The sequence below is a fragment of the Perna viridis genome, chromosome 2, assembly GCF_037379345.1.
Source record: "Perna viridis isolate PV_CMFRI_1.1 ecotype Kerala chromosome 2, ASM3737934v1, whole genome shotgun sequence".
NCBI lineage: Eukaryota > Metazoa > Mollusca > Bivalvia > Mytilida > Mytilidae > Perna > Perna viridis.
The window spans coordinates 68,677,546-68,738,493 of record NC_142446.1 but is presented as its reverse complement, the minus strand read 5'-3'; the positions used below and the strand labels follow the sequence as shown (position 1 = coordinate 68,738,493).

Sequence of the window (60,948 nt, the reverse complement as noted above, 5' to 3'; positions counted from 1 at the left end):
ATATTTATTTCCAGTGGAGAATCAAAGGTTTTTTTAACTATGTCGAGGGAAGTAGATTAAAGCAACGATAGCGAGGCTGTCACGCTTTTATGATTACAACAATCAAGCTCCAAACAACGCCTTGCATTCGATGCTCGCTTTCGACTACACACTGCAGACAGCCATCTCATCATGAACATGTATCTGGCAATAATAGGGATGTATTTATTTTACGCTACGTTTTCCGGTTGTCAAACGACGTTCATTTTTAGATCTATTCCCATCACTTGGCGTCCGACGTCGTCGGTAATAATTTTTCAAAACTCTTCCCTGAGATGTTGCCCTTTTTCGACGATTTTTTGCTATTTTGAATGTTATTTCTGTCAAAAATCTTCTCCTCTGACACCACTTGACCAATTGGAACCAAACTTGGTATGAATGTTCCTTTGTGTATTCTGCATAGAATTGATGTGGGGATTGTTGATCCATTGAAAAACATGGCCGCCGTTACTAAAAATAGAACATAGGGGTCAGACTAGTTTTTCGCATACATCTCCAAAACCGTTAGGTTTAGCCAAATTCTGTCATGGGATAAAAGTGTTTAGCATGATGAGATCTATCTGTGGTCAAATTTAATCTGTTAAGCCATGTTGGAGTTATTGCCCTTTTTTGACTTTTTTTTTTTTGCTATTTTGAATGTTATTTCTGTCAAAAATCTCCTCAGACATCACTTGACCAATTGGAACCAAACTTTGTATGAATGTTCCTTGGGTATCCTACATAGTACTGATGTGGCGATTTTTGATCCGCAATGCCACTATCACTAAAAATAGAACATAGGGATCAGACTGTATTTTTCGCATATATCTCCAAAACCGTAAGGTTTAGCATATTTATTTCAATTGCTGAAATGACCCTTATTATAAGGCCTTCGAAAGTCTTCATGGATCAAAGTTGTCAGGCGACTCCTTGTAAGAGTTATTGCCCTTGAAAGATGAAAAATGCCTTTTCTTTTCACAGTTTTCAGCCAATATCTTCAAAACTATAATAGATAGGAAGAAACTTTCAATCGCTGAAATGATCCTTAAGATAGTCCTACTAAAGTCTTGTTGAGTCAAAATTGTTGGACAACTCCTTGTTAAATTTATTGGTCTTGAAAGACAAACTTTATCAAGGTGAGCGAATTAGGCTCCTGGGAGCCTCTAGTTTTAATACGGTCCAAGAAAGACCTGCCTGCAGTGGTTACTAAGAGAGAAAACAAACACCAGACTATGCATGGAGCTTGAGCTACAACACTTTAATGAAAGTTGTCGATAATAAGTGAATGGAAAAAGGATCTTGGCCATTAGGTTTTATCTTATCATAGGATGCCAAAGACGGGGCATCGTGTTCTATCGATACAACTATAATCAAAGACTGTTTTATTCGAAGTCGGTATTATTACTAAAAGTATATGAATAAAAAATAAAGTAAAAGATCGGTGATAATTGTTGAAGACATTTTTCTATTTTTTGTCCCCTACTGAATATTTGAATATTTGTGACTGACGAGTATCACACATCCAAGGCCACCCAAAATGAAATTTACAAGTGCACGAATTGGCATGAATCAATTAATAATACAGACGGGTAAATGAAAACCCCGATGGCTTGGTTGTTTTTGTGCTTGTGCATTTTTTTATTGGACTCTTTTTATTTTGTTTTGTTTCGGTTTGTTTTTCTTTATATTGTTTTGTTTTCCATATTTGTCTTGTTATTTTTCTTTTGTTATACTCACATTTCATCTATTTGATATTTGATTTTCTTAAGAAGACGAAAAATTACCAAATTTCCAATGCATTGTAGGAATAATTGTCATTTCTTGTGCTCGTACTATAGGAACAAGTAGCTTCAATTTTTTTTTTTTTTTTTTTTTTTTTGTTTGTCGTTCGCGATTAGTAGATTATGAACAGTTTGTTTGATGTTTACAGACGTTTGTACAATTAAGGTTTGAGCAGAAAGATAAACGTCTTTATTGTTAGATCGGATGTTCACCTCAAGGTTTGGGCGAAGGACATCTAAATTAACCCCTCTTGACTTCTCAGGTTGAGGAGCCTTTTATGGAAATGTACACGATATCTTCAGCTTAAATGATTACCAACAATATAATATTTGTGACTGTATCAAATCTGGATTAGCGAAGAAATATTTTAGCATCAGATATCTTGAAAGGTTAATGTTTGAATTAATTCCTCCAAAGGTTGTTTGTGGGGTAGTGACCAGATAAAACACCCATTTTATTGTTGAAGTTTTATGCTTCAATTTCATTCTACAACAAATGTTTCATTACTTATCAAAGTGCAAGATAAGGGACATTTTATTGTTAAACGATGTGTGATTGTGTGTTTATATGCTACCAATTGACCGTGAACAACTTTTGTACTCAGCACCACGTGATGGCCGAAAATCGAGTGCACACGGAAAACGGAAAACTGGAAATCGGACATACTTACACCAACCTTAGAAAAAATAAAGTTTTATCTTTTTTTTCGACACTTTGTAAAAAATACAGCACTTATATGAAGGAGACAAACTGCTTTTGTTCAAGTTAATAACATTAATATTGTATACCTTTTGTCGGCTCAATGTCGACAGCAGAGAACGGTTTTATTTGATATTTTGTATGTAGGTTATATGCTTGTGCATCTGTTGTGTTTCACCATGTCCGCCGATTTTTGTTTCTATTGTAACGGTATAGTGCCAGCGCGATTCTTTGAGATCTTCTATGCTTGATTCTTTGGTTTGATATCAAGTTTTATACTACACAAAACAATGGTTGAAATGGGATATATATGTCTGCTTGTAAGTGTACAAGGGATAGCAACTTGAAAAAAAGAATAGAAAGAACAGAATGAACGATGTAGAATTTGATGAATAAAATGAAGCATTAAGTGTAACGTACGGTATAAGGGAAAAAAACGAACGATCTCTTCTATTTAAGTTGTCGTAGTACATGAATTGTTTTCAGAACGCGATCGTAATTATTGCTATGGCGACATCGCTGTCATTTTGGCCAGTAGACATTTGTTTTACAATAATTTAAGTTAAAAAGACTGGATCTACATTGTATTCGAAGTTAAACAAAGAGATGGGATATTCCTCCAACTTTTCGGCAATTATAACTTTATTTAGGGTCTATTTTTAATCCGGGTGTTCAAAATTAAACGTTTTATTTCTTGAAAAAAAAACTAAATTATGGTTTTTATATGGTGAATTTAACTGAGGTCGTCATATCAATAAGTTCAATGACTATATTGTATCAAAACATATCCTGTGTTAAGGATTTGATCAAAATCCTAATTCAGAGACACAAGCACCAGGCTTAAAATGATTTAACTCTACAAGGCTCTACCTTTTCGTCCCGTGGAGCATTTTATCAACAAAGCGAAAGCGCTTTGCCAGTGGCCAATTGATTATTTGGAAGACAGTAGTTTTAGAATTTACATGCTAATGATAATAATCTATCAATAAATATAATTGCTCTTGACATAAAGGTGTTCGTTGCCGTCGTCCCGTGTTAAAAACAGCATAGCTGTCGAGCTTAAGTAAAAAAAATATTGCATGCACATTATTAAATCCTTTTTACAGACATACTTACCAATATCATTAGATTTAATAATGATTGTACATATCTAGCTATTTGTTCCACTACGGAGGCAGGTGATTTAAATATAACTGTTTAAAGAATCAGGCTGAGGGGTTTTCATGGTAGAAATAAAAAACAACAAAACATTGCAGTTTTGGTTTGCGATAATCTCATGATATTCTGTTTTTAATCTATTCACAAGCGAAAAAAGAAAAAAAAACAATGTACTTCGAAGGGTGATAACTCTTAAAACTTCACTTAAAAAGTATAGAAATATTTAACAATAATTATCTTTCTTGTCCCAATATTCATTAACTGATTAAACACACTAGTATTTCTACAGAACCTCAAGAAAAATCAATTGAGAATATTAAAAGTAAGGGTATTTATTTCAGTAAAACACTTTTGCTATGTGACCTGCCTTGTTTTAAGAAATACCTGTTCATAAGAAGTAGGCTATTTGATGGACATCTGTCTTATTTTGCAATGAACCTACTTTCGTCATGAATTTTAATATTTGATAAATTCAGATTATCCCAAACGTCATCATAACCTGAATCTGAAACAACTGACATTTCACTTAAGGCGCTTGAAGTAACTCATTCTAGATGTAAATCATATGCATAAAAATGTGCACCAGTGTGTATGGCTCTAACAGTTGGTAAGACTTTGTAGAAAATAAAACGGTTTGACGCGCTATTTGTGATTATATCGTCTGGAGCTTTGAAGTACAGGTCTTTTGTAAAAATCAGACAAATTAGAAAATTTCAGAAACATGCATATTAGATACCCATAGACCTGACATCATGCTTCACTATAACAAGACTTCTAGACTATTACCTTTATTTGATCTGTGCATCACTTGATATGTTTTGCAATTTTCATTAAAATGATTGAAAATTGAAAATTTCGATAGATCATTCCAAAGAAATTATAACTCATTTGTAAAAAATAGGTACTGGGTAGTTCATTTTGACACTTAAGTAGAGTATTTATAAAAATCGTGCAAATTCTGTAATATGTGATACATCCAAAAAAGGTTAAAAAATCTTCATTTTTTGCTATTCTGTTGCTTTATAGGTCTATATGATGAAAAGTATTGTCCACTCCAATCTGTCTGCTCTTAGGAGATGATCCGCATTGAAAATCTAACAGTTTCTATTGTATTTTAGTGTCACAGAGTTATCTCCCTTAATTTTAAATTATACAGTGCTTTCTTATATAGTTTTTATCTCTTATGAACAATGGTTCTATGAGGAGCCGTGTGTAATTTTCTGTTAACTTAAGCATTTGAAACAAAATACCAAAAATGAAAATGTGTAGGCTTTCCTACCATGTATCGCATTCTGCATGATTCTTAGTTGGAATGGTACTGAAAACATAAAACCACTGCCTAATTCTTACAGAAACTGACAGTCATATACTAAAGTGTAATTTAGAGTATTTAGCTACATGTGGTGTCTAGTATATCACACAAGACTAGACTTAGAAAACATTACGGTTGCGTGTAGTTGTTCCAGCCCTTTCCATTGAGTGCTTTTCATGTAATAACAATTTGCTTCTACAAGAAGTTGTATCAATGCTAAACTTAGACAAAAAGGACATTTCTTTACATTAAGTCAAATCATCGTTGCATGGGGTTTCATGAATGAGAAGGTTGCAAAAATGGCCTTGACTCAGATCTCTTTCATCAAAACCCAGTGGGTAAAATTTCATGCTTTGTAATATTACGTGAAATGGCTCTTATACTGCACATCGGTGATTCACAAATTGATTATAAATGTAATTTAGTAAATGACTTCAGATATTTATCTTAAATGGAAATTTAAAATTCAAAATAAAAAAAAATAAAGACTTGAATTCGATCCTTAAAGAGATATTTGGGAGACGAAGCGAGATGGGCGTAACAAATGTAACGTTCGACAGAATGGCCTTGAATAGTACACTCGGTTTACTGTTTAACTCGACATTGAACTCACGGAAGTAAACGAGACTTTTCATTTGAAGAATATGAAAAAAATTATATATATTGTTCAAACGAAATAGAAAACCAACTGAGGCTTCTAAAGGCGTATTTTTGTTCTGTGCAACATTTTGTGTCAGGAACGAGTTTATTGGAACTTGTAGATGCGCTATAGTGCAGTAGAGATTTTCGAGTTCGATCATCGAACATCAAACGGACGTGTATTTGTGGAAAAAAAGATATAAAATGTAAAGTTTGAAGTATTTATTCAACTTTTTTATTTTTTAAATTTTACCAATTTGTATGTCACATGCAAACATCTGAAATAATGCAGATGACATGTTCATCTTTAAGTTAAATAACCAAAGCGTCTGCGTTTCCGTACGGATGTGCCTATATTAAGTTTAGTAGTATCGTGACAAGGTCGAATGATATAGGGAAATCGATTGGGTTTAATTGCGAAAGGACAAGGACAAGTTACGCTTGCCTGATTTTAATTCCCTGTAAACATCAGGCATGTGGTTGTTATTGGTAAAATGCATTTAACACGCCTTTAAAACACTCTTGATACTTAACCAACATACGATGCTTTTCGATCTATATGTGCAATGCAATATTTTTACGTACTACTATACTTTTTCCTATAAATAGAAACCCTTCTAAAATCATCCAAATTAAGAACGAGTACTCTTGCAGAGTACCTATTTACAATCGATGTATATATATTTTTTTATCTCAAAGTGCAAAAGCCGAGTAACAAACTAAGATTGGTAATATTGTCAGTATCTGTTTCTGAATTTGAAATAAAAATGGACTTCACAGATTTTGTTTACATGTATTGACGACTGTTAAAAAATCTAAATGCAGGACACATGCAATTGGTGCAATCTCTTCTTACATGTATATGCTGTATTCAAATTTTAACCAATCTGCGTAGCATCCAATTTAAATCAAAGCCACAAGTCTGCTTGCAGCCAAATAATCAAAATTTTATTTAAGAGATAGTAATGAAAAATTTATATGTACGAATAAAAGTCCGGGAACTACCGTTTGATTTTTTTAGGGTAAGGTAAGGTAGGATAAATATAAAGGTTGGATCGAAATTTCCAAAAACTTGAAAGGCATGACAAGGCCGTAAGAAAAAAAAGGAGGATCAGTTATTTTCCTTATATTTTATTATTTGTATTTTTTAAAAAAATGGCCGCTGGAGGTAAGAAAAAGAAAACAGTCATGGCCTATTTAATTTGTTGCTCCCCTCTCCAGAAAGAACTTAATGTAAGACAATTTGCTTAAAAGAATTGTACGATTTTACGTGACTGAATTCCCTGTGAATATTTATATCACACTGCGTAACATGTCCATCCATATATATATGTGCAGTAACTAAAAATAATCCCTCTAGCACTTGAGTTACGTGTTATTGTTGTTTGTTTTGTTTTGTTTTGTTTTGTTTTCGTAGGCTTATGACCACTCCTCAAATTCATACTCAGTAAACAAATGTATTTTGTAAAGAACCGTTCAATTAAAAGTCAATTATCGCTCTGTTTTTCCCTTACTAAAATAGAAAAAAAAGTTATTTACACCAATGTCTCGTGTTGACTGCGTGACTAAGGATGGGATATTTACAATTAGAATTGACTTTAAATATTAACATATCAAATACCAATGTAAAAATAAGTTCTGTATGAACACTTGCTTTGGTGCACGAACACGCAAAGTTCTGTATGAACACTTGCTGTGGTTCACGAACACACAAAGTTCTGTATGAACACTTGCTGTGGTGCACGAACACGCAAATTAAACATTTAAGATAGAAAAAGGAACGGATATGGTGAACATTACAAATGCACTAGATTTGAACTTTAAAAAGAGGTTGAATAATGTTGCATGTAAGATATAAGTGAATATGGACTTTTCTAGTTTTCTTGATATGAGTTCTGCTAATCATTACTGTTGTTTACGAAAATGAAAAAAAAAAACAAACAAACAAAAAATGTCATTGTGATTTTGTCTTATGGTTATTCCATGTTGCATTTAAACTGTTGAAATGAACTTTATCTTTTTTAAGTATTATATTTTACAAAAAAAAAAAAAATCAGAACAGACATGGCTGTTGCTACAAATGCACCGGCGTATAACCTAAATATAAAATAGTAAATACTTTCTGAGATCACCGAAAGATCCTCAACAAGTGTAAATACGGCTTTAAGCAATCTCTGAAAGTCTCAGACAAAAAAGTAGTATAAGCCACTGTTACAGAACGGTAACAATTCTCCGAAATAAAACTAAAAGGTTAAATAACGACACAAAGACACATTAATGACCTACACCTGACTGTAGGCAGGCGCATGTCTGCGGTTGGGTTTAACTACTTTTAAAAGGCCTAAACCACCTCCTTTGTGTCTGAAACATGATGTTTTGCACGTACACGGTTGAAAAAAGGGGGGAATAACAGTTTAAATATATAAATACTGTTTTATTTTATTTTTAATGTTTTAACATCTATGACTTTATTGCAAATTTACCTTGACAATTTTGCCATAAAACTGTTGATATTATACAACCATTATTACATGTATGTATTTAAATATTTTTAAATTAGAAAAACATATTTTTCATGTTACTCAGATCAAACATACACGAATACACAGTCTTGCGTAAGGGTCTCAGATGCCAACCAGTTAAATTGTGTAATTTAATTCATTGCTTTCCAATTTTTTTCATGGTTATTTTTTTCCTAAATAAAGCGTAATCATAATGGCTTTCCATTATATATTTTTTTAAAAGCTTTCTGTTTGACTTGTTTAAGTGTTCTATGCCGTTTCCTTCATATTTAATATCACAAAGTTAAATGACTGAAATTTCAATACAGATGCCAATACAGAATGTCGCCATTCTGAAGCACTAAATTAAATTTACATTTTTATTTTCTAATGAAAAAGAACTTTCAATGCATGTCATGCCACAAAAAAAGCAAAAAAGCAAGTAAGGTATTACACGAATCATCATGGTAGAATTCCCAAAGCAGCGTACAAACGAAATTAAAAAAATGCAAATAATATATATATATATATAGAAAGGTCTGAAAAATTCCCAACGATGTTAGAACTGTCCCTCCGCGGGACTCGAACTCGTACCGCTGCGACAACTATGGCAACACCGCCTGCACGAAATCCAGCGCCCTAGACCACTCGGCCAGCTAGGCTATATAAAAATATAGCTTTCGCTGGCCGGGTCATTCCTCTTCGTAGGATTAATCTAGGGCTGTAACTTAATACACGATGTATGGTAGTACGGGACAGTTCATTTTAGATGTTATTATGTAGGATAGAGGATCAAATTAATGATGCATTTCACAACAAATCAATATTATACAAACATCTCAGAATGTGACGACTCTATTCGCTACCCTATTTGCCACTGCAACGCATGTTAATGACCTAACTAGTTAAATTCGTGACTAAAAATAACCAACAAATAAAAAGTTAAATTAAAAAGCCATAGCTAATTCAAGCCTCTTCTCAAAAATAGGTATGTTGATAATGGTGAACTTACACGAAAAACTATATTACACCGGTCGTTTGCAGTAAATTGAACGATAGAGACTACACGTAAAAAACGCCCCCCCCTCGCTATTCAAGCCCACCCACTAAATACGTCTCCATCGATATTCAAACCCACCCATTAAACACGTCTCCATCGATATTCAAACCCACCCACTTACTTGTAACACGTCTTCATCGCTATTCAAATCCATCCACTAACCACGCGTCTCCTCGATATTCCAACTCCACTAAATAGAAACGGATATTTAAGGTTGTATAGAAGGTGCCGACCGGTCATCATTGTGAAATAGCAAAAACAGCTTTGTAGGTATGTTTGAACTAGTAGCTACCATGTATTTCAGTTATATGCGCGTCGTAGCGACATTCGTTAATTCTTCTTACGGGTTATTCATTTTAGACTGCTTGTATTAAAAATACAATTTCTTATTTGTTGAACCTTAATATTTTACACTAAAATGATTATAAATGAATATCAAATTCCAAGTTTTTTTCTGGTCTTGTGATTGGGAAGTCACATTTTAGAGGTATCATTTGCGCCACATACAATTTAATTGCAACTGCGCCAGTATGAGAAACCATTTGCGCCTGTCTATCTGTACACGTAATGCAATTAATATTATCTAGTAGTGGTAGAAGAACTAAATTAAATACTACTAAATATTAAAAAATGGGAGGTTATATGGAGATATACAACAAATAAATAAAACTAGTTTCCTGCTAGAGTATATACTGATGTGTTGTGATGAACTTTGAAAATCACACGAGATCAACTTGAGGTAATGAGAGCACAAAATACTATCATGAGCTAGGATATTTGTAGTACAGTAGCATTTTAAAGAAAGGCAACAACTTTGATGTCTGGGAGACCATAAAAGACAGTAAATTCCGAGTTGTTCGAAACGAACGAAAAGCGTCATTTTTTTGTTCAAAAGTTCACCACAGCATATTATCGAACTAGCAATAGACAAAAGGAAAGTCCGTATAACAAATTGTAATATCAAGGTAAAAACCGGAAAGTTGGTAACCACCGAAATTATTTTCACCTGGTACGTGTGTTTCCGATGAAAATTGTGGATTAAGCCTGGTTTTATAGCGCACTTAATATTCCGCTTCCATTAATTTAATCATTTCCGGTACTGTAACAATATAAACGGGCAATTTAAAATTGCCACCGGTCAAAAATGTTAAAATCAATACTCAAAATAGTACAGATCTAGAAGACACGAACAATAAATAATTGACTTTAAAAAGAACTAAATACAACTGAAATAAAAGTTCAACAAAGAAGAAACCAACTTCTAAATAAGTCTTTAAATTTGTGGGGAATCCTTCAAGACGCGCCAAGTTCAGGATAAAAGTAAGATTGTGTTGTATATCGTTTCATTTTTTTTTTATCAAATTGGCCCCATCGAATTTGTAATTCATGGAACGAAAGAGTTCTTGTTTGTAAAAAGGAAGTGACGCAAACGTAATACTGGCGCAAAAGTATTCAAATTTGGCGCAAACGGATATCTCTCATATGATTGACATAATGCAGGCGCGTAGCTGCCGTTAGGCAAAAAAGCTTTTGCCTGCACTTAATTTTGCCAATTTTTTATTTATTTTTTTTTTAGATAAAATACATCCAGGAGAGGCATAAATGATGCTCTAAAACGCTATCTCCGCGGAGATTCGGGGGATTCGCCCCCTGGACCTGCTGGGGGCCTTAAGTGTCCCCAAGACCCCCTGTCGTAATTTTGCCTACACTTCAATTTGGCCTCAGCTACGCGCCTGTAATGTCACAGCCGTGAGTTTATTTAGTACAGTCCAATTACGGAAGTAGAAAGTACTTGATGCGCAGCATGAACTATTATACTGTACACGGAAATCGGGAAAGGTGGGATTCCCAATTGAACTACCATGTTTACATTTCTTTCGATTGATGACGTATTATTTATCAAGTCAGGAAATGTATACTTGCTGAAACTACACGTATACTGTTATACAATTATGCAACCAGCTTCCGTAAAAGTGAAAGTGTCGGGTTGGACATCCAAAGACTGAAAGGGTGATATTAAAATACGGAGAGTTTAGCATCTATTCTCTATCTGACAGATGCATGTGGAACGCCTAAACTGTCTGATGAGATACACATTTGTTTACGTGTTGTCAACTTTATATTACTTGCTGTGGTTTTATAATTACATGTGGTCATTTTGTATTTACGTTATGTAGGAACATCTTTATATTATGTCGTTTTGTCTTTATGTTCTGCCATTTCGTCTTTACGTTCTGTAATTTTGTCTTTACGTTATGTCGCATAAATTCGACTCTACAAGTTATTGCGTGACTAAATTTATTTTCTACATTAATAAACCACAAAAACTAATTTTCAAGAAAATGTTTTTGGAATTAAAAAAATATATTCTGACTACGAAAATCGCCACAAGTCATCAACAGAGTCCCCGGTGTATCAATTATGATAATTTTGAACATAAATAACAAATAAGCTATTTTTTACTATAGAATAAATGCTCTAGGGTGACTGGATAGACTACCCAAGTGTATTTCGTTCAGCATTTTTCTAATCGGCGTTGTGACGTCTATTTTGCCTTTATTTACTCGTGCATCGTTATGGTGTATCCATCAGCACCAAGAAAACTGATTTATTCAACGGGTCATAGTTTTCCTTTCCTCGTTTGTCTACCCCGGACTTGACTTTTTATGAGCAACTCGGCGGGTGTTTCTAGAAAAGCAGAGGATGCTTACCCTACCGGTGCACCTGGTCCATGCTCCCAGTTTTTAGTGGAGTCCGAGTTACTCATTTACTTTTGTTACTTTGTATGTATGATTTTAGTTGCTTTGTGTTCTTTGTTGTGTGTGTCTGTTTTCCGTGTCTGGTCTTTGTCCCTGGATTGCGTTCTTTTGATTACCGCTATAACCTTGGTTCCCTTGATTACTCTTACACCGGATCGAAGTGCCGGGGTCACACGTCATCATGAAATTTTTGTCCACATCACGTAAAGAAGAAACCACATCACGTAAAGAAGAAATCACTGCACGTAAAGAAAAGAAAATGCACATTAAGTATTTAGAGATCGATATAACGTAAAGATGAAACGACCTCACGTTATAAGAAAACCACTGCACGTAAAGATAAATCCACATAACGTAAATATATGTTGACATAACGTAATCATAAAACGACATAACGTAAAGACAAAATTACAGAACGTAAAGACAAGACGACATAATGTAAAGATGTTCCTACATAACGTAAATACAAAATGACCACATGTAATTATAAAACCACAGCAAGTAATATGAAGTTGACAACACGTAAACAAATGTGTATCTCATCAGACAGTTTAGGCGTTCCATAGATGCAGATTTAGGAGCGTGACGGGTTTGTCCTGAAGTAGAAAACGGGTTCATGACGACAACCATAAAAAAAGTTGTTTTTAGATATCGCAATTAAACCCTGTTCAAGTATGAACTTCACAAACAACTTATTTTGAACATCTCCCTTGACAAATACAAAGTCCAATGTTCGGTATAAAAAAACGTTCTACTTTTATTTCAAAGCACGATTGTCACTGAATAAAAAAACATAAATTTTCACTTCAGTCGACTCAACTCCGCTCACAAAACAATCTAACTATTACGTGCAAGAATAGCAAGACAGTTAATTCAATAAGACATTCTGGTCCCCCCTGTTGGAAGAGAAGTCAAATCTCAAGCTGCCAATATTGAAACAATGATATCAGAATTCTGTTAATTCAAAGCCACCGAAGCGAACTTGGACGTTAATAATTGTATAATACTGGTGATAATATCATTCGACAAGCGTATTTTGGAAATTATTAACCATTATTGGATAAATCTTTTGTCGCCCAATCAAGAATTAACTCTTATGACAAATAGGACTAGTAAGGGGTCAAAGGTTAGATCATTATTAACATGAAATAGATTTTTGATCAGCTGATAGTAAGTCTTCGTTGCATTTCATCGGAGATCTTTAGCTGTTTGGATGCCAACTTTTCTTCTGTGATTTTAAGTAAGTATACATCTGTTTTTTTACAATTTTTTCATATAACTAATTAAGCTTTCACTCTTATTGCACGTATATTAAACAGCAGATGGTCGCAATAATTTTCATTATCATGGACTCATAAAAACAGAAAATGATGCATACTAAATCCATAAAGAGCTAATCATAACGAAGTGGAACCCGATATACGTTTGTGCATTTTCACGTGATTTTTCCAAAATAGGGAACTGATTCTGTTCAACTGTGCTTTGTTTGAACTATTTTATCAAAATAATGGACGTATTTTTATTTTATCTAAAACGATATCAATTATTTAATTTTGAGCCCAATTTTAGGAAATTACCCGCCTTAAACTACGAATATTTTAGCTAGATTTAATCAAAGATTAAAATACAGCATTTTAACTCCTGGATGTAATATATTTTTCGATGTTCTACGTTTTTATGAAATGCTTTGGTTGGCTAGAAATATGAAGGTCATTTTTTTCAATCTCCACATCTTAGTATTTTTAGTGTTGGATTTCAAAACGGGTGACAGACTAGTTAAGAAAGATACAATGCATTGATACATTCACACAAAATTAATTGACATTTTACGTCAGGTTTGCAAAACTAAAAATAACTCTGACCAATACACACTATATATATCCTATTTTTGTTCCTCCAAAAGTCATTCGAATTGAAATGCAAAATAGGGGTGCGCAAGGGCATAATCTTATGAAGAGAGCGGCAGATAGTTACTGAGTGCGGACAAACGGACGGACAGCATCCTCACTATATAAATCCCGCTCTTAAACGGGTTTTATAAATATGAAGAGAAATCAAATCTTGCTTTGGCTAAATGAATATTAGTTTCTCGAAAACCATGGGTAAGGCTGTACAAAGAAAACGGAGATAAAAAAAGTAAGTAATACACTTGGAAACAAGCCGGGGAAAAAGACACAAAAACTGTCTCAACGCATAACTCTGTGTATGACACGGGTAGATGCAGAAATTCAGAAAAAGTTTGTTCCGTTTATTGGTCTAAGAGGGATCGGCTTTATTGATTTAAAGAGATTTTCTACATCATAAAGTTTTGCAGCATAAGTAGAGGACGAGCTCCCTTCTCGCCCCTTTGTTTCTACCTATGGACCTGGGAACTCTATTGTGATAAATCTAACGAGACTAGCATTTCCCTATTTTCTCTAACTCCTTTTTTGAATGATTGTATTGGACGATAGTAAATTTATATAAGGGTAATCTCAAGCTTTTAAAAGTATTTTATATTCCCACGGATTCTTCTTTTGAGATTAAATGACGCCGACAAAGAATAACATTTACGGCTTTCAGAAATTTCTTTAGACTTTCCATTTGTCATCATTTCGATAAAAATCTTTTGACTTCTATCAAATTTTCTAAACTATACCAGAACAATAGCGGGGAACAGGCCTTTTAAAATATTTATAACCAGAAGTAAAACATCAATAATTATCATGTATATTATGATTCATATAGTTAAGTACAAATTTTATTCCATAGAAGATGATATTGGTTTCAATCTAACATAGGCATTTGGAAATCTACGGTAGCCCAGAGGAGAAATATATAATTATACATATATAGCGAGTACATGTAACATAAATCATATATGTTACATGTGGTCTGAAAAATTCTAATCTATTAAACGAGTAAAATATATAAGTATACTTCAATTACGTTTTCTATATAAACAACGCATAATAAGAAAATAACAACAAAAAACAAAAAAAAAAACATCAGTCTTTACTACACACATCCTTCAACTGACTGAACTGCTACATGCATATTTATCAATGACAATCCTTTATAAATTAGCACTATAACTAACTCTGAATTACTCATATGAGGCGATTTCACTTCACTCAGTCCTTATTAGGCCAAATAATGTATATTATTTGCTTTTCCTGGTACATATACTACAGTGCTTAAGATTTCTATTGGTTCTTTAGTGAAATAACTTTTGATAAACGGAAAATGTGGTTGAAGCACTTTAGGTATTTCCTCGTCAAAGTACATTTATAAACTAATTTTGTAAAATTTGCATTCTTTAATTTCTGTTTTACAGCAGTATGGACACGTACAAGATAACAATATTTCTGTATCTGGTGTTTGCTATTCTTCACGTCATAGTGGAATCGAGGTCAGTTATTAATGAGGATGACCTAGATAATCTGGAGTATGCTGTTGAGAAGGAAGTGGATGATGGTAGGTAAACTGAGGTTGCAATTATTTATTTTTAAGGGGGGGGGCGCAGCTATTTGGATTTGTTTGTTGATCTTTTTTTCTTTTCGATTGTCGAGCTTATCTTATAGTTGAATCACATTACGACTAAAATTTCTTTTTTTTTATAATTTCAAAACCTATGTCGCAACACACAACTATCAAATTAATTAACCTTTTCGTGTAAACTGCGGGGTGGTCGGTAAGCATGACTTACAGTGGCGGATCCAAGGGAGGGGGTCGTTCATGGTTTCTCATGAATATTTACACGAGTTTTTTTCTATATCTAGCGGGTCATACCAAATAATTTTGTTCTTGAAGTTCACTATAATAAAAGATGTTGATTTTTTTGCCTTGTGTTACATTTCGAACGTTATGTGTTCATTTGAAACCTATAAATGCATGTATCAAGGGGGTAGGCGAAACTTTTCAACCTTTTAATATCGCTGGCTACGCGGCGAGAGGTAACAAAAATCTTTCATAATTTGAAATGAAAGATTTTACAGTTTTTTAAAGAGACTGTCCATTTAGAAACCATGTAGTTCCTATGATATGGATTGCACACGGTAATTTTTATCGGGTATAATGTTTTTATCATATATATGTCGAATAGTGCACAGATTTTTTATCAACACTGGATGGCCCAGAAAATGATTTTACTGTTCCATAATAAGGAAACCAAATTTTGCAAAAAATTAAAGAGTTGTCTCCCTTTCTTCAATGAATTTCAATGCTTTCTATGTAATTTATTTCTCTTTATCTGCTGCAGTGATTAAAAAACCAACATTTAACTTTGAGAAAGCATGCATTCGCGATATGAAACAGATAAAAAAAAATAAATTTGAAAACAAAATTTGCCATGTGCCAACCAGTACCTTGATTTGGCGTGGACGCCCTCTTAAAATTCAGAGAAAGGGTAAATAAGCAATACCTTGCTTATTTTAGTGTATTTGGATGATGTCGAAAGTAGAATTTACCATATACAATAAAATGTGTTTTAATATGTTGACAGTAACAATAAAATAACGATATTGTATCATGATATAGTATTCCGAAAAAAAAATCGTTTCTATATATCAACAGTAAGTAAAAAGGAAGCGAATCTGTGCTCGCTTTCTTATAACCTGATACGAACCGACTTTCACTGATTATACATGTATTTGTGGGTTGTTTGTTACGTCGTCTGCAACCAGCCAAATTGAATAACGAAACATGAAATCGTTGATTTGTAACAAAAACTGAACGCCAAAAATGCCCCGAAGAAGAGATATTTAATATAATATATCGTGAAACTAAATTTTATTTGTTTTGCAGCAATGGAAGTTATTCACGAAATTCATAATATTAGAGAAAAATTGCGGAGAAACAGAAGAGGAAATGATGACTTGTTTGGGTCGTATCGGAGATCACGACGTGGAAACAGAAATTCAGTAGTTGCTTTATACCGATATTGTTTGAGTTTAAGACGGGACAGGGCTCCGGTGGATCCACAATGTGTGCGGGTATTAGGAGGCAGAATCCGAGATGGTTCTGGAGGAACACAGATATTTTCAACAGACAGTTAAAGTTTATTTTGATGGAATTGTTCGGTAAAACCTGTCAAGATTGGACATTTTTCACATCGAAACCTGTCGTTACCAGACAAAGAGTCGGAAGTCAATCTTATCATAAAACAGTCTTCAAGAACTAGTAGTGCCTTCATGTCTATGTATACCATGCATTATACTTATATTAGTACCACCCATACCCCAAAAATAAAGAAAGAAATTAAGTACATGTACCACCCAAAATAAAATTCAGATACTACTATTGGTAAAGGTGATTCAAAGTGTAGAAAAACCAACCGAATAAGCAATGTTTTATCAGTCTTCAGATGCTATATTTCCAGGTGATAATAGCATTTTCGGTATTCATATTTGTATTTTGAGAAAACCATACATTCATATCACACTAAGACCAACCAATCAGAGCAAACCAAGAACGATTATTCCTGCAAAGTGCTAAATTCCTGTACAATCTATATAAATTTTATCTCAAAAGCGCAACACCCAAATGAAAAACAAAAAAACTGGTTATGTGGTCTTTAACTGTTTCTCAGTAAGAAACAAACGTAAATTCGGTGGGTTTTTGACATTCATGAATCAACTCCTGTCTTATCTTTTATTAAGACTGATACTTAATTCTAACAGAGGTTATGTAAAGACGGGTTTCACAGTATATCTGATATTGTTATATCTATAGGGCAACATTAAAAAATCTCTATTTATTCAATACTAACATTATTCATATATTTTGTAAATTAAGAGTTGTATGATGCATATTATTTTATTCGTCGATCCCATTTCTTTATACCAGACACACAGCTACCGAAAAAATCCATGAGCAGGGTCTTTTCAAATATTTTTATTTATTTGAATAAGAATTTCATTGGTAACACCGTGAGCGATTTTATAAACTATGGTCGACATTGTGCTGTAAAAAATGTTCATAGAATGAACAAGTGTGGTCAACTGTGTCTAAATTACACTTTATATCATTTTATTCCTTTTTTAATGACAATGGAGTTTAAGGCAATAGAGGCCGAAGTCCTTACAACGGTATCCATCATATGTCGAATTTGACCTTTATGAACTTTTAAGCAATGAGAGTCCGATTTCCGTCTGATAGGAAGTTAGCTTGTAATCGCGAGTATGGAACTTTATTAGTTTCGTATCTTTAACAAATACAAAATGTTTAAAGATCACATCTTAAAATTTTGTTGAATTATGAAGAAAAGTAAATCTTAGTAAACTGTAAAAGGCATAAACAAATTAATAGATTTAACCTCGTTCCCCCTACAGGTTACACCTGCCTCATAGATCCTTTCGTATTCGATCAGCATGCCTTATATACACTTTGGAGACGAACTTGTAGGTCGTGGGTAGAACAAAAGAATTTTCCTCCTGTAAGTGGATGTTGGGCATGCTCATCGACTACCCCGCAGTTAAAACATGTTCCTCTTATAATATTTGTTCTATTCTTTGGTGCCATTTCCTATATTTTCATATCTGATATGAATAAAACATATTTAGAAAAAAAAATCATCACGATGATGCGTTCTCATGGGCTATTTTATGAACGATAGTTGCATTAAAATGTAATTGAATTGTATGACTTTTATTAATATATTGATCCGAAAACATTGCATTTTCAAAAAAAGATTTTTAGAGATTATTGCTTACATAACAGTTACGAAGAGATACCAGAGGGAGTTTTTTTTAAAGAAATAAATTGTATATTTTAAGATCTATTTGCAGCGCATACAAATATGATGTTCAGAGGGTTCACTTCTCCTGCTGAACTCCGTCAAGTAGTGAACTGGATACTTGAGAAGCTTAACAGACACAAGTTACACTTTAAACCTTTAATCTGTTTAAATTTCTTTCTTAGTTGGTCAGTTAACAAAACTACGCGATGAACCGCGTTATTGCCTTTTAATAGACAATCAATATCAACTGAACTCCATCATTGTATGCGCTGTAAATCAAGCTGTTAAGATATGCTACTTCGCCCCCCGTTTTCCAACAGGGTAAATCAGACTGGTGTAGTGTGTCTCATCAGCAGATATTTTAAGATTGATTGATATACACATGGAGAAATTTTATTCCTACTGTACATTTGGATTGTCATGAAAAATACATACATGTGAGTATATGTAATCACATTGACACCACTTTAAAGTAAGATGGTAAAGTTCAGAAAGTCCAAGAAAAACAAGCGCAACATCTTCGAGTTATGAAAGAAAACAAAATATCCTGTTATATGATCCTTCTTAAATGCATTGGTTCTTATCTTTGCATATTAAAGTGACTTCAAAAGTAACTATTTGTTTTGTGTTATCTTAAGTCATATTTGCTGTGATGCAGCCTTCGTTCATTATGAAACTACAAGGGCCACTACAGGAGACAACCATTGTTTTTTTTGGGGGGGACGGGGGGCGGGGGTGAAGGCATATTCGGATCAAAATATATATTTTCACCACGCTAGCGGTTGAAATAATCATTTTCGCTTTTTTTGCACATACAAAAAATGAAATTATTTCCTTAAAAATTAATGTCTCGTATCAGAGTGATTCAAAAGGATCAACATTTTATCCCATCGTCAAGATCAAAATATTAATTTTCAAGAAGTCATTAAACTTGCCGTCCTCGATGGTCTCAGGATAGGGTGCTCGTGATTCCCGACTGAGTCACACCACAGGCTTTTGGGACTTATTGTTTTTTAATCATCAAATATACCATTAAATCATTTTGCTTCAATACTTGAACTATTATGCGTGTTATCTGACATGTTCGCCTGTCACCAAATGTTTCTAATGCATGCTATGCCCAGATTTTTGTCTTTCCACCTTTACGAAAAACTGGTCAAAGCATGGAAACATATTTTTGGTGATAAAAAAAATCCCGATCCCCACTTGTTTGACGTCAAACACGCGGTATTTAAGGGGACAGAGTGACTACTGATTGACTCGGAGTCAAAATAATTTGCCACATTGGGGTGATATGTCTACCTACAGTCTGTCACTTCTGTAATTTCGGACTATATATATTTCAAACAGGGTCTGTTCGACTGGTTGCTCGCTCTCGTTCCAAAATGCATGGAACATATGCCATATAGGGCATTAAACCATAATCAATCAATCAATCAATCAAAATAATCAATAGATGTCGTGAAACTGAATTGAAACATGATATAAACAACAAAGCAAAAATGAAACTATAGATTTGATATAGCGCTGTGCTTAATGTAAACCCTTGGTGTTTACAGAGAAGTAACCATGGAAACACCATCAACAACAACTGTTTACAACATTTTTAGTCAACGCATACGTTATATGCTTGTGATTTCTTTTCTTATTATGGAAGTAAGATTTTTTCAAATGTGTATAAAATCGTTAAATTTTGTCATTATTCTGCCAACTCTTTATGAAGTCACTGAAAATACCATGGTATGTCTGAAATGATGCAATTGAAGTAAATCCATTTTACTAATACTCAGCTTTTCTCGTTACACAGAAGAAAAACCTCGTATGCACTAGGCATAAGAAGGGTCTGTCCGAAATTTGTCCAAGACTGTAGCTATGCTGTATGCTATATTTGTTTTTTTTTTTTGTTTGGCGCCGACATTCTTTAATGGGTTAGTGTTCCTTATATAAAACTGAAAATTTTAGCACCACCTGGTGGATGGAACTACTATGACCCGCGTTTCCATACAATGCCGACAAATAATTCAAGGTAAAATTCTCCTCTCTGCATCCGAGGCTGTTTTTAGTGAAGTGGAAATGGCCGACAAGAAGACTGATTTCATGAAGACAATTCTACTGTCATGTGAGTCCGAGTTGCTCATTTACGTTTGTTACCTTGTATGTATGATTTTAGTTACTTTATGTTCTTTGTTGTGTATGTCTGTGTTCCATGTCTGGTCTTTGTCCCTGGATTACATTCTTTTGATTACCCTATAACCTTGGTTCCCTTGATTACTCTGTCATTGTAAAAATTTGATTTTTGCATGGCGCTTTTCTAAGATACAACATTTTATTGTATTGCTTAAAAACCTGAGCCAAATGTTGTTTTCTTCTCTGTATTAGTGTTTTTTAAGAAATGTTCATGATACCCCAAATCTTTTTAAATAAATATTCCAGATAAATTAAAATGCGTTTCTCGGCTGTCTTGAGATTAATTAAATCCAGTCGATAAACTGTCTTTACCTCTCTGCACCTGGAAACTGATGAACTGCTGATATTGTACTAAATCTGAAAGTCTTCTAGGAAAGTTATTTCCAATATCAAGATCTTATTGAGAAATATTCTGTTTCTGACAAAAAAGTATAGACAATGAATTTTCATAGTATCATCACTATATAATTTTCTGTACTGTTTTGGCTGTTCATTTGACCCAACGTCGCCAAGTGGCAAATTTTTGCTGTCGGTTTGTACAGTAAAACATGTCCAAACCAAACCCTGAATAATCTGGAAGCCTGTTTGAAACAAACCCTGAATAAAAAAACCTGTCCAAACCAGACAATTTTTAAAGTCACTTTAAATCAGTATAAATGTATTTTGAAACTTGGTAACCAAATATCTGCCTAAACCTAAAAGGTATCAATTAAGTTCTGTACCAGAAGGAATATATTAAACTCACCATTTTCATCGAAAATGCCAAATATATATCGAGATTGGATATGGTGAATATGTCAAAGAGACAACAACCACACTGGAGTGAAAAAAATGTCAGCTCAAGGCCATCCATGGATCTTCAATTAATGACGTAGAAACCCTCACACCACAGGGCGGGCTGTACCACACCCCAAAGCAACATTATACAGATGTACATCGAAAAAGTTGCCTTCATATGCTTCAGCAGCATAAAAGTATACTGAAAATACAAAATATAAAAAAAAAAATCACACAGAAACTCGTGACTTATTTGAGTACTTGGAATGATCACAACTTTTAAATCTGGTAACTGTGGAAAGGCTATTCTACTATTAAACCCATTTAGAAATCAGTTCAAAACGATCTGAGTCTCTTCTGAATACAGAAATAAAGAAACTGTTTCAAAAATTTACAACCAAAGGACTATTAGCAATTAACTGACATAACAGCATCAGACCAGTTTAAACCTACAAAAGATTATGCCCTCACCGTATGTAATATCGATCCAAATTCTTCTCATGTGGGGTTGAGAACCACGGTAAATCATAAGTCGTACAATCAGGACATAAACAAGTATATAGTAATAAGGACCATTGTGGTTGTTTCCAACATGCACGTTTTAGCCATAGCCTAGATAATACGGACTTTCCTATAATTGACCATTACCTTGAGTATATCAGTTCGGTAATTTTGTTGTTACCCTTTTTTCCAACTTTTCTATTTAATTATAGGGATAAGCGCTGGTCATCAATATCGTATTTTGTTGATTTACATAACGTCAATATGTGGGACGTGAATTTTCGAGTCTCCAAAGGAGTATGCCCGATATGAATATGCAAATCAGTCACATTGGAATTTGCTATATGGATTTTCAAATTTATGAACACTCTCAAAAGTGCTATTATCTGGTCATAATACGTCGGGCTATAACTAACTATGATATGCATCATATTATATCATGTCAAGGGAATTTAGATCAGTTCGTCACGTCATTAATCTTGATTTTTAGCTTCCCTGTTCTGTCCAATTCGTTGATATCAGATTGAAAACGCAATATATTAAAAACAAATAAGCAAGAATTTTTCTGGAATAAAATAAACAAAATAGTTCGTGATAAAACACTCTTATGCACCAACCTAATTACAATTGGAATCGGAACTACTTCGCCATTTTGTTCGCTACACAGACACACACAAGATGATGTGTGAAGAAAATCTACTCATATCGAATGACCCGCGGGACAAAGTAGTTTTCGTTTCAAATGGTACTAATAAATTCGCTTTTGCTTTTACAATAAAGTAAGAAGCGTTACTATGCTTAATCTTTCAGCGTAAAAAGTACCGAAGCGTTCAAAGGCGTGAAAATACAAATATATTGCCAGAACGTGAAACAAGGGATATTTGTGTGTGCTTATAAAATTTCTTGTCAATTGATAATAAGACAAATGCAAGTAGCGAACCGAATAAAATAGATTACATATAAAGAGTGAAGATAAGGAAAAACAAGACGTAACACAAAATACTAAAGCATTAGCAACTTGAACTCCCACAAAAAAAAACAGACTGACAATCAGATGGGTAAGCATGTTCTGCTCCGTCAACGGCACCCGTCATTCTGTAAGTGAGTAGCTTATACCATAAGCCTAACTCTAAAGCTACACTGTTCATTAATTTTAACAATTTTCAGCAAAAATGTTATTTAAAAGGCAACGGCAACAAACAAAAAAATAAACAATACTAATAAATATGTACTACAGTATCTTCATTTTTTAGTTCAACAGTTAGCGAAAATATGACCGATTAAAAGACTTATGTTTTACGTCACAAATCACATCTCATAAAACTACAAAAAAAGCCCTTATAATTATATTAAAACCAGACACACGAGTGTTTCATTGGGTTGTTTTAACAGACCATTGTAACGTCTTTGACATTTTACGCATTTCCTAAAACGAGAATTGTTCGTGATTGATGATAAAAATGGGTTACTTGGAGTTGTTCTACATCTCTGACAGGGTCAATTATCAAAGTACAAAGGTAGCATATACATATGATATGACTGTCTCAAATATCAGCGGGTGTTGTTTTAAATGATGTCAAGTTACCTCCATGTATGTACGTTACATATAAGTTGTATCAGGTTCAGTTCCGGTATCTCGGACACGCAGGCGTTGTCACCATTCCTATCAATTAGCTATAGTATTAAACTAACCTAACCGAGGAAGAATATATCAACCGATTAAACCAATACTAAGAGAAGTGCAGAAACATAAGAAACTAAAACAGTTAAATAAACTTGAATTGAATTCCTGAGTCTTTATATTAGGGAAACAAAAATAAAAAACATATGTTGAAGCACGCTGGAAGAATAATACGCGGCAAAACAATTACGTGAACATGTATGAATCTGTCTTGAAAAAGAGAGTATTAAGATGACTTCACCTTGCTCTTACTTATAAAAAAATGTATTTTGCACTGCTGCTGGCAAATAATTACGCGTCATAAAATTACATTTTCCTCATATAACTTTTCATATAAGGTATATTCATGGCACAGTAGGACAAGATTAACAACTACTAGTAAGAATTTTTCGTGATTGGGATCGTACGTCACTATTTTCTCTGAAAAAAAAAACAGGCGTGTCTGTAATTCTTCAATAAAGTTGTTTTTCTTTCCGTTTAAAATGAAAACAAACCGTCATATATATGTTTTCGAGAATATCAGTTTAAGTATAAACATAGTAAACTCCCTAATTTGCAACCTCACTTCAAGTCAAACCACCTAGCCCTTTTCGATATTCATGAATCTGCCCCGTCTGTAGAGAGTGAGGTTGTTTTGATAAATTCCTCGTTTCCTGGATCCAACTTGGTTCTATTTTCGCGTTGTTGCTTATTACAAAAAATCGTTTGTGATGAGATTTTAAAAGACTTGCGTCCACATCAAGGATGCTTTAATGTTGCTGACACAAGATAGTAACCAATTAATCCAGATGTCGCTGTTGTCGGAAGGCAAGATCTAATACAAACAATTAATTCGGTTCATGGTGGCTCGAGACAATTGGTTTTGAGATTATGATGAGCTTGCAGTGTTATAATTGGAACCTTGGAAGGATTCATTGCATCAATTTGCTCGAACTTGAACTAGATTTCGGACATGGTTTCAAGTTACTATCGTATACATTTTATGGAAGATATTTATGAACAGAAATGATAAATTGCCGTCATTTTTATCCCTAAAGATAAAACAGTTTTTTTTTTCGTCTCAGAGAAAGTGGTTGTGTTTTTAGGCACAAGGATACACACTCAGTTATTTCGTCGTTTGGGGTCTAATACAACGAACCTTATGTATATAGAACAAAATATAAGCAAAAACAAAAACAAACAAACAAACAAACAAACAAACAAAACAAAAAAACAACAACAACAACAAAGAACACAGCTATAGAAATGTACACTCAAAGAATCTTCACTTCAGTAGCATGATTGACCACAGTGCACTGACGGTTACAACTACTTGTGTGGTTGACTATAAGTACAGTTGAACCTTTTTCATTGATGGCATTATTTAGGAGAATCATTTAGGATGTTTGAATTTGGTACACATGCTTTGTTTTGTTTGATGTTTTTTTTTTGTTACTAATCGACACACTATATCAGTAACTTTATTATATCTACATGTACATGTGTAATTGTCATTTATGTATCCAGCTTTTAAGAAAGACATAGCTTTGAAGTTTTCGAAATACATACACTTGCATGCACTATATCAGATTTGTGATTGTCCAAGAAATATGACAATTAAAAAATTAAAAAACAAAAAACAAGAAAGAGAATACACAACAATCCCCTCCCAAATAGCAGACACATATGCACACACGCACGCGCGCACACCAAACCAAACAATAACAAAAATAAATAAAACGCAACAATTACAAAAAAAAAAAAAAAACAAAAAAACAAAAAACAAAATTACAAGTATACAAGACAAAGACATAACTCAAAAACAACAAGAACAACGAGATGACACCACAGATTATGTATTGAAAATAAGACGTTGTGGGGTCGAATAATAACATGCTACTTTTAACATCATGCACATGTCCCTAAACAGGCCGTTTTACAAAAAAGTAAGGATGTTCTTATTTGCGACTTGATATGGAGCAGAAGCAGTATCCAGGCCATTGTTAACAGCGCGCCCTCTACTTTTTTAGCATCATCGAATGCATTTGGTTACCCAGCTATCACAGAATAAATTAACCTTTTAATTTGAATTTCCCAAGGACAGCTTAACTGACAAAAAGTGCATTAAAACCTTCTCTCAGTTGGAATTAAATGACATCGAGGTCTGATAATCATAACAAATTTAGGATGTTTTCGAATTAAATGAAATTCGAAGGTTACCCATGGCGAGATTTTCGCTTCAGACGATCAGCGTTAAAGGTAAACTTTACATTCTTAAATGAAATTGCATTTTTCTTTACAAATTAACTGCCCTAACTTTCACCCATTGATAGATTTTTCATGACCAATATTTCAATATTTTTTACTACTCAAGTGTTAGTTGTACTCGATGAAATGCCTCCTTTGAGTATATTTAATATTATATTTATGGGCAGACACCATTCATAGATTTTCAAATTGCGTTTCATTCATGGTTTCCACTTTTTGTACCCTGTATCTTTATAACCATTTTTTTCAGTCAATGGGAAAATTATATCCTCAGTCAGCCTTAAGCGAGACATAATCAAAAATTAATATACCCATTTTCATTCACATATTACATAGTTACGCGCCGATAATCGAGGTTTTGAATTCTTAAAAACGCATTCAATGGTAGTCGAACTTTTGCTTACTTTTTGTAATGACTTTTCATTGAAAGTGCAGAAAAACAAGAAGATTACCGGTATATTGTATGTGGTGGGTCTACTGGACGTGACTATACTTTTAAAAGAGTGTTATTTTTCTCTTCTCTTGCAAAACATGTTAACAAGGTTTGAACCCAGTGCGTTTGAGTGTTCTAGTTCCGAACATGCGAACATAGTATCCTCGCACTTATACTGGATAGAAAAGTTCTGCAATAAGTATTACAGTACAGTATTTATGGATCAAAGGGAGGGTTCTGGGAGTCGGTACCCTTGTTTGTGAGAAAATGTTAATTCTGTGCATACTTTTGGGAGCAAGTAATAACCTGGAATCACTCATGAAACCCATTTATAAATCATTTATAAATTTTGCTCCAACCTATACGCTAACTTTTACCCGATCACAGCTGAAAACTTCATGATTTTTTCACTGGAAGCAAATTTATTGGGGTAGAGCCAAAACAATATGGCAACATGGCCATCTAACTTCTATGAAAGAATAAAATTTTCAAGTCCCTTTTAACTTAAAATGATTTTAGAGTAGAATATGCTGCCCGTTTTTCTTACTTAAAATTACTTTGGGTTCGCAGTGAAGGACTTTCACAACAAACCAACCAAAAACGAATACATGTGTTAAGGTTCAGGTCGAATTGTTTCTAAACCTAGAGATTTAGGAACCTGTGTTAAGACTGTGTCCTCTTTTAAAGACCATAGGATTTTGATTTTTTTTTATCCCTTAATCATTTATGACTCTTTTGGCTAGCTGCAAAAGTGGTCAGAGCGGACTATTTCGTACAAATAATCTGAGCGTTTAGTTTGTTTCACAATTCCACACAGCTGCAAGATTAAATCACAATCCTTAACTTTAAAAACTGGGATTATTATGTGATAATCCCTTCTTGCACTATTTCAAAACATTTCAATTTAGATATAAACACATTTTAATGAGGCTATTTCATGCATTAGTATTTGGCTCTATTGTAAGACTTCAGTTTAAAAAATGTTTAAATGACAATAGATAAAGAGCATCCAATAAATAGTATTGCAGTCCACAAACAGTCTGATTGCAAAATGAATAATTTTTTTATGTACAAGGTTTAGAAAGACGAAAACACAAGTTACGGCGAGGATATTTTATAAGGTAACCAAAATGATTTCATATAAACTAGTGTATATATCAGGCTATCATCAAAGACGGTTTCAACCAATTAACAGATCAATCATGAATTCCTACAGAACTGTAGCGCTTTTACAAAAATGTGTAAGAAATAACACTTTTTATGTTACATTAATCCAACGTCTTTCCGAGCACAGGAATCTTTATTTAAATACAGATGCCCAAAACTCTCGTTACTGTTTCTAATGCCATACATTATGTACCGATTCCTATCAACGGGAACTGTTTTTATAGTTCTTCTTTTTTACTGTCAATTTTTATCGGATATACACCTGAAAGATTGTTTCATTAAAGTGTAATTTCGCGATTTTTTTTTTTCAAATTTTGCATATATATGCATTTGAAACGCTACACTGATCAATAAAAACCAACTTTAATATCTAAAATATTGAAAGTAATTATCGCTTAATTCCACGTGAAATGACAATTCCGATATGTCGGTTCATGTATAAATGTAATATGCGTTCCGTATCGAACGTAACTTTGATACAACCAAGTAGTATTTTGTTATGGTCGTGTAGCTAAAATGCTATCACTTGTTACAATAAAAAGAAAGAAGACCTCCATGATTTAAACATTTTATTTTTTAAAAAATAAAAATTTTTGATATCATAATATCAATTTCAAATAATAAAACAGCTTAGATATTATTCGCGCCTTATATGGTTATTTTATTATGACACGGCCATATCAACAACGATCATAATATTGCACAAAATTTTGATGTAAATATGTATTAAAGTACGAGACAGAGTTACGATACGAGTTCAACATATTCATGCAAGGAGACAAACAAATCTGTTTCAGAAATGATATAAAATGATTCTCATTATGACGTGTATATGCCATACCCACAATGCAATGTTTTCATCAGTGCATATGCACCAAAAACCAGATGTCTGTCATTCTAAAATACGATATCATAACTATGAAAAGTGTTATATACAGTACTTGAAATCGACACGAGATTCTAAATGAGATCAAAATAAATGATTAAAATTGAAATAATAATCGAATGAATAAATGCACGCAATGAAAAAGAATACGGTAGATGCCAATCTCCAGCGAAGAGCTAATATACCGTTTTAAGACTGAAACCCCATTTTACGTTTTTTTTTTTTTTATTTCCCGTTGGTCTAAATTTCCGCGCGAACTTAAAGTCGGTTGTTTGCCCTGTTTTAAAGAAACCCAACTCTACATAGCAGAGATTATAGCGAAGTGATTTTCAATGAAAGCGGTAATAAGGTCTGCGGAGGAGATTGGTGTGATACTGCCTCACCCGGACATCGCAGACACATCAATAAATTACTGGCGCTCTTATAAACAATTCAACTCTCACCCCATCTCTGTACATTTACATACAGCATACAAAAGAAGGAACTTGGAAACATATGTATCGTTCCTTGTATATAAGCAGTCAAATAAATTTAACAGTATATTATCACAATTATCACAAAGGTCTCCATGCACGTGTTGGTACAAACCGAGGCTCGTCCAATTATTTAGTTTTGTTCTAAACTTCGAGTTGGGTACACGAAGCGTTGAAATCTTGTTTCATGTCCATAATTTTATAGTTTCTTTTTGTCCGTTTGAATGATAAATTTTGATATTTAGACTTATTTTTCGATGATGACGATGGTAGGTCCGCTCCCTGATTGTCGACCTCCCGAATGTCTGAATATCATTTCTCTGCACCGAGCTGGGATTCGATCTATCGGAAAGTGTCGATAATTCCGGCACAAACGCATAGCTTCAATCAAAAGGTTTGTGCGTCTGCGATGTCTGCGTCTCTTCTTCCTCTCTGCTCTATAAATTGATAAACCTGAAAAAGATGAGATTTTGTAAATCTTGGCTAAATATTTTAGAGGGTTCACAATAAACACTGAATGCAAGGAAACAAAAACGTGTGAAGGTCCATGTGACTTTTAAACGATTTTTTTTTTACTTATGAATGAAAAATATGGCGTGTTGAAAAATACTGTTATAATTTTTCTGTTAGTTTCACCTGAAAATTTGGTGACATAACAATATAGTGTATTTAAACACCAGTTTGGTATATAATTCAAATGACAATTTCAATTTAAAGTATTTTAACCATAACCTGAGTTCAATTTAAACAAATCTCATCATAGCTCAAGTTGAGTGTATTGATAATAAATACCTTCTTCGATTGCATTCTCTAATCGTTCAGCTTCCAGAACCAAATCACGTGATCTGACAGGTGATGCCACTACGACATCAGTTAACAGTATGATGGCAATACAACAGTAAGTGATTATTTTGGCAAGTTCCATATCTAAAAAGAACCAAATATTTTTGGTTATAATATATTATAATATTAAAAAACAGACGACAACATAGTTCATCCCAAGAAACATAACTTCGTGAAACTTCAAAGAATCACTTTTTGCTGACGACTTTTATTAGATGTCAAAGAACAATTTTTTCACTGATAAACACCTTTCAAATTTCAAAATTGATTTTCAAATTTATGTTCTTGAAATTGATTTAAAATAAATTAGTTTAACATTGATTTTGTTGTTATTTTATTTTACCCTTTCAAAAAAAAAACAAAAACAAAAACAAAAACAAAAAACAAAAAACAAAACAAAACAAAAAAAAGCTAAAATGTATATTTGTTAATTCATTTCCTAATTGCATTAGTTCCACTTTCATATTTCGGATAATATGAATATCTTCTAAGTATACTAAAATTTATACCGATCTCAAGAAAACTATATCGTCTCACCGTTATCTATATTGAAAAGTAATTACCTTAAATGTGCCTTTACAATCCAATGTTAAAATTCCTTCAAACAAGGTTCAACTCCTTTCTAGCGAGATGGCTCTTCGCAGTGGACCAGCAAGTTCTTGGCCGGATCAGCTGATTTTGAAACCACATGCTTTATATACGTCGAAGCCGGGCCACGAGGTTAACCAATAATGGGGTCCCCCAATGGGTAAACTTACATTTGCACACCTTGACAATAGTTATAAATCGCTGACATGTAAAATTTTCCCTTTAAAACTTTACTACGCTGAATTAATTTTATGTATGCCCATTAATGTGCCTTCTAACATTTGATTGGTTGGGACACAATAGGAACGAACACACCCGCGGCAATCAGCTGATCATCGTCGAAAACAGATGGTTAAGTCGGCAAAATGAAAGAAAATGTCAAAAAGAACCTTCGTAACCTTTCTAGATTATTCAAGGATAAATTTGAAATGACACATACTATTTGTACTTGTAACTTACCTAAAATATGGACAATTATATTATTATGTATGCACAGTCATTCGACTGAACTACAAGGACTTTCTTATTGTAACGCTCATCTTTCGTGAAGTTCCTGTGCATTTACCCGGAAATAAGACACTTATTTCAAAGTTCTTTTTATTTCAATTTGTTCAACGGAACGAAATTTTTTAATCGACAATTTAGGTAACAATTATGTTGTTGAAAATTATGTAGAATTTAGCTTCTTAATTTAAAAGTACGGATGACCAGGTCACATTCTGTTCACAATCACATAATAGCCTTAAAAAATAACGCATTGCTCTTTTTTTGTTGTTGAGTTCAAATACAAGTATTAAGTTCTCAATCAGAAAAAAAATATCAATAGCGGGTTAAAGCTAGAGTTCAAAATAAACCAATATACCATCAGTGGTCTATCTACAAACATGCAAGTTCTGAATAAAATGATGTCTGAGTAAATATTCTTATGAGGTACGCCCATTCCTGTTAATCTTTCAAATAATTTTTCAATTGTTTTAAACTTAAGGTAGTTTTTTTTTATATTCCTTCATTCAAATACGAGTTTGTGACGTAAATCCGAAATAAATCCAATTGGTGTCTTTTGTTTTAATATATTGTTTTACCATCATGTGACAATGTACTTTTATGAGTATGTTTTTGCTAGCTTGTTTTTTTTTATAAACGTATCTAACGGATCAGTGCATTTTTGGCCTTAAAATTGTCTGGTGATTATCTGCTTATATTATTGATTTGGTAAATTTGACATAACTGTGCTGTTGCATGCAGAACATTTCTTTGTTTCCGGCATTGACACGCATGGCCCGCATTCACTTGTTTTTCTCACATCTTAAATAAACATGAAATATAACCAACCGTCAATACCCTATTTGCAAGGCCATGTTGTTGACTCTACTTCTCTTTCGTGACTAAATAAAACTTCCATAAAGAGATCTCTAGATAAATATGTTGGATCTTTCGATTTAAATTATATATTTATTCATTTAAAGATTTAAATAACACAGAAATATTTTGACTTTTAATTACGTGCAGGTGTAAACGTCGCCATTGTTTAAGGTCATACTATAAATAAAGATTTAGATCGATCAAAAGCAACTTCCTACTGACCATTAAAATTCAATAGCCCCAGGGTGTGAAAATCTACCAAGATTAAAATCGGACATTTATTCTTAATTATGCTGAACTAGCACAAAATGGCGAATTTCTTTTACCCTTATTTGGGTACAAGCGTCCTTATTATGCAACTATTTTACTATACTTTACACGTGAAAGATGTTGCGAATGCTTATAATTATCCCTTTACATTGCTTTGTATGAACTCTGCACTAATATTTTTTTCTCTGTTCAGGTGTAAATAATGCGAAATTCATGTGAAATCATGCGAAAATATTTTGCCTGTACATATCACAGGGTGTCATTATTGGAAACCACCCTGATAGCTTAAAGATTTATAACCATTATTTTTTTTTCACTGATGCACAAAAACGCCATTACATATGTAGTTAATACAATGCTAAAGAAACCAACAGATAAAACTCCAAATAAACAACAATGTCCATGTAGGTCCATCGTTCTTGAATCAATCTAACTCCGTCCATATGTATTTTAGTTTGACGTAGTTTAGGGACGCTTAAAAATAGTTTCATGTCAAGATACAGAGCATTTGTTTACTGTCACAGAACAAAATTGGGAACAAATCTTAGCAGTTATAACCATGTATTATAATGTATAGCCTTTCACTATTTTCGTACGATTATGAAAATAAGTCTCTTTCCTTTCTACATCCAGGGACCATGACGTACAATAACGCCTACTACATTAATTTATATCATAATAATTAATAATTCATGTTTTATTTTCACACTCTAATTCTCATTTTGACGGTTATCAGTAGAATAATGAGTCTCATCCTATGTAAGATGCAGTGATTCATGAAAAATTTCAAATTTACAGCTACGTAAACAGAAAATATCCAGAGGCTTGATGACAACCATCCTGTATCAAGAACAGTTAACTCTATTCAAATTTACTCATTTCGGAAATAATATCTATATACATCCTAAATGGGATAAGGCATTCTCGGAAATAAATGACCGAGTGTAGATCTTTTTACTTTCACCTAAACCTAAGGTGCGTAATGACAAGTTGTTATTATCAAAATATATGAATGGACTATCCTTGTAAAATTTTCGCATTAGTTTGTCTTATATTTTGCGAAGGACAATGATCTCCGCAGAATGTGCACACATTAAAAAAAACCCAAACCGTGAACCCCGGAATATTTTTAACACACACACATACACACACACACACACACACACAAAACAAAACAAAAACTGTTTTTACGGTACTATTCTTGGACAGTTTTATAGTAGAAAAAAGAACGGATATGGTGAAACGTAACAAATGCAGTATACAAATTATTAAATACTTTCAGAAATCACCAAAAGGTCTTCAATAAGTGAAAACATACCTTTAAGTAAGCTCTGAAAGGCCCCGACAACAGAAGTTATAAATTCCATGGTAACAGAACGATCACAATTCTTAAAAACGAAACTAAAAGTAATACAACGATACAAAGACAGTAACCAACGTCTCTTGACAGTGGACATGTGCATGGAATCTGCGATGGGGTTAAACTAGCTTTATAATGCCTGAATTATCCCCCTTAATGTAAGTTCAAAAATCACCAGAACCAACAAACACACCATAAATTTCACTCAATAAATACATTTGTCATATTATAATTGCCAACTGTTATTCCAAACTTTTCCCATAAACGGATCGACCAGAAAATCACAAAAGCATTAAATATATATATAAGACTTTGATTTCATCAACATTGTTAGTGTATTAGATAATCACATAGTCCCAAGGAAACTGTCCCTGCTTATTTTGATAATATTGAACTCCCTTTTATCAGCTATATTTACCGAACCGGTGCATCTGGTCCATGCTCCCAGTTTTTAGTTGAGTCCGAGTTGCTCATTTTGTTGTGTTTATCTGTTTATCATGTCCGGTTTTTATCCCTGGATTACATTCTTTCGGTTTCCTCCAGAATCTTCAAATTCGGTTCCCTTGATTACTCCTTTACAAAAAGCCAACCTGTAAATATGTCTTCAACTATTATAGTGAATTATGCAGGGATGTAAACATTAAGGAAAAAGGGCCAATATCATGAAATTGAAGTAACTTAAAATATCCTTTTGTTGTTACAGGTAAACCGAATATCCTTAAGGACCGAGAGTTGAAAGCACTTATTCAAAAAAAAGGACCGAAGTATCGTCCTCCAGTCACTATCATTTGGAATAAATGTCATAACATCATCCAGGACTCACTCCATTTATATTGTATAAAATGGATGAAACGAGACAAATTAGACAAAAAAGCATTAAATTGTTTCTTCAAAATAGTTATGAAAATAGTTGAATTCGAATAAAACAATTCGGGGAACACTTTACTCCAAATAAACAACATCAAAATCGTATTTCCCGAATAAAACACAAATTGAAAGAGCTCAACAAGGAATTTTTGTTCCAGATGATAAAGCAGCAAATACCATTATTGTTATTTGTCGTAAATTTTATATTGAAATTCTAAAAAAGTAATTTATGACTGCATCAACATTCAAACCGACTACATCGTCACTACCTCTTTACAAGCTGAGCTTAGTAGCATGAAAATTCCTACTATGTACTGGCTCCTAAAACTTCACAAATTACTTTACAAATACATATTTATTTCCTCTTCAAGTAATTGCTCTACAATCACACTCTCAATTTTTGTAACAAAGCTTAAGAAAATAGTGGAATTTAACTATATTTGGAATATTAAAAACTCGCTTGAAGTACTTGATAAATTACATGCCCGTCTGTTCAGTGTTTTAATTTTTCAACTTAATACACTTCCACATAATCTCAAAAAAAAAAAAAAAATTATCTTATCAAATGGTCATTTTTAATACATCGGGATGTGTGTGATATGGCTTACACAGTAATTACACACAAAGCGCGGAAAGCTCGATACTCACCCAATAAGTTAACTAAACCGTTGAATAGGTTCGTTCGTAGGGGATATACATGTAGTTAAATTTTTACATGATATTGTTGTCAAATCGTTAAGGGTAGCATTTTTTTTGGTTTTAACATTGATTTGTTCATAGGGTCTTTACATAGAAATTAAAACACTATATTTTGAGGCTGTGTGTTTTTTTTTGCACGACTTGGGTTGTGTCCTTTTTGTATGACTTATGATGTACCGTAACTACTGGCATGTCAGTTAACTGCTAGTAGTCCTTAGTTTATTCCGTTTCTTTATTTCCGTTGTAACATGGGATTCAGACCTCTATGAACTAATTTTAGGTGTGTTTAATTGTGTAATATTTTTCTACAGTGGCCAGATTTTAAAGGGTGAGGTTTGTGATCAAGCCAGAGTACTTTAACCCGACCACATTTTTTGCGCCTGTCCCAGGTCAGGAATTTCTTGCCTCTGTATATCTTGTTTTGTTTTCACTTTTAGTTTATTTTTTTTATTACTTGAGTATATAGGGACAAATCTTTCGCTGTTCCTGTGTATAATGATGTTTTGGGGCCAGCTGCAGCCCGCCCTGTGGTATGAGGATCGATTTCTTCATCGTTCATAGGAGACCAATAAGTGGCCTTGGGCTGACATTTTCGTGCAGGTGGGGTTGTTGTCTCTTTGACATCTAAACTATACCTATTCTCGTTACATTTATTTCTCTCCGTGGAATTCCTCGATATGCATCACATAAACAAAATGAGATTCTACTTGAAGAACGCTCATAGTTACTGAATGCTAACTCAGAACATATTTAAGAATGACAATACCATAAAAAACTACCAGTATAAGAAGTGTTGGTTCCAAAAGTCTGAAATGATTTGAATTGAGAACGTCGTACGTTTGCATGTATACACCACAATTAGATAAGACACGTACATAATCTTCAAAAGTGATGACGAAGGGGCAATTGAAGCAGGGAGACAGATCAGAAAATCTGGACGGGTTCGAAGTAGCAGCTTTAACACGTTTTGTTTGGGAATCGTCATATTCTTTTTGATTTTTGATTGTTCTTGTTTTTCTTCCCACCTTTGATACAGAGCAATAGTAACGATCTCTGTAACAGTTATTTAATCATATTAAATTTAAAACCCGGAAAATCACAACACATTCACATACTACAACATACCGTTCTTGTTTCCGTTATTTACAGTTGATATTGACACAGGACCGGTGGAACGAAAGCAAGGATAAGCAAGTGTTACAGGAATAGACATAGAAATGAAAACTGTTGCATAAACAACGACGATTCAAAGTGATGACTGCCATCTTGAATTGGCATGTTGTCCTGGTTTCAGAGGGTTGCAACAGAGTCAGTCTACTTAGATTGGTTAATGTACACCTTAAGAGGGAGTCCATGCAAAAACCAGACACATGGCACATTTGTTTTCCAAATATTTTCACCCATTTCATACCACAAATTCATCCTTTCTCAAAGTTGAATGTTGGTTTTTCATTACTGCAACGATTTAAGAGAAATAAATTACATAGAAAGAATTGAAATTAATTAAAAACGCTTTAATTAGAACACAATTGGTTTGTTTTGTTAGGAAACTAAAATAATTTTCTGAGTCATCCGTTTTACTATTTGACATATATGTACATGTAAATATGATATGTACATTACACTGGAACAAAAAAAAAAGGAAAATAAATAGTGGGTTAAAATCAGAAGATCTGCCTGATATTCACATGGATAGCCTCACAAATTGCCAGCCAAAAGTGCAAGACACAAATATCAATTCGGTTATTAAAAAAATACGTAAGACTTGTAGTGAAACTACACAGAAAGCTTACTTCCGAAGGACACAACACCTTTCTTTTGTGCTTTATCTCGAGTAGGAGACTCTTACACCAACGTTAACGTTATTTGAATATTTATCAACTTAATTTTGAAATAATAATTCACCATATTGGTTAGATAAAAGTCACTGGCAGCGTAAAGTGACTCTATTTACATGCCTCTCAAGGTCATGGTAATCTTGAGGACCAAGTCATCATAAAGGGAATCTATACAAATTTTACCCAGTACGCTCAAAATCACCATTCTTATTTACGTCTGACAGGAAATGAATAAATCACTCCCTCCTTACACAAATTTGCTGGAATTTGAAAACCAATATGACTAGTTTGGTCAGTTTTAGATGTAAACCACAGGGGCTTGCTCCAACTATCAAATATAGTCGGATTATATTTTTGATAGTGGGACCAAGCCCCCTAAACTGCATATAGTTCCGTCCCTTTCAGTTTCCTATTCCCTTATCATATTTACATGTATAACTTTTTCCACATATGCAAAAAAAACTTACCATATAATGAGCTGTGTATTGATCACGATTTATAAATTTCTTAAAGTTTTTCATTCCAGACTCATCAGTTGTCCCGATGAGTACTTTGTTCTGTATAATAACAATGCCAGAGATTAATTGGCGGATCAATACTGATTAATAGAGGTCAACTCAAAGTCCTCATAAAGGAGGCGTTTAATTAGAGTATGATTTCAACTCTGACAGGAAGTTACGTCCTGCAGAACTTTCGTACAAAGCAAGATAGCGCCATATCTTCTTGGCTAAAACACCTTTATTATATGGTCTCCAATAATTACTTAAATTCAGAAAATTCAATGTTTCGTTTCCGATTAAACTTCGTCATTTTACAGGTTACACCTGTCTTGAACAGTTTTACCTCGGAAAAAAAAGATAGCTGACGCAGGAAAATTTTGTTCTTTTCGCTTATAATTTTCTACACTATAAAAATAATACATGGGACGCAATTTCAATTTTTGGAACAGAGTTTCGAACGTAACTATGTTGTCAGTATTTGGCCAATCAGGCAACACAACTTGCATTGTTTCCAAAGACGAGCGACCACGCCGACTGCGTCGAATCAAAGGTTGCTTTTTGGCCAGCAAAAGAGTTTGTAAACATGAACTTTAAAGAAACGCACCATAAAAGAATAAAATGGACAGAAATGCAACAAATGTCACTTCCTCAATGCATACTTCACTAAGTTCAATGTGTTATGGAGCTTTTACCTTAAGTGAAACTGGAGAAGACTATAAATTACCTATCTTTTTTTATCTGTATGTTTACACTAATAGCACTGAAAATATCATGTGGGGTTTACTACCTTGCAGTGCGACACCGGCTCCTAGAAGATAATGAGCCAAAGACAGAATGAGAATTCCCTACATTTTACAAAAAAACATATTTAATTCAGTAAGTTACATTGACCATTTTATGAAGAAATAAAGAAATTATGAGTATATGCTACAGACAGACTCTCTTGTTTATATTTGATGTGCACTTTTTCCCACAGCAACATAAAACAAGTGAATTAAAACTTGCGTAGGACTATTTTTGCGTACTTTCTAAAAGTTCATTGGTTGAATTAGTGGTATGTAACCTCTATAAAAATGTATTGGGAATTTCAAATTTTTATATTACAAGACAAAAAGCACGGTGACCTCCAAATTTCTTTTTGAAATATGAAAAAGTGTCAGATAAATCTTTTGAGAAATTTTATTTACCAGTTTTTTTGTTTTTTTTTTAATATTAATCAATGCAACAGCGAGAATATCCTACAGAAACTTTGTAAAATGTTGAAAAAAAATCCTCTGGTATTTTTCGGCCCAATTATCTCGCAATTAAGTTCGGTGACCTATGTTTTTCCAATGCAGTCCGTATAGTTTCGCATTTTTACTCTTTGACCTTCAAGACGCTCTTCCATGGAAACGCAAGTCACCTGATCGCAATTATGTTTCCCGATTGGCCAAATACTGATAACTTAGTGGCGTTTGGGAAAAAAAAAACTATATTGAAAATTGAAATTGCGTGCCATGCGTTATTTCCTGAATGAAATGAAGAAAATAATAAGTTCAAAGAAAAAAATTACTGCGTCGGCTGTATTTTTTTTTCAATTAAAGATAGTACTTGTTTATCTAAAATGTTAACAGTACATAAATTTTGTTCGTTCCAGGTAATAATTGAGAAAAAAAAAGGAAAGTTGATCTACTAAAAGTATAAGATGTGACTTCTCTTAACATACATTGTATGCGTTGAGAATACTATAGGCTATATTGGCAGGTCTGTCAACAAAATCTGGTGAAATATGGTCAAAAAAATATACGTATTTGGTAATTAACTCATATCTAACAATAGGCCTGGAGTAATTTTTCTTTTTACGCGGTATCCTTAATGGTATAATGTGATAATTGCTTTTCTCGATTGTATACATGTACATGTACATGTATACAAAAATGTCGGCTTTGTTTTTGGTCCTTTATCTATAAATTTAGCTCCACGGGAGGACTTATTCTAACGCTCAAAATTAAGTCACAGGATCGATGATCGTAAGATCTACGTTTCCACAAAAAACATTTTGAATGAAATAGCGTGTTTAGTTGTTTGAAACATGCAACAAGCTGACATTGAACCCATATACAATTTAGACAGGTATAAATATTTGTAGAAGGTTAAATGGATAATAATTCGGTTAATTTTTATGGTGGTGTGATTTATGACCGAAGAAATGAGTTGACAAATTTCATAAACAATGGAAGGACTAAAAACGAATTCTCTAAAAGTAAGCAACTGGAAACGGTTTAACATAGGAAAATACATTTTTTGTAATATTCAAAAGCTTACAAATTTCATTCAACAATGGAAAAAAACTTAGGAAAAATATTCCATAATTCATGTATACATGAAGGAAAAAATACAAAAACATGTGTTATAAGAACAAATACATGTACTGCACTTATACTATCCATATAAAGTTTTCTGATAAATGGGGGTCGACTGTCCTATATAGTCATATATACCAGCCGACCCCCATTATATCAGAAAACTTCATATGGATAATATAAAAACAATATCTGCTGTTAAAACACTTGATTTCGTAATTCAACGAAGGAAAATTCTTGCAATTTATTGGAAATATTTTGTTCCATAAAAATTTTAAAGGTCAGAATCAAATATTACCCCCTAATGGTGCCCAAAGTACTGAAGCCCATTAGTGCCAGGTGTTCACTTATTTTTAAGTCGTTATAACGACTTAGTATCTCGTTTAAACGACTTAGCTAACTCGTTTAAACGACTTAGCGACTTATTTAAACAAGTTAGCTATGTCGTTGTAATTGCAGATGATACATTTGCAAAACAAATATTTCAATTAAATTTAGGATGTAACTCATTAGTTGGTGAAATTGCACCTTGATCAGAGGAATATTAATTCAGAAGTTCTGCCATTTTTCTTGACTAACTAAAGGGGGCAGGCGAGTGCTTTTATATGAATATAACTGTACTTATCTAAGTATTACATCAATATATATATATATTAACTCGCCTGGTCCCCGAAGATAGAACAGTGCGTTGTCTTGGATGCGTTTTGTAGACAAAACAAGTTGCATATTACAAAAAGAATGAAAAGGTCACACAGGCGACGATCATCACGCTAACACCGGGGTAACTCATGTGCTCGGGAAGGGTGAATTCGCGAAATTGAAAAGGATGGAATGTTACAGGTTTCATTGTTATTGAGGTTAAACTACAATGAATTTCAAATAAGAAAATACTTGAAAGCATGCTTTCATTTCTTTCTTTTTTTCTTATTTTCAAAACCGGTCATACATGTAGTAGTTGCAATGATGGTCAAAGTTCTATAACTCTTGTTATATAGAGTAATCAAGGGAACTAAGATTCTAATGAAAATCAAAAGAATGGAATCCAGGCACAAAGACAGACATGGGAAACAGACATACACAACAAAGAACATGAAGTAACTAAAATAATACATACAAAGTAACAAAAGTAAATGAGCAACTCGGACTCCACTAAAAGCTGGGAGTATGGACCAGGTGCACCGGTAGGTTAAGCGTCCTCTGCTATTCTTGAAACACCCTCCGAGTTGCTCATAAAAAGTCAAGTCCGGGGTAGACGAAAGAGGAAATGAAAACTATGACACATTAAACAAATCGGTTTTCATAGTGCAGATGGATAATTATACCGTAACGATCCACGAGTTCATGATGACGACCACAAAACGTTTGTAGTGATGACTCCAATCTTGTAGCAACATAAACCTGTTCCAGAAGCCTAATTGTAAGAAGTCTAGCGCGATACAAAAAGTCTGCGTAGTTACGGGTAGCTCTAGCATAACGTATGAATTGTTATGTGAAAACTCCATAAGCAGGTGCTGAAGGGATGTTGCCACAGATAAAAGGCAAGTTGACAATTCTGAATGAAAATTCATCACATTTGTCGTAAAGTTTGGTCAATAGTTTTCCTTTACCATCGACGTCTTAGTGTAGGTCAAAATAATACGCCATCTATATAGCGGAAACTGAGATAAAAGGATCTATCTAAACGATGTTCTTTCTTTCGGATCAGATAAGCTATAAAGTCAGCCTCATAAGAGTGAAGGAATAGGTCAGCAAGTAGAGGAGCACAATTTTTTTCCCATTGGAATGCCGACCATTTGTTGAAAAACGCGTCCACCACACTGGACAAATATGTTATTGATGTGAGGAAATAATGCGTACTATGTGATCATTTTACTACCAATAAGGATGGGAGGCAATTGAGCACACCGAAAAAGTATATGGGGGAAAACAGGTTGATTTATTATGCAAAAAGTGTCATTTAAGCCACATTAAATATAATATGATATTGTACAGCTGTAAGTACTATCTTAAATTGAAACTTAAATGTTTTACTATCAATCATATTATTCCTATTTTGATAGTTTTAGATATAGATATTCCTATATACTGTTTGTTGTTTGTTGGGGTTTAACGTCCGAGCAGCAATATTTCAGCTATATTCAGACGATGAACATGAAATTGATGATAAAATGATCATGAAATGATGATGAAATGAAAAAGGGATGGGACACAAGGACAATGGGGTCGACAAATTTTGATTGCCACTGGAAATAGGGAGAGGTGGGTATGGTCGGGCAATTTAGCCTCCTGTGGCGGAGCCCTATGGTTCCTACTCCGGGAGAATACCACAGTAGGGTTCTTTAACGTGCGAGGAACGTGGCATCTTTCCCAACACGGTGCACCACTATGGTTTGCGGTCAGGTTTTCCGTATTATAGCCTGACAACCCCAGCATGTAACACGCCAGGGGTACCCCATTCCACCACCTGGGGCACACATCCCAGTTGCTCTGTGGGCAGAGCGCCCTAGCCCTCGGCTAAGGTTCTGAGCACTATATAGTCGCCTTTTACGACAAGCTTAGCGCTACTGCAAGGCCTATTCTTTTAACACCCGGACCTGCACAGGGTTCCTATATACTGTGATTGTACTTATTTTCGTGGTTACTAAATTTCGCGATTATTGGTCATAAACATATTCACGGGTACTTATGCTCATGGAAATCGTGGTTTTTGTTTAAAGAATAATGATAGAAATTCTCTTTCGCGTAACTATACTTATTTTCGCGGATAGTGCATGACAACAAAATTCGTGAAATAATTACAATTAATTAATAAATTACAATCAATTAATGAAATAATTACAATTACAGTATTTGATTCTAAGATTACTAATATTGAAACACGTGTATAGCATATCGAAATTTGTAATATGTATATATGATTGGTATTTTTGTATTCAATTCGTTCGTTCATTTATTCATTTGTTCATTACTGGCCCCTTCTTCTGTTAGATAATAGAAAAAGAAGTCTGCCTGTAAAACAGCAACAGAAATGTAATGTCATTCAACGCGTGAATTAGAGTTAAATTAAGCCCTCTCGTCTTTCATATTATTAAAGTATAGGTTACAGACCACCAATTCAACCAATGAGCATTTGGAACGTATGCAAAAATAGTCCTACGCAGGAATTACCCCTGTTCCTCATAGTGCTGTGAAAAAAGTTCTCATCTCATTTAAAAAATTTAAACAGTTTCTGAAAGGAAAACCATTTCTGTACATTTTATAGGTGCATTTTGCTTCTTGTGATGTGAAACCTAATCTCCATAATGATTTCTAAATATACCCCTATCTTGTGAAAACACTGGGATTTCCCATGCTATTTATAGACACTTCACTTCCGGTGACCAGTACTGCACTGCAAGTCTGCTAACCCCACATGCCATTCTGAGGATTGTGAGCTGACATATGTAGAATCATGCTGATATATAGTCCTCTGCAGGTTAAAGTTAAGGTAAAGTCCAGAGAAGCCATTGAATATTGTGAAATTAGCATAGAAGCCTATGGGAAGTGGAATTAGTGGTTTTTAGCCTATATCATGACGTATTCCGTCAACGGTTTTCGTTTTTTTTTAATTGTGCGGGTACATGTTTCTGTAGGCTTGTAGCAATTCAGTAAATTCACGCCCTACTCAATTAAACAAACATCACATAGTTTTCTTTTTAAATTTTTAATCTTTTATTTGCAATTTGTACATTTGTGAGTCTAAAACATCAAGTACTGGTACCTTATGCGGGCCTCGTTAACAGTAGTATCATACTAAAATTATCCGAATAAATATAGTTATAAGTTTTTGTTAGTACATTTCATTCAGAAAATAATCTATATAAATCAAAATATATGTCTTTCAATCGATATATAACATGCTAATATTTCAAAAGACAATATTTGACAAATAAATGTTTTGTCAATAGCAAAATAAACTCTTAAGACAAAAGTGCAGACATACAAAAAAAAGGTTTTTGATTTGTATAGTATGAAAAGGATATTGATGTACTAACCTCCTCCCTAAAACAAACTTAATAAAATCCAGTATAAATTTGTCTGATGGTGTGTCATGTTAGCAACACAATATGAATAAGTGTTTGTGTTTGTTTAGATATGTATGTTTCATGTTATATACTATATATTAAAAAAAAACTAATGTTTCTATCATTGACAATCTATCATCAAAGCATCACATAGTCATCTATAATGACTGAGTAACCATCTGTATTTCCATGGAAACTGGCAAATATGAAAATATTTTTTTATATTCCTAGATCACAATGGTTGTGTAATATCTTGACACATTGCATGTGTAAGGCATACTACTGTGCAGAAGAAATCTTATCCTGTGCATATTATTTCACATCAATTTTTTTACGGAGGATATCATTTGACTATGAAAAAAATTTCACACGTATCAAGTTGCGCGTTTCCACTGCTTGATTGAAAATCAAATGGTTGCTGGCTAAAAAAATAAATATATGATAAAAGAAGAAGTCATCATAACGGCATTTAATGCGACTAAAATGTCATAGCGTAGTGGTCCGAAATTCCTCTGACCCTGCAACCTTCCTCTTTTTATTTGGATATCGATATGTCGGGTTAGGGTCAGAACGATGTGCCATACAAAAAGTTTGAAATTCAGCTGTACTGCGGTGAACCGCCCTTCAACCGCTTGTAACGACTTCCAAGTTGAAATTGTGCATGTCACACCTACCTAGTTCGATTCCGGAATCATGTTCCTGTAGGCTTATACCAAATTTGCTACAAAATATATATTTTTTATTGAAGTTTTGATCATTTTCCACGAGAGACCATGTTTTGATGACATTATGAATGGTAATATAGAATAGACAGAGCTTATTACTTTTGGAACGGAAGGATAGCGGACACGTAATTTTTCAGCGGAATTCTGAAATGTTCTGTTAGATTCGGGTTTTAAAAATCGTTTCTGCCCCGTTCCGTTGCAGGGTCAGAGGAAATTCGGACAAATGGCGTAGAAGCATCGAGAGCCTGATTTCAGTTTGACAGAAAGTCGTATCTTTCGATGTTACCCATACAATACAGAGTTCAGTATTTTTGTATCTTCTTCAATAAAAAAAAACTTTTATTATAGGTCTTCAATAACTATCTAAATTCAGATACTTTTTTTCATTTCCGACAAGCCATAAGAGTATGCCTTTATGGCTTTAGTCTAAGTCTAATACTGGTGTCACTAAATAGTGACGAGAGGTATCAAGAAGCGTCAAGAACCACCAGTATGTCAGGAAAAGGTGACAAGATATGAAAAATAGCGACAGGAAGATTTTTAAATATATCTATATATCAAAATTCGTCCTCAGACGGGTTACATCTGCCTCATATCAATTATAGTTTATGTCTTTGTTTTTTGTTTTTGTTTTTTTTGTTTGTTTGTTTGTTTGTTTTTTTTTTTTTGAAAATGAGCTTTTGCCAAGGAGTAATCAAGGGAACCAATAAAATGCAGAAAACAACATTTGAATTACTCTTTAGCGAGTTGCTTTTCATCTGTACAAAATATGATGCTTGTCATTGCTTAAAACAAAACGCTTAAATGATCTAATATTTTTGTACCCCTTTTTCTATTTTAATGATATTTGGTGAGGAAAAGAACTGTGATTGGAAAGACACGCACAACAAAGAATATAAAATAACCAAAACAATACATACAAAGTAACAAAAGTAAATGAACATTTCGGGAGTATGGACCAGGTGCACCGGTTGGGTAAGCGTCCTATGCTTTTCTAGAAACATTTGCCGAGTTGATCATAAAAAGTCAAGGGTAAACGAAAGAGGAATCCGGGTTTATTCATTTTTTAGAGTAGTTTCGAATGGGATATTCAATAAGACATCAATTTTACAGCTTAGCTTCTCCGAAAAATCATATATACCTAAAATGTTATGGTTTCATCCAGTAATCAAAAGGTGAAATTCTTTGATATCAATCAAAATTAATCGTTTTTTTTAAGACAGTTGTTGATATTGGTCGTGGTCATTCCTGCATTTATTCCACATCTTTTGCGGTAATGTCTTACTATGTAAGAAGGACAACTCTAATCAAAACGAATTCCCAATGATACTTTTCGAAATACTTCTATTACACAAAATCTGCATTTTTTTTCTGATAAAAATATTTTTATGACGGTTAATAATTTTACTCCGATTTGATAATCTTGAAAACTGCTGTAAAACAATCCATACTTTGAAGAGACGAAAAATTTTGCTTCTTTGTAAATTAATCGGAAGCTCGGTAAGTCCGTTACTTTATCATCTTTCTAACAAAAGCTTGCTCATCATCTAATGATCTGTTTTGTTGTAGTCGTGGATTCATATGGCTATTTGGGGTGGATCCGATGTACGCCCCCCCCCCCCAAAAAAAAAAAAAATGGTAAAAAATTATTTTTGTGCATGGAATCTCAATGGCCTTTGTTGAGTAATCCAGGGTTTTAATTCACCTTTTAATGGTAAATTATTTTCTAATATTTTGTGCAAAATTTGGATGAATATAAGCAAACGAAAGCTTGTACCCCTTGTTCAATACTTCTGAATCCATCTATACATCTCCACATTTGAAATGACAAATATTACTGATTCCATTACCATATGTTCGGTGAAAGACTAAAGAGGATACAAACTCCATTCTTAAGTGATTTTCCATTTTCCCCAAGAATAACCCTCTAGTGGTAGCGGTGACTGCATTTATGTTTGTCTTAATTCAATATTAAGTAAGAATTTAATGTAATTGCAACAACAACTTCAATGCCGAAACTTCCACTATGGTATCGTCACGTATATGTATATTTATTTTATCCTCGCATACCGGTGACTGTGAATTATGTTAATTTTATTTTCCCATATGCTCACAAATCTACTGGACTCTTGAGCTACGAAGGCAAATACTGTTCACGTGAAATCTAGCATCACGTGAAATTCGTGTAAATCGAACTTCACGTTAAATTCACTCACAGGAACTTCAATAAAGAATTCATATGAAATTCAGTTAAAAAGCACTGGCTTTTGTTTCATATAAAAAAAATGGTGGTCACCTCCTCTTCCTTACCTAAATGTAAATATCTGCCATTTATTTTCTTGACCAATTCAGGTCAAAATGTTCAGCATAATTTTGGAATTTTTGCCTGACCCACGTTGTTACCCTGAGATATGCATCTTTCTAACTGACACATTTATATGTACCTACCGACCCCCCCCCCCCGACGTAAAAGAAATCATGCTTTAAAAATGTTTACTTAATTTAATGATATTATATGAAACCGTAATTTGCAGATGCATATCTCATGATTACAACGATATAAAGGGATGGGCAAAAATTCAAAATGAAGGTGAAAATTTTGATCTGATTAGAACAGGGGAATGAATGACAGATATTTACACCAAGGAAGTGGAGGTGACCACCAATTTTTTTAAACAAATGTTTGTGATTAAAAGATATATTTTTCGCATGAAATCTGTCACAAATTTTATTTGCCAGACTTGGGTGAAAGTCATGTAAAATTTCGTGTGAAAATGTCAGCCCAAAGCCACACATTGGTCTTCAATGAACGACGAGGAAATCTTCATAGCACAGGACAGCTATCCCCAAAACGTCATTATACACAGGTACAGCGAAAGAGTTGTCCCTATATACTCAAGTAATGTAATAAAAAAAATGTGAAAACTAAACAAGACATATAAAGGCCAGAAATTCCTGAATTGGGACTGGCGCAAGAAATGCGGCGGGGTTAAAGAACTTTAGCGTGATAACAACCCCCCCTTTTAAAATTTGGTCACTGTGGAAACAAGCACTATCTTAGAAAAGAATAGACGACGCGTTTCCCGACCATCATTTTTGTCCAATGAAATGATAAGTTGTAAGCTTCATCGGTTACGTTGCCCTGGTTAAGCACCATCGGTGTCACGTGATGTCAAAGCGAACCCAATACCGACTGCGTCGGAACTAGAAATCAGTCCAAATAGGTCCGAGTCCCTTGTTACAACGGAAATAATAATAATAATAATAATAATAATAATAATAATAATAATAATATAAAGTACACAAATGTACAAACTTAGCGATACTTACGAAGTATATAAGGCATATATCCTATAATGAGTGACGTACGTAAATGAAAGCAGTTTTTTTTTCAGAAACTTTGCACACCTCTTTTATAAGGAAGCCCATAGGGGACATACAAAATCATGATTATATCGTTATTTCGGTATAATTACATACTCGAATGAATAATTTGAAAATTACATATTTCCATGGAAATGTATTTGGAAACCAATTGTCAGATGTGCAGCTAACAACACTCAGCTTTGAAATAGGATAGGACATGCAAATTAGAAGATTTAAGAACGTTCAACTCTGAAAAAATGTAAGGTCGTATAGAGATAAAAGAATGCTGCCTTTATAACAAAGCTCGTACATGTAACACTTTGTGTGTTATTTGTGACCAACAGTTCGATGATCCTTACTTACACGCATGCTCTAAATGAACTTCTAGACATGTACGCAACATTTTTTTAATTTCAAAGATGAAACCCTTTTCTAAGATCTATTTGGGCAGATAACATAAACCCATTCGCCGTTGAAAATGATTAAGAACAGTTCGTTTTAAACTCGTTGCTGCTCGCACTTCGTCCAATGTGTGACAGAATACAACCGTTCAATATTGGATACATATGTACAGGATACATATGTACGGGATTCATACGTACAGGATACATACGTACAGGATTCATATCTAGTGATATAAAATGTCGCCAGGTATACAGATTGGGTAAACCTGCTGTACAGCTCACTTTTGTCGTAAACGCAATTTTCATCAGTATAATATATTTTCTATCGTTATGCATGTATATATACTTTTTTTCTTACATAATCTTTTCTATATTTATAATTTTGATGAGTTGTTGTAATATCAGAATGTAATACATGTAGTAATAAAAATATCTAATTAATTAACGAGGAAAAACAAAAACAAACAAACAAAACAAAACAAAACAAAACATACAAACATACACAGATCTACTGAACGTGACAAACACAATGAACAAGAATAGTACACTAGAAGTGAAAAGGAGCATGACGACTACGGTAGACGAACTTCGAAGGGGAACAAACCAAGATTTCGTTCATATAGTTCATAGATTAACGCAACCGTAATGTGTAATGTAGATTGACGCTCACCGTACCATTGTAATATAACTGGTTGAAGAATATATCAAGGGTCTTTAATCCGTCATTATATTCGTCCGATTAAGGGGTAAGTAAATTAATATGTTGTAACAAGGATCAGAATAGATAATACTTCCGAAAGTGGGAATATCTATGTACGAATTTGATAACTACAACTACTTTTAAGAAATATCTAGAGTGAGCTATAACTATTTTGTTATAAATCTTGCGAAAAGGTAAGCTGCATGTATAATTCTTTACTACATATATAGTTAGTATTAATTGCATAAAAACAAACGTTTCTAAGTCGCTAATATTGTTAGCGGCTTCTTGCACTCGTAATAAATCTCAGTACTTTATATTCGCATATGATTTGCATAATTATAATTATATTTATACTCCACATAATGCTGCAGATCAGTGCCGTGTTTACCGCCGTAGCGTCATAGTTCTAGCTTCTTACGAGATGAAAGTATACCTCTTAAATAGCATACACGTGTGTTCTACGTGTTTTTATTGCTTGTATGAGAACGGGAAGTTCACATGAAATGACCGGTTAGCATTAAACATTACACGGTTTCCGATTCAGGCACAGGGGCTTGTTACAAGACCATATATGTCATGTAAATATATTAAAAATTCACAAATAATAGCCTCTAAATTTCACACATCGCACCTTTTATTGTGGTTTAGTTTCCCGCACATCTCCTTGTCCTGAATTCCCACCTGGTTCCATGTTCACATTTTGTAGCTGTAGCTTTTAAGGCATTCAAATTTATTGGAACAATACTAAGTAATTAGCCACGTGAACGTTGTTGTTTTGTTTTTATAAAATGTGTATAAATTTCTGTTTTTTTGCACTTCGTGCAATTTTTGTCCTTTAAGGAAATTACTTAAAATCTGTCGTGTCTTACTCGTAGAGAGCGTGCCTTGGGTACTTCCCTCCTATAGTTGTATCGAAACCGCTCAACCAAATGTGAACACAATGGTATGAACCTTTAAAATATGTTTGATTTAGAATGATAATGTCAACATTTCGTCTTGACCGCTCGTAAGATATTTATTTTTAATATAATGAATTAATATAAAACGGTCATAAGGTTAAAAAAAATAAAATGTGTGTTTCCTGTTGTACATGTAATTTAATTCCAGAAGTAACACGCTATCTAATTGGATGAAAAATTCTGCCCATCATCTCACAGACCAAATTTTGTATATTACTGTGACGTAATCAACCTTTTTTAATGATTTCCTCGTTGGAATTTGAGACTAAAGTTAAATTATAAGGAAAGACTGTTATATTTTTTCTGTCTATTTGAAATAACCACAGTGCATGTGGTGCACACTTGAAAGTAACCTACACTACGTGGTTGAGGTTACCTCTTCATAGACCGAAAAAATATAACAGTAATTATACCTTAAACACCTTCGAAACATAGGATAGGATAGGATAGGTAGGTAGGTAGGTAGGTAGGTAGGGATCTTTTTTTTTTAACTTTTTTTTAATATTGAGTCTTTGGGAGAAAATTCTATTCAACACTGCTGATTGAAAAATGACAAAAATAAAAACAAAACTTTAGGATACGTGTACTTCTTTAAGCTAAAAAGAGGCTCCCAGAAGCCTGAATCGCTCACCTGTTTATTTTTTTGTCTTTCAAGGGCAATGACTTTAACAAGGAAAAATTACTGTCCGACAATTTTTGACTCAAAGAAGACTTTAATAGGATTTATCATAAGGATCATATCATCAGTCGACAGTTTCTTTCTGTCTATCATAGTTTTCAAGATAATGGCTGAAAACTGTAAAAAAAAAACGTCTATTTTTCACTTTCAAGAGCAATAACTCTAACAAGGAGTCGTCCGACAACTTCCATCATCGCAGACTTGTGAAGGCCTTATAATAAGGATCATTTCGGCAACTAAAAGAATTCCACTAAACCTAATGGGTTTGGAGGTATATGAGAAAAACTTCAGACTGACCTCTTTGTTCTTTTTTTAGTAACAGTGGCCATGTTTTTCGATGGATCAAAAATCCCCACATCCTTTCTATGCAGAACACCACAAGGAACATTTACACTTTGTACTAAAAATAGAACATAGGGGTCAAAATTCCGACATAGGGAAAAATGTTCAGCATGATGAGATTTGCCAGAAATGAAATGTTCGTTTTAATCTGTTAAGTCATTTTAGAGTTATTGCCCCGTTCGACGTTTTTTTTTTGCTTTTAATGTTTAACTTTCAAAAATCTTTTCTCCGACATTACTTGACCAATCGGAACCAAATTTGGTATAAATGTTCCTTAGGGTATTCTGGATAGAACTGAAATGCATTGGTCTGTATTAATTTGAAAAAAAACCTGACACAGAGATTGGATTTACTAAGCAAAATTAATAAGTGGGATGATTTCCATGCTTAATCTACATATTCTGAGCAATTCAAGGCCTTATAATCTGATATACTGCAAACAAATATCGCACGGAATGTCTTCGAAATAAGTTATAAGTAATAAATAATGTAATCAGTTTTACCAATTATATGTAAATACACTCCTTGAAACGTTCACGTTTCCCATTTTAGCGTTCGTGCATCGTTTCTCGTTCATTTAAACGCACGATAAACGCACGAAAGAGGCGTTCGTTTAAACGCACGATAGGAGCGTTCGTAAGCATTTAGCGTGCGTTTAGATATCGTGCGTGCGGGAAACCTAAATTTTAACGTGTGAAGGAGGGTAGCATTTATAAATATTGAACAGGAAGTGATACATCTATGCCCAAACCCCGCAAAATCTAAACAGTTACAGACCACAGGAGCCTGTTTTCGAATTTGACTTCTCTCAAAAAGAAATCAAGGTGCTGTAAGAACAGCTTTTGATTCTTGTGAAAACTGTAGCATGAACAAAATGTAGAAGATTACACGATATAAAATACATTAGCATGTATATAGAACTGTTATTTTCCCTTATATGTATTCGCTACTGATTTCTGAAGTATAAAATGTAATCAATAGTTGAACAGTATCCAACTTCACACATATTTACAAATTTTGTTCCATTTCACCTTTTTTCACAATTTTTTAAATCTGTTTAAAAATTAATTTGCATTTACATTGAATTACTACATTTTTGTATTTTAATAGCGTATTTATACTTTAGTCTAACAATAACAATACTAGAGTCTTGATTTTATTTGCAGAAATAATAGAACATCATTGAGCTAAATTGGGCTAAATTTATTATTGGAAAAAAACATGAATGAAATGAGTTAATGAATAATGAAAGTAATTGACATACATGAAACTCACAAACTATGAAATTGAAAATGAACTCCAAAAAAACACAAGGCCCAAGAAAGGTCTTTGTCTATAGTCTACTAAAAATCAATTCAAGTTAAATAACTCTTGATATATTTGACTATATCACTAGCAAATATTTAACTTAATCGATGAATTATACATAAAATATTACATGTAATGTTGAACATATAAACCGAAACAACAATTTCTCACAATTGTCACTACATATTAGCAAATTTCTTGTATTGTGAATGCATGATTGCTGATGTAAGATGTAAGTTTGATAAGCATCAGAAAGCCATTGTCCATGCAATTTAATGAATTGAGTTGGAACGCCAGCTTTGTATGCAAATGTACAACCTCCTCTCCCGAATTAATGACTGCCGTAAAACTTGGGGTTAAGGCCGATCTTAGCAACTAAGACTGAGGGCTGCGACAAAAGTATGGTATGTAAGACATGAGAATACGCCAGTGAATGAATGAAAAGGCAGAGTAATGGTGTGGCAGGCGAAATTGTGGAAAAACAGACGTAAGTGTCGAAACAGGACAGACATAACTACCTGGTTTGGCGGCCAATATGATAGAGTTGGATTTGCGAAATTGATTAGTTTTGGACCAGATAAAAAAATAGCACTAACCGTGCTCTAGCAAGAGCCTACATTGACTGCGTGCTAGGAATTGCTCTTTCTTAAAAGAATTGTGATCAGTAGGCAATAGGTTCGACTTCCAGAGGAATCCAAAGAATGCAATTAGCATAGCTGACCATAAAACTAAGTGAAACGGACGACTGAGATCCAGGAGCTGGTAAAACTGATAAAGCATGTCATGTGTGATGAACTATTTTTTAAGAGGGAGTTTGCACGAAAAGCATTTTCAATCCTAAGAGTTGAGCTCTGAGATTTATATCATTTTCAAAATTGAATTCAATGTTATAAGAATTGTGCATCAATTTAAAACTATGCAAAATAGATAAAAAGTATGAATATGAATGAGCTGTTCTGCTCGTGAATTACAAAAATAAACTAAAAGCCATACTAGATGCTGGCAAACCAAGGCGTTATAAGACAATTCAGTAAGAATGTAATTGTCTAAATAAATATTTGTCTAAAACGGGCATTAAATATACATGTGAATTAAGTGGATCCGTGATTTTTCTCTGTGAGTTTTTTAGAAGTGGTCGCTCATAATTAATTGGAAAACCATATTCCAGAAAATCACAAATAATTTTATCATTGTAGTTTACTAAATAAGTCTTCTTGCTAGAAATGTTTAAGTTTGAAAAAATAGGGAATCTAACACATTGAAAATACTACTTTTGTGAGTCTTTAAACACTGTTATGATTACATAAAGCAAGCTCTAATTTCTTGGGGAAATCGGTTTGGTTCACGATTGCTCAAATTAACATTCAGTTTCGCGCCAGCATACTTGCGGGAAGGCTCGGTGCTATGCTCATTGTTAATATATTCAGGATCTTGCAAGCTCGAAGTCAAATTGCTCAAACGGTTGCTCAAGTGAATGTTCCAAATTTAGCTTCGATAATTGCTAAGATTTCTTCTCAGCGTCAAGTAAAGGCTCAAATTTAAAGTTTGATTAGAAGTAGATCTAGGATTGATTTTTTTCTGTTAAAGTTTGTCATGCCTTAGAAAACCTATTTGTTGAACTAAATGTGCATTTTTGCTGGATGATGTGATGCGTATCCACGTCTTGCACATGCACTAAATTTTATCCCCTTTTGAGAATGCGCATTCTGCTTCCTGAACATTTGCAACATTAAAGCTTCTACTGATAATGTTTGTGACGGGTTTTGGATCTTTTGTTGTTGTGGTGTTTGTTTTTGTTGTGTTACTACTGGCATAACTGTGCTGCGATTTTAAATTACTATTGACTTAAAGAACAAGTCGTTAATAGTCCCACTAAATCAGGCCAATTTCTATTTATCTTAAGATGTCAATATGATATTGGCGCGCGAAATCCCATCCATGCAATAAAGAAAGTTTCATCAAGGATTTTAGATGTAAAAGACGCTGATGTTTCTCCTTTGCCGAAACAGTGTGATCAGGTTGTAGCAAAATGTTAGTAAAGCCAAAAATGAATGCTTCAGTTGAAATGTTGTCTGGTTTTCTGTCTGGTGCTAAGGTGGATAATTCCAATGTAAAAGCATGCGGCCAACAAACAATGTTTTAAACTGGTACATGTTAAATAAGCTCGTTATCAGGTGTCTTACCTTGCTCTTGGCTCGGATCTGAATTTTTCTCAGTAGGTACTTGTCAAATGTTTGGCCAATGGCGCTGGTATAGAGTTGAGAAGATGATCTATGTCAGCGGACAGCTGAGCAACATTTCGTAAACTATTTATGTCAGTTGATTGAGCTGGAACATGCAATGGCAACGGTGCAGGATAAGGTTATTAGGTGAAGGCTGCTGCTGACCAGGGATGTGGAGATGAAGTTGTAGTTGACTGATAGGGTTATGAGTTTGTGACAAGTCTGTTGTTGTGATTGATGATTGATTGATTGATTGTTGGGGTTTAACGTCCGATTAGCAATACTTCAGCTATATTCAGACGATGAACATGAAGTGGATGATAAAATGAACATGAAATGCTGAAATGAAAAATGGGATGGGACACAAGGATGATGGGGTCGAGAAATTTTGATTGCTACTGGAAATAGGGAGAGGTGGGTAGAGTCGGGCAATTTAGCCTCCTGCGGCGGAGCCCTATGATTCATACTCCGGGAGAATACCACAGTAGGGTTCTTTAACGTGCGAGGAACGTGGCATATTTCCCAACACGGTGCACCACTATGGTTTGCGGTCAGGTTTTCCGTATTATAGCCTGACAACCCCAGCATGTAACACGCCAGGGGTACCCCATTCCACCACCTGGGGCACACATCCCAGTTGCTATGTGGGCAGAGCGCCCTAGCCCCCGGCTAGGGTTCTGAGCACTATTTAGTCGCCTTTTACGACAAGCTTAGCGCTGCTGCAAGGCCTATTCTTTTAACACCCGGACCTGCACGGGGTTCCTATATACTGTGATTGTACTTATTTTCGTGGTTACTAAATTTCGCGATTATTGGTCATGAGCATATTCACGGGTACTTATGCTCATGGAAATCGTGGTTTTTGTTTAAAGAATAATGATAGAAATTCTCTTTCGCGTAACTATACTTATTTTCGCGGATAGTGCATGACAACAAAATTCGTGAAATAATTACAATTAATTAATAAATTACAATCAATTAATGAAAAAATTACAATTACAGTATTTGATTCTAAGATTACTAATATTGAAACACGTGTACAGCATATCGAAATTTGTAATATGTATATATGATTGGTATTTTTGTATTCAATTCGTTCGTTCATTTATTCATTTGTTCATTACTGGCCCCTTCTTCCGTTAGATAATAGAAAAAGAAGTCTGCCTGTAAAACAGCAACAGAAATGTAACGTGCGAGGAATATTTCCCAACACGGTGCACCACTATGGTTTGCAATCAGGTTTTCCGTATTATAGCCTGACAACCTCAGCATGTAACACGCCAGGGGTACCCCATTCCACCACCTGGGGCACACAACCCAGTTGCTCTGTGGGCAGAGCGCCCTAGCCCCCGCCTAGGGTTCTGAGCACTATTTAGTCGCCTTTTACGACCAGCTTAGCGCTGCTGCAGGCCTGTTCTTTTGACACCCGGACCTGCACGGGTCTCTGTTGTTGTGATGGTGCTATCAAAGGGCTAGACTCCGAGCCTGCGGTCCCTGAGCGTGAGCCTGAGGTGACAGGGTCTTTGTGTTGGATTGTTTCAATTGTATGGCTTTAATTTCGGCCTCATATTGTTTGTTTTGTAATTGTAACATTTTAATTTTATACTCTAAGTCAGCTTTCGTTGTTTTTTTTTCTTTTATGCTTCGTTGTCGTCTGATCGTAAATGGACGGAGTCTGAGTGGAAAAACCGTTTGAAGATTGCCATTTGTAAGCATTGTCAGTGAATCTATGGATTGTCCCTGCTTTTTGGAACTATTTATTACATTCTAACTGCACGTTTTATTACTCCTACAACGTAAGAGGTTGGAATTCCGTTCTTCCATACCCCAACCTCTTACTTCCGAGCGCCATATTGCATAACGCTGGTTCCGACGTTCTTTGAAATCGGCAGGACTATTTGGCATTTAAAACGTGTTATATAGTTTCTTTACTATAACACGGGAGAAGGTGACTAAACTGAAGATAAACAAATGACCTACCTGACGAGAAAATCCAGCAACCCTACAAATCCTTTGTAAAAGCAGTTAAAATGAACTTCATATTTGGTTTTTAGCTTTTTGAGTGTGTAATTCGATTGATAAAATTACGGATTTTAAAATTTGCGAAAGGAACATATCAAATTAACCAACGAATTGCCTTTACCAACTTTAAGTTCGTTTTGTATTCCGTAAAGTTAGTGACCTAATTCAAAATGGCTGGTCATTTTGACAAATGTCTTTATTACAAATGTTTTCTAGGTATTTAACAAATATTTAGGATTTTTATTCCTCGATTTTCGGTAGGTTAAACTTCTTTTATGTAAATAAAAAACTTGTCATATTTTAAAATACATGTTTAGCTAATTCACATTGGCGGTAGCTTTCATCATGTCAGATGCCAGAGGTTGGGATGGCACCAAGTCAGAAAATAGCTTGCCAGACAACCTCTAGCATTGCTGGAGTACACGCTTTATAAGACATCTAATTAGATACAATACCTAAAGTTAAGATTAAAACAACGTATTACTCGATGTCGTAGCTTATGACATCTCCGATAAAAAGACTTAAGACTACTATATATCCTAAGACCATCGTAAGACATTTCTAAGTTTTAACCTTCATTAAACAGGTCTCAGATTATATCACTTGTTTAAAAATTCCCATGAAGTCTGATTTTACTCTCCTATTCTTCTGCATCATGGGAATACTGTTAAATTTGATATAACAATGTAAAGGATATATTGTTCGTGTGTGAATAATTAAACCGTGATAAATAACACGTTTTAAAACTCCTACAATGACAGCCTTTTCGATGTTTCATTAGCTCAAAACAAGTTTAACACACTCTGATATTATTCATGAAGGTACTGGGTATCTTATCAGGGGCGAATCCATGATTTGAATTGAGTTTCGGGGGGGGGGGGGCGGGGCGGGGTTGGGTTTATGGAATTAAATACCGTGCAAAGCAAGGCAAATAATATTATGGGGTGAAACTTGTGGTGAAAAATTAAGATTTCTTGCAAACATTTTTTTCTTACCGATTTAGGGGGGGGGCGTACGCCCGGCACGCCCGTCCTTGGATCCGCCCGGGGCCTGCTTATATACAGTATGTAAAAAATAATTCATTAAAGGGAATGCCTAGAAATAAGTTTCTTCGTTCGTGTCAGAATGCAAATATGTATTGTAATATTGCATGTAGTTTAGCGTTCTGGAAGATAATTCGCGAATGGCAGGACGAAAGGTCAATCGAACATTAGACAGAGACATTGAGCAGTATTGGAACAACGCGGCCATTTCCGCTACACAAAAAATAACGTTTTTCTTTTGTGTAACGAGAAAGTCTGAGGAGCTCCGATTGACATCGAGTAGTACTAGTTCGACACTTTGCGGAAAGGCAATGTCACCCAATCAGACGCATTATTTTTGACACCATGCTGGCTCCTTTTACTCTTGCCGCGCGCTAGGTGAAACAGAAGTACCTACCGATTACAAGTCGGCCTTCAGTTAAATCAGCCAGTAATCCAGCCAACATCCTTCCGCACTCGGAGTTATGAAAAGCAGTCAATTTACAGATAATTTACAATCTATAGACAAGTCTTTGGAAAAGACAAAAAAAAAAAAATTAAATAAAAATAACAAATGAACAAAACAAACAAACACCCCCCCCCAAAAAAAAAAAAAAAAAAAAAACAACAAAAAACAAAAACAAAACCTGATAACACAAATAGCAAAAACAAATATATTGATAGATACATGGATACTGGATTAAATTTTAGTGTGTGATACAAAAGTGTTTATGAAAATGTTGTCTGTGATCCACTGACAGAAATGAAACCTGTTGTCTTTTGAGCTCCGCCAATATATGATACATGTGTATGCCACGCGTGCATTCTTATGCTGTACGGTTTAATTCTGGAAATTTAAGTTTTTTGTAGGTTTTTCTTTGTTTATCAAAGTTTATGATCATTGACATACCAACTTCTTATTTGGTATATTATAAATAAAATCTTCACACTTCGAGGGAAAAAACTTAAGTAACCGAATAAATCAAAATGCCAAATAACAGGCCTCTAAGATCTTGCCAACAGCATCAAAGTACAAATGTTTACATTGGTTGATTAGTTTACAATTGTCTTGTCTGAATATTGCATTGTTTGGTTTCTCTTCCAGGCGCGGATCCAAGGACTGGCGTACCGGGCGTACGCCCCCCCCTAAATCGGTAAGAAAAAAACATTCACCACTAGTTTCACCCCATAATATTGTTTGCCTTGCGTTGCACGGCATTTAATTCAATTAACGCCCCCCCCCCAAACTCAAACCCTGGATCCTCCCCTGTCTTCTAGGACGAAATCGAGTTTTAGTAACACCAGGACACCGAGTTATCCCCCTTTGATCTTACATACAGGTACAGGTATGACATTTGACATTTTTTGCGTGTTTAATATATACAATAATGCTACCTATAAAACTGCATACCTTCAGCAAATCGTGTCATTCTTAGTTATCATGCTCCTCGAATTGAAAAGTCAGCAGATACCCGCAAATTCAAATAAGCGTAGGCTCTGGAACACAATTTTTTGTCGGGTATTACTTAAATGTAATATTTTTGTCATTTTAATTCTACTTGTATTAAAGCCTACATATTATTGAAAAGTTGGTTTGCATGAAATTAACGTAAAAAGTTGTTATCAGCAAAAGTACATGTAGATATGTCATATTTTCACGCACGAAGTCAAGAAAAAAAACACCCTTGGTATATTCAGGTTCAGAACAAGACATTAAATTAAGGTTAGCCCTACGTCAGTCCGAATTTCCTCTGACCCTGCAACCCTCCTCTTTTTTATTTGCAGGATATTGATATGTCGGGTTGGTATCCAAATAAAAAAGAGGAGGATTGCAGGGTCAGAGAAAATTTGGAGAGGCCCTACGTTTGGGGTATACCCTTCGTATGGCGTTTTTTCACTCCATGACAAAATCAAAAGTTTTCTAAACATAAAATATTGTTAAAAAATGAGAAGATTTATGTAATTTTAAATAACTTTTGCAAAGAAATTTTATTTTTATTTCGCTATATCAAAAGTTGCAGACCAAAGTAAAATGCAATATTTCAAGGCCAGATCTATTTATATACTAGGTCAAAGAGCATACTTTCTTCCGAAAATATACTCCAAATACAATAAATACTCCCACAATCAAATAAAATATAACCATTTCCAAACTCTCTAATTTAATAATGGATAACACATGTTTAAATGGATTAATACTTTTGACTTTTTGACTACAAAGGGTTGACATGCTCTCACTATCAAACTATGCAGCTATTTGACAAGAGTGATTCCAGTTGTGGCTGGGGAGGTGGGGTATTTTATTCGGTTAAGAAATAAATAAGAAATATCTGAAGGTGAAACCTTTATTGGATTTAGCCTTTAAATATCAGTCTTTGTAAGAATCGTGCATATTCTGTCAAATGTTGTACACCCCAAAAAGCTACATATATTTATTTTTGTTATTGAGTTGCTATATAATAGTTCTGTATGATGAAATTCAGAGATGGGTCCGATTACTTTAAATGTAATTGATTAAATTACAGTTACTTTGTCAAATGTATAATTATTTTAAATTTATGATTACAGCATTCCTGAAAGTAATTGATTAAATTAATGATTACATTGGCAAGTAGTCATGATTACATCTGATTACAGTGATTTGCAAATAACTATTAATCAGTTAAAAAGTTTGGAACATTTTGTTTATGTTATTTTTATTTTTGATAATATTATTTTTGAAGTATAGTAGAACATCAACCTTCACCAATCTATTAATCACATAGACATATAAAATATATACAAGTTCAATATAACAAATTAGTGACTTTCACTTGAATTTTTAAGAACCATTGCACTTGATTCATACAGTTATGCCCTTAGGAATATTTGAATATAAAAGAAAATAGCCATAATACCCTTGGGTTTTACTTTTGTACCTCTTATAATATTCATTAAAACAATTGTATAGGATCTTTTGATAGCTCTTACAAACAATTTTTCATTAGAATAATTAGACTTTTTTTCTTGTTGGTATTGAATTAAAATTTTGTAATGTCTTCTAAAAAAAAGAAGAAAACACAAATGAAAAATTTACACAAAGAAGCATTGAATGATTAACAATCATTTTACCTTTTTTTGTTGTTGACATAACGCATTATCCATAGATACCATTTGAGGTTTTAATATTTCCATTGTAATCTTAATGTAATCATAAAGTAATCCGAATTACTGGGTATTTTGAAAAGTAATTGATTAAATTAAATTACATGTACCTGTAACCAGATTTTTGGCTGGTTAACAATTACAATGATTACCTTAATAAATGTAATCAATTACAGCTGATTAACGATTACAATTACAATAATCCCATCTCTGATGAAATGTGTAACAATTCATTCCAATCTGTCTGCACTTAGGAGATAATCCACATTGAAAATTTTGCATTATAGTGTCATTTACATAATTATGTCCCTTAATGTTGAA

At 33.9% G+C, this 60,948-nt stretch overlaps 2 protein-coding genes across 2 annotated transcripts; one reads left to right on the top strand and one right to left on the bottom strand.

Moving 5' to 3' along the window:
* The first annotated feature begins 13,026 nt into the window (after window positions 1–13,026).
* LOC148626672 (uncharacterized) lies at window positions 13,027–17,670 on the top strand. The gene is made up of 3 exons (XM_088570841.1): window positions 13,027–13,168; window positions 15,245–15,384; window positions 16,714–17,670. The coding sequence occupies exons 2-3, from the start codon at window positions 15,249–15,251 to the stop codon at window positions 16,962–16,964; spliced, it is 387 nt and encodes a 128-aa protein (XP_088426967.1). The 5' UTR covers window positions 13,027–13,168; window positions 15,245–15,248; the 3' UTR covers window positions 16,965–17,670.
* Window positions 17,671–28,195: 10,525 nt separating this feature from the next.
* LOC148626671 (uncharacterized) lies at window positions 28,196–30,546 on the bottom strand. The gene is made up of 3 exons (XM_088570840.1): window positions 30,405–30,546; window positions 29,791–29,925; window positions 28,196–29,451 (listed from the first exon to the last, which is right to left on the bottom strand). The coding sequence occupies exons 2-3, from the start codon at window positions 29,921–29,923 to the stop codon at window positions 29,246–29,248; spliced, it is 339 nt and encodes a 112-aa protein (XP_088426966.1). The 5' UTR covers window positions 29,924–29,925; window positions 30,405–30,546; the 3' UTR covers window positions 28,196–29,245.
* Window positions 30,547–60,948: the final 30,402 nt, after the last annotated feature.

Excerpts from the sequence above, each read along its gene's own strand:
- LOC148626672 (XM_088570841.1), top strand. The coding sequence starts at position 15,249 with ATGGACACGTACAAGATAACAATATTTCTGTATCTGGTGTTTGCTATT. Across the intron at positions 15,385-16,713 it reads TGAGAAGGAAGTGGATGATG|CAATGGAAGTTATTCACGAA; the intron begins GTAGGTAAACTG and ends TTTGTTTTGCAG.
- LOC148626671 (XM_088570840.1), bottom strand. The coding sequence starts at position 29,923 with ATGGAACTTGCCAAAATAATCACTTACTGTTGTATTGCCATCATACTG. Across the intron at positions 29,452-29,790 it reads AGAGAATGCAATCGAAGAAG|GTTTATCAATTTATAGAGCA; the intron begins GTATTTATTATC and ends CATCTTTTTCAG.